Consider the following 72,089-nt stretch of genomic DNA (forward strand, 5'->3'; position numbering starts at 1 on the left):
TAGATATAAAAACAACTTGTCACTAATGATAGTGACAAGTTGTTTTTATATCTATGATAATCTGGCTACTAGTATTATAATACTTATATAGTGTATATAGTGCTATATATGCTATCGGACCAGTAGGTAGTGCTAGTTATTAGCATGTTCAAAAAAATAAACTCTTCAACTTTATATTATATAGGGACTATACGCCAAGGCGTCCTAATTAAATTAGTTTTTAAAAATATTGCAGCGAGCATTGGTAAATTATTATATTCCGGTGATTTTATATTGTTAATAATTATAAACAATATTACCCTATAATATTGTCTAGTGTCTTGCAAGAACACATCGCGTGTGTTTCTGTTTGTTACGTTATTTTGTTACAGTTCATTTATTTTCCATTGCAATACTTTTTATTTATATATTCTAAATTTTTCTTGAAATTATGAAATTCACCTCAATTCAATTCATTAAGTTCGCCACAATTTTGACTTTCCATGGGTGGAAATCACCAATATAAAGGTTTATAAAAATCACACAGAATCAATGAAAAATAATATATTTTATATGTTCTACGTCTTGACTCGATTTACAAAATAAATTAAAATTGGGACATGCAATTAATTATTTAATATACCTAAACGAATAAATCGTATATAGATATTTATTGTAGCTCGTTAGTGACCTGTTAACCTCTTTACTATAATCTGTTCGTGGCCTTATGCCAATTACATTAGCCTTAGTGGTTTGTAATTTAAAAATTGGTTTAATATCTTTCACTAATATAAGTACCTATTTATTTATTTCTAGTAATGAAGAACAAGAAGTAGGTACTTAAAACATTTTGAGAATAATAAACTGGTGTCGAATGGAATCATTTTAGATTTTTTTCGACATACGCTTTATATTGTGCTACCGGAGACTATAAGAAGTAATTACCCTGCCAATAAATCTCTGCAACAAAAAGACGTTAATTTAGAATGAGATTCAGTATCTGAAAAGGAATGTGGGATAACATAATTTAAAGTATAGAATGTAGTCGCATTCCGATACGTGGAGTAAGAGCTCAATGTATTTCAGATAAATTCAATAGCTAGATTTTTCGTAGAGGGCATAAAGAAAATCAGTATTCTCTGCCTTAATTTAAGTTTCCACTATATATTATTGTATCATGACCCGATATTTCTAAGATAGTAATACAAAATTGGTAAAAAATAATGGTAGGTAGTTACTCCAGCGAAAAGGGAAGATCCTCGACCAATCTGTATATAAATAAAAAAATATAAAGTAGCCTGAAAAATAAACACATAACTTGCGCAATTTCGAAGTTTCCCTGCAGCACATTATCTAAAACAATATGATGCAAGATCTCTATATTTCTGGGTCATACAGAAAGGTACCGTTACCTTAGCCTTATTTTGAATTTTTATACAATGCTCTGCTAAAGAGAAAAACCATCGCTGACAATTTGAAAAAGACGTTCTTTTATGGATGTTGTTAAGTCTTTGAATTTTTTTTTGTCTATGATACCTATAAAGTAATATTTCCATAGATAATTTAATGGTAGATGATTAATCAGGATTTACTTTAAATATAAGTATGAAATTTATTTCCTATCCAACATTTAGTTAAAATTCTTTAATCACAGCCATATCACAGCTATCATCTATCTACATAATATAAAACGAATTCGATTAACCTTCTGTGGGTATGCTTAGATACAGATTTTGATAGGATTTTTTTAATAGATAAAGTGATTCAAGAGGAAAGTACACAATAGTTTGTAAGTATACCATTTATTAGTTTTTAAACAACAGCGCGTCGCGGGCGGAAAGCTAATTCTAAAATAATCAAGAAAAAACTTACCTACCACTTACCACAGTATCCATAATCCACCATACCCTTGAAACCTTTGAACCGGATGCTAAAACTTGCATAGATAAGCATCAACATTGTATGCAACTAGGTACCGTTAGCGCTTTCCCATTTCACCGACATAATAACTCGGTCACCCACATTGCACAATGCGTGTTCAAATGGTGATTTGTCTCTTTTACATGGACAGTGTTTAATGATAGTGTAGAATTAGTAGACCTATGCTAAAGATTCTTATGGGGACCGGTGACACAACAGCTTTCCAAAATAGGGTGCTTTTCTTCTAGTAGTGTGGTCTAGTGGTACCTACCTGTGATAGTAGAATGTTTATGACCAAGAAAAACACAATACATATTGAAGGGAAACTTCTTTATCGGGGTTGGAAAAAAATTTAGTGTAACATTTTTTCGTTAGGCGTGGCATTTTTCCGTTACGATCTTTTTGTTATCCCTACCACGCGTGATTTGTGTATTTCTGTAAAGTTGCATATAGTAAATTATTTTTTGAAAAATAAAGAAGTTTCACTTCTTACGTGTGTACATCTAGTACACGCACACATTTTTTTTTAATTAAATAAAATCAAATATATTTATTTGCTCGTATATTATGTAAAAACACATTATGAAATTAATACACCTAATAACCAACCTTAATCTTGTTTTTAGGCAGTCGATATTAATTTGTCTGTTACTCTATTAGAGGTGATTAACTGCAATACTAAAAACAATATTTAATATTTTGAAAATGAGAGACAAGACACTTTGAAATTAAAGTTTTATCGCATCATTTTTTTTGTTTTTAAATGAAAATATGTTTTAAATTTTAGTTTTAATTATTGTTACAAGTGTAGGTTTATAATTGTTTGCATGTTGTGTTCGCTCCTAGAAGGCCGTCCAACTAAATGTCACAAAGATAAGATTATGATTGTATTTTCACAAAATGTTGGAACGTCCAGTTAGCGGACCGAATAAAGTAAAAAAAAAAAAAAAAAAAAAAATAACCCTTTAGGTTGAGTGCCGTGTCTACTGTAGAGGCAATGATGCTCAATTTAATTACACATGAAATCTATACTAATCTTATAAAGCTTAAGAGTTTGTTTGTTTGAACGCGTTAGTCTCGGGAACTACTGGTCCGATTTGAAAAATTCTTTCGGTGTTAGATAGCCCATTTATCGAGGAAGGTGATAGGCTATAATAATATATCATCACGCTACGACCAACAGGGGTGGAGCCTCTGGGGTGAAACCGTGCGGAGCAGCTAGTATATATATAATTTTAATATATAGTTAAAGTACCTATACAGTATCCGTTATCCAAACGAGAGTTGACCTGATCAAAATGACAGATCGTCCTAGAAATAGAGATTTATGTTTACTTGTGAAATGGCTTACGACTCATGACAACATGATTTATAATGAAACGATCTTTATGGGTATTTTCACAGCTTCTGGATATGCATTGTTTAGCTATCGGTCAGTTAACATGTCAATAGTAGCCAATAATGTACCAAAATATTCATAAAATTGCTATTGGGGAAATTGCTATTTACCATCAAGGGAATTTATCCCAAACAAATATAAAGTCGAAATAGGCTGATGATTTCTGCACACTGTATGTATATGAGTGACTTGATTGTCATAATGCATCACGCTAACCAATTTTAAATTTTTCAGCATTAAAAAAATTAAATTATAATTTATGTTTATGAGCTCAGATTTCAATGTGAATCTTTAGCACTCAAGATCCTTTCTTCATGCAAGCTACTCCTGACACACCATTTTATTTGTATAATTATTTACCCATATTATTATCATGAAATGCAAAAACATCACTCTTGATATTCTTGCATTCCTCTTTCCATCTCGAACATTCTGTCGCCAAGCGCATATGATAATGCGTTACGTTAATTTAGTGAGAATAACTCGTATAATGTATTGAATTATAAAGTGCGATGAAAGTGCGATGCTATTGAAGAAAGTGGTGAAAATTATGAAATACTTCCCGAGACGCTTCTCACGATCGGATGAGAGGGTGCTTCTACATTGGTATGTTTGTTCTATTAAAACATTCGGAGTAAAAATCCGTTGCAATGTTCATTAGACGGGTCTGCACAGAGCGAGTAGTCGCTCGAAGCAATGGCTGATCTCAGCTGCTTATAATACTTACTAGAGGATTGTTTTATTTTTAAATATAGTGTATCAACTGATTTACGTGAAATCTTTATATATTATGATACCTGTCTGAATATATTGTATGCTTTATATTGATGATGATGATGTGCTGTGTGGATTACCTACACCGCACCGTGGTCTAATCAACACACAGGCAAGGAAGAATGGATGGTGTTCCCTTCGACTTAAACATAATAATTATCTGTTCTCGCTTCTGATTCCTGAAAATAACAATTACATAAATAAATGCAATAGAACTAGGTATCTATAAAAAAACAATTTTCTAATTGGTTAATTAAAAATTCAACTCAATTTAATGTTCAAAAATTACCTTCCGTCATCAGTGTCAGCGTTATTTCCGAACGAATAAAACTTGAAAACCAATCAACAAAATGTGGCGCACTCTTTAACGACGAACAAATTCTTGAATAATATTACGATACACAATAACGCATGAATCCGTAACTGTGACAATGGGTAAGGATTTCTACATTATGAATACTAACGCGCCATTATTATTAAGTATGTTTTTTTTCATGTAGTAAAGTTGCCAGTGCAACCGTGTTTTTTTTTCATATTCTGCAATGTGAATGTTGATGTAAATTCATTTATAAAAATAAATATAAAATTTTGTATTGTTCCTTCTAAACGCAATTAATTCCATATCTCAATTAATATAATACGAACTTAAAACTTATCGAAATTAATCGTTATTCTTAAAATTAATACTGGCCGAATAAATATAATTGGAAAAAGAAATATACATAATATTACTGAATACCTACATAAAACTTTAAAAAATTACATAGGTATTATACGAAAAACTTGTTTTGTCTACGAAGAAGTATTGCTGAATCTAAATATTATATTCAATGTCTTCATTATAATAACATCTAAGTACTATCTACATGGCACATGCTACCCGTAATAATATTAAACTATAAAAATTCTTAATTTAGCCATCCGTTGTCCTTTGTAAGGTCACGGCCGTGGTAAGTAGGCTAAGTTTGGTGAAAGTCGGCGAAAGGCGCCCATAAAGAGGTCAGTTACAGATGTTACGTAGTGTGATACTTTCTTTGAGTGAAGAAAAATTATGCAAATGCGCTAACGGTTTTTTTGTCAGATTTTGTATGTTGGTTATGTTATTTATTGTGTGTAATTAGGAGTCACGAGATTGGTGAAGTAAAATTGGATTAATAAATACATAAAAAATAATAATACCTAGGCATATTTAATAAAATATATAGAATGTAGTTTGTATACTTGTACAGTTTTTTCCTGGAAGATATATTTTGTATTATACCTACTAAAAATATATATATTTTATAAAGAACGAAAAACTCAACTAGTATGGGGATTTTTTTAAATGCATATTATTTCATCAATCACCACTTAGGTAAATATAATAATTAAACTTTAAATCAGGAACCCGGATAAATATTTATCAAGACGTCTAATATTTCAGTTTATTAATCTGACAGATATTTATAGGTAGTTTTATAGCTGAATCTAGATAATTAGCAAAATCTAGTAATTGTACTGTACTTTAAAAACTAATATCCTAATATACCGCTCATGTAAAAGTATACTTACGCGTTATTATTTAATTTCATGGGTTTTTAATTAAAATTGCTTATTATCTTCTTCATGTAGGTACTTCTACTTAGATTGTGTAGCATAAAAAAATAATACATATTTATAATTATAAAAATAGCAGTTAATTAAATATACTTTGCAACTGGTAACCCAGTTTTAACTCGCTGGCAGGAGAAAGTGTGATGCACTCCGTAAAAAATAAATAGTAATATGCAAGTTCCATCAATAATACTTTGTACAACTGTCATTTGTTAATTGAGATGTTAAATATGATGGACTTAAGACAGCAGCAGTAGATACGATCTCCGAAAATAATTAATGAATTATTTGGAAAGATAGATAAGGAATAAGGATATATAACACAGGAAACTATAAATGATAAATATCACTTATAATAAATATAATAATTACTTATGTACTAATATAACTAATGTTAAAGTACTTATCTAGATAATTAAAATTAATACTACAGACTCAAAAAAATCACAATTCTCAATCAAATTAAAAAAAAGCAAAAGCAAATTATAAAATAGAAAAACAAAAAGAACGACCCGTTACAATCTTAAAATCAAGCAAAGCCATAAACGAATAACTATTACGTCACATCTCTCCACCGAGTACAGTTATGCGACTCAGATACCGAAGAAGAACGCAGCTTTCCAACCTCTAACAAGAATGATCTAACGTGACAAAGCGAAAAAATGATGCCGCTCGTCCGCCATATTGGTATAAAGCCGGCCGCAAAAAAACTAACAGAATAAAATACCTAACAAGCGAGCGGAGAAAGGCTTTCGATTGTCCTACATTTCACTGCACGCGAATCGGCGCAAACTGCAGCAATACAACACTAGTCAAACAGATTAAAACAAATATACAACCTTACCGCTGTTTCACAACTGTCAAAATCGTTTGCCGCCAATTCTGACGTTTGTGCTCCGTACTATAACCTCAAATACCGCGACGCACGCAATAGTATAATATGCGTTCGTCTCTTTCTCGAGTGCGTGTTATGCGCATGCTGTCCCTGTCTATAGCCGACATTGAAAAAGAAAGCACTGGTTTTTGCCGCCACCATTTTACTGGAGAGTATGTCGAAGAAAGCTATGCGAGTATGTAATATTAGAAACGTTGGTTTTATACAGTTGCATCGCATTAGTGTTCGTTGCATAAGAAAATTGCATTTCCCCATCATTCGCTAAGTGAAATGATGAAACAATTGAATTAGAGTAACATTATAATCTAGATCGTTTGATAAAATACTTTTTATACCTAAGTTTTCAATCATATTACATTTTCCTTTTTACACTGCAGCGATTGGCAATTATCTGAGGATAATTTTGCAGTTTAAACCGACAGACAGTCAGTCATTTTATTTTTTTATTTTCATTAAATCTTAAAATAGGTAATAAAAAAAAACAATAATATTTTGAGCAAGCAATAAAAATATTGTCTGACGCTTCAGACAATATTTGTATTGCTTGTGTTCTTGTAATTTTATAAATTAAATAGGCAAATTTAAAAATCTCACATAATATTATCTGCAGGTAATGCTCGCACTTGCATTGTATTCTGTAAATTTTGTAAGAAATTAACGTTCCATATTCCGCAAGATAATAATGAAAATAGACTTTTTCTTAATATTCAGTTAATGTATATTCAGTTAAAATAGGTGCAGCCTATAACTATGATCAGGTTGCTTTACAACTATGGTAGAGCATTCTTTTTCCTGAAGACACAAGGAACACGAATACAATCCTGACAACTACAAAACTGTTAATTCAAATACTTTCTGTTTTGTTCCTATACCAGTCACTAAAACATTAATTTTAGATAGTATTTACAATCCCAAACGACTAATTCTTTAACCTGGCGATCACTTTGAAACATGGACTCAATATTTTCCTGTTTGCCACCATGACAGTCGCCATTTTAGTATCAAAACAATACTTTCTCCTGCAATAAGTGTCACACGACCCCAAAACGTGATCTCGTTGTTAAGGCTACATTTAATATCGTACAACTGTATTTTTTTGGTATGTTGAATAAAATTTAACTATTTAAAAACATTTTTTTCCCCAGAATATTGTTACGGAAAGTTTTCTTCATAAATTAATAGTAGAGGATATCTTATTTCTCATCTCTTTACATGTTTCCATCGTAACTAGCTCGTTCAATAGGTACAAGAAAATCTGTTTACTGGTAGTGGCATAGAATATATTATATACTCTAACGGTAGTGTTTTGTACGAACTCCCGAATCTCCTAGAAGCTTCTAAATCCATTACCGTTACATTAAATTCAGGTAATTTAAACTATTTCTAAAGTAAGAGTATTCACCAGTCTTTATCCGTATTTCCTGTATTGATTTCTATCATCCTAATATATTCATAATTCTAACGCATGACGCACATTACGCAAAGTGGGCCATAATGGATCACGTCATATATTATGTTCCGACGCAATGTTGGATCCATGGCTTGTTTGTTAAGATGCTTTTTTATTTAAATTATGATTAAAATTTACGCGAATAATTAATTTATCTATTTATTTAAAACTCGTGTCAGAGCTGTTATTCTATCTCTTCTGGTTAACTGGTAACAGTTAAACAATTTTTGAATACTTGTTTAAACTCCTACATATAGGATTATTTATAAAATAATAACGGTGTCCTACAAGAATAAATAAGAAAGGAAGAGCGGAAATATTATTTGTTGAACCGATTTTGAATTCTTTCACTAGAAAGTTGCATTAGTCCTGAGTGTTGCACAAATAAATAATAGATATATTTTTATAGTTAAATATTTAGTGAATAAAGCAACCCGCTAGTTCTTTTTTTTAATAAGTTCGCAATGTGATCTTTTAAAAGGGCCACATTATTTTACTAAAATCAGCTGAAAAATATTGTTTTTGTATTCTTTTAACTATTATTAATAAATGCTAAATAAAATAAAAAAGTTGAGCTTTATTAGTTGCAGGTCAAGTTCTCAGAAGAAACTGAAAAACAACAACAACTTGTTATAATAACGCACGTAAAAACACACCGATGAAGATCGTAAACAACCCAATTAAATTTAATAAAATACGACTCTATGTGACTACAACAAATCTCTTATTTATATGATGGAAAAATACTTTTGTCATTTATCAAAAATGAATAAAATAAACCTACTTTTAAGTAAGTAAATAATATACTATCTATTAGAAGAAAAATAAATTTTAGGCAAAAAATTATCAAAATTAGCTGTAAATTTTAATCAACAGATGTGTGTTAATTATTTAAATATAACAGTGTTGCATCTTAATTATAGCCAATAATAATAAATTAGATTCAGTAACAGCTACATAATAAATAATTGCCATATCAAACGTAACGATTATTAGTAGCCATGACTTTGAAAAGGCGGCCATTATAATTTCTCGTCTCAAAATCAGAAAGCGCGGCAAACTTACTGTCCGTCACAATAACAGATGGTATGTCACTACGCAATTTTCTTTTTACTGTAGAATGCCGTTTTAGTACACAATACGATTGAACTGGCGATGGAAAACGCGCAATGTACACCGTATAAAGCAGAGTTTCCATTGAGGTTATTAACAAAACCGGTTGCAGAAAGGAGGCGAAATGTTGCGCCAATGTAGGTCACTGCCTCGCGTATAACGGCCTGCACTCGTTGTCCGCCCGCGTAACGTTACGTGTGGGAAATTATTTGAATTTGGAACACTAACTTTTTCAATGCTTTTATCAGCCAGTTGCCATTGTTCTTTTTATTGTTACTCTATGCACCAGTTTAGCGGTAACAATGATGTCAAACTTGTGTCAAACATTGTACAGTTACTTTCACAGATAATAATTTTGATTTACATCGATGTCATCGCTAAATTATGACAGACCATAAAACTGAATACGTTTTAAATAAATATATTTTCATATGACCGTAAGATTTATTTTATTTATGTTTGATAAAATTACTATGGGTATCATGTTCAAGGAAAATGTTATGTAATAAAATTTCATATTGCAGTTTCTATTTCCCGCCAATTTATTTGACAAGGTGCAATTTATTGCCAGAATGTAAAATGTAAATAGCTAGTTTCATTACCCTCTGTCATATACGTAAGTATTACGGACTAGCGGTATTGATAATCGTCGGCAAATGCTTACTTTCGCCCGTTTTACATCTCCCAGGTGTAACTAATAACAAGAATTGTATACTGCGACTTAGTATTCATGATGGTTGTTGTGTGACCTAAATTTTAAGTATTTTGATCTAGTTGTATAAAAGATTCTAATGTTGTTGTTAATGTATTATTGGAAAATGAAATATCTAAAGGCAATTTTTATGTATGTAATTACAGAGTGCGGAGTAGAGCTATGATTTATTTCATAAATAAAATAAAATATTTTTAATTTTAAATGTAGGTAAATGCATTTTTAACCGACTTCAAAAAAAAGGAGGAGGTTATCAATTCGGCCGGTATATTTTTTTTTTTTTTTTTATGTATGTACACCGATTACTCCGAGGTTTCTGAACCGATTTACGTGATTCTTTTTTTGTTCGATGCGGGATGGTGTCGAATTGGTCCCATAAAAATTTTATTCGGATAGGCCCAGTAGTTTTTATTTCATGAGCATTTTTGTCTGTAGGTATTTGTAAATTTTGCAAGTTTGAAGTCGGTTGTTTTTAACGCAGTTATCACTTGTGTGTTAACCGATCTCTCTTTCTTTCAGAGTCAATGACCGTTGTTAACAACAAAATTGCCATTGACGACAGTTCTCTTCGATTTTACATGAAACATTCTACTACGGTTCAGTTTATAATTAACCACGCGTACAACTTCACCTTTATGATCTAATATATTTGCAGACAGAACATTTATTCTCCGTCCAGTACATGGGCGTAGCTAGCCATGGGCTCAAGGTGGGGCAACAATAAAAAATAATATGTAACTAGCAACTGTTTGTACCAAGTATGTGCCCAAAGTTATATCCAGGTCTTCAAATGCCGGCGGCTGTACCGCCGGCATTTCCGAAGGCATTCGCGAAGGCATTTGCGAAGGCATTTGTGAAGGCACTCGCGAAGGCATTTGCGAAGGGATTTGCGAAGGCATTTGCGAAGGCATTCGCGAAGGCATTCGCGAAGGCACTCGCGAAGGCATTTGCGATGGCATTCGCGAAGGCATTTGCGAAGGCATTCGCGAAGGCATTCGCGAAGGCATTTGCGAAGGCACTCGCGAAGGCATTCGCGAAGGCACTCGCGAAGGCATTTGCGAAGGCATTTGCGAAGGCATTTGCGAAGGCATTCGCGAAGGCATTCGCGAAGGCATTTGCGATGGCATTCGCGAAGGCATTTGCGAAGGCACTCGCGAAGGCATTTGCGAAGGCATTTGCGAAGGCATTCGCGAAGGCATTCGCGAAGGCATTCGCGAAGGCATTGGCGAAGGCATTCGCGTAGGCATTTGCGAAGGCATTCGCGAAGGCATTCGCGAAGGCATTTGCGAAGGAAGGCATTTGCGATGGCGAATAAGTCTAAAGTAAAAAGTATCAGTGAGTTGTAGAACGTGTAAAACAACAAAAGTGAAATTGGATAAGTTAGAGGGGTAACTAATTGGGGTACTATACTCATTTTTCTTACAGTTCATGTAACATAGAAACCTCAGCTATTTTCTTTTTTCGTGTGTAATTCGTTATTCGAATTATTCTTATTCAAAACACCTTATTGTTCATCTTCCACACCACGAAATAGATCCAAAAATCTTCAGCCGTTTGGTCGCTGGGCGTATGACACTTGTTAGGTGTTAGTCAGTCAAAAGAGTTAGTAGTTACTTACTTCAATTTTTAGATTTGGTTAGATATCTACCTACCTTCCAGGTTAAAGCTAGAGTGGGGCAAGTGCCCCACCCTGCCCCACCGTGGCTACGCCCATGGTCCAGTATATTAACTATGATATCCAATCTAATTAATGATAATCTACATTAATAATTGTTTGTCTATCGTTCGATAAGCAAGCATTACCTACTGAATAATGTATTTTTAAAGCGTACGATTAATTGTGAAAATATTTACCCAACACTTTCAGCAATCGAATTTCTTCAAATCTTGCCGTATTTATTATACTTATCTTACTATACTATTACTTACTATAGTCAGGTTCAATTTAAAAAAAAAGACGGGTTGCACTCCGGGAGTGCCGGCAGAAGTGAAAACTTGATTATTAACGTTCAGCATGTTTGATACTTTGGAATGGTATCCGTCTTACGCATGGAATATAAGGGCTAAAAAAAAACCATCCGTCTTACGCTTTTTCGATCAGGCCACGTGTCCTGACGTGAGTTTAAGATTTTATACCCAACGCCGCTAAAGAAGTTTTCACTTCAAAAATATATTCTAATTATAATTTTAAAGTATCAAAACTGTTTACCTGCACCCACACTAGAGTGCAAGCTTTCACTGCACTTCCCACAGCCTAGACCGTGGACATTAAATGATTAATTAAAATTTCTCATTACAGTTATTAAGTTGTATTTAAAATGATAACGATTTGCCGTTCTCGTTTTGTTGATTTTGATCTTTTTTTGTTTAGCTCGTAAAGTTAAATGTCCGGTGAATGGTGGTTATTTTTTAAATAATAATTAATTAATAAAGCTTATATTACTTATTGTAAAGATATTAGCTTATAATATTATAAAGAGTTTGTTTGTTTGTTTGAACGCGCTAATCTCAGGAACTACTGATCCAATATGAACAATTATTTCGATGTTAGATAGCCAATTTATCGAGGAAGGCTAGGTACCTACATATATATCATCACGCTAATACCAACCGGAGCGGAGCAACACGGGTGAAACCACGGGGCGCAGCTAGTCATATAATATTTATTCATATTAATTTAATTTATACTTTCAAACAAAATTTGGGTTATCCGGAAGCGAGTATCCCTTTCCAAAACCTTCCTTTTAAGTACTTAGTCAATCCTTTCTTTACCCGCATTAACCTGCTGACAACACATTTACAGAGACATTACGTCTGCAAATGGTAAGTGACCATGAGAGGCGATGATGGTCACTTACCACCAGCTCGGTTGCCCGCTCTGATATAAAAAAATCGTGCAAAAACTAGAAAAAAAATACTTCAATGAGAATGAATGAATGAAAACACTTTATTGTTAACCATTAACTACAAATAAGAAAAATAGACATACTTACATTTAACAAAAAGAGACTTGCAATGTAATGTAAACTTAAGTGATAAGCCCGCCCACTAAATTGTACTATTTATTTATGCAAATAAATTAAAAAGTTCTCTATGAGCAATTTTATTGAAGAGTTTAATAAATGAAATAAAATTAGGGGATTTCGAATCTGTGATAGGTAGGTTGATAAAAAATAAAAATAGCACATCGAACAGAACTCTACTATGGTAGAATGTTAGCACAGGTCTTTATTATAAACATACGTATGAACGTATACTGTGTTGCAGACAATATGATATTGTCACAGTGGTAAACTACCTAGTTTTACACTGACTCTATCTTTAAAGTTTAAAGAATACAATTTTTTTTACGTTAGAATGCAAAATTTGGGACTAACTATTTGTGTGCAATTTCGGATAGATTTAAACTTCAGCTAGTGTTGAAACCTTTTTCAAATTGTAGGATTTTAATGCATGCTTGATAATAATTTATACAACATAAGTAAATGCAAGCCGAATAACAAACAATGAAATAAGGACTTTCTAACTGCTAATTACTTTTAACTATTATAATAATAAACATAACCACAAACACAGAACGGAACAACGCAATTAAATAACACGAATTTCCAATATCAAACGTTTCCTTTACGATTATTATTATCGACTGTCATTACAAGTTGCAGAAAAACTATTTCCTAAATAGACATTTCCCGTACATGTAATATTTGAAGTTAGCAAGCTTTCCGTAATCGTAACCTGGCATTGGCATTGCGTGCGTATACGCAACACGCACACAACTGCATCTACGCACACCACGATCTGTGTAAACAAAGTGTGACACCTCCCCTCTTCAACACGCACACATAGACGCCTGTAAGAGAACAACACACAGATGCATCTCTCGTGAATACAACGCATTTTTCGTGTACAGATTACACCCGCGCTTGTGTGCGTAAAGAAAGGTGTTTAGCTAGGTGAAATGGGCACAAATACATAATATTGTGACAAGGTATTTAAACGGAACAGCCCATTATTAAGTGATGGATGGATGATCATTTCAATTTATAACATTCTTGTTATTGATAGCAAGAAAGCTGGGTCAGGTTAGGTTACCTATGTCAAAACTGCAGTTAGCTTCGAGGGCTTAAGATTGATAACGCTTACGGTGAAATCTATTTATCTTGTATCAATAACTAGAAGCTCTTTAGAGCACCCGTGTTTAAAGACAAGTTTCAAATTGGGGTTTAGATTTCCTTGTAATATTAGTTATACCAGGCAATAGAGGGATGAGAATTTACAAATTATAGCGTTTTTCTTGTTCCCAGTTAAAATAATCGGATTCTATAGTTATTAGGTATAACTATATTTTACAAGCATGGTTACCTAGGGCCGAGGAAAACCAATTACCAAACCAACCAAGAAACCCAATTAATAACACAAACAATCGATCAAATTGTTATCGTTGAATAGGTACAAGGCAATGTTATTCAAATTGAAATATAAAAAATATTCAAGAAACCAAATACATAGGAACCTATCTACCTCTACAGGATCATCAGTTCAGGAATGTTGAATGTGTTTCCACCATTTAATATTCACACTATTATACATAAAAATCTAATGTACTTTCTTTTACTTTTTACCATCGCCATTATCACCCCAGAATCGGCTAAAATTGAGTAACATTATTTAATATAATAATAGCTTTTACTTCGAGTGCCACTTTTCACGATTTTCCCTCGTCTCTAGTTACCTAGTGAAAGGGCTTAGCATCTAGAAGCTTCTATGGTTACCAGTCTGGTAACCACTGGAATTTATCATTTCATAAACAGTTTGAATATTGGAAAGTTGACACAATTTTCTATATTATATACGTAGTAGCTTAGACCGTAGGTAACTATGTAAGTTATTAGGGTACTTAGAAGTTTGTACCTATGTAGATTGTAGGTAGTAATTTCTATAGGGGGTAAGAGAAATACTATTTAGGAACTACCTGCTATAAATATCATAGATATTATTATAGAAGAAAAACATGCTTATTATGTTCAATTCAAATAAGTAGGAAATCTCGACCACTAATTTGTATTTAGATCCAAATGATACTTTGTCATGCAGCATCATGCAGCATCATGCAGCATGCTAATAAATAAAATTATTACTGATTTAAAATGAAATGTTAAGAAAAAATCATCAGGTTTACAAATATCTTCTGAAGTTAATAAATGTCTCTGCAGGATAACACTTCGTCTCTACATCTCGTCAAATTCTTGAAAAAATTCGCGGTATCTCCGTGGCCTACTTTATTTCCCACCTTCAACGAAACAATAATAACGAACGAACCATATTGTATACATAACTTACATAAAACTGTGACCCAGAACTTGAGAGAAAGGTCTAGGCTCCACGAGACAGGCGCGTGCGCATGCTGCGGTGGGCAGAAGCGGTCGTGTTTATTTTGAAAACAAAATATTTATTCTAAGTAAGATTCTAAGATTTTTTTTTAATTTTTAACCTAATTATGAAGATGATAAAGTTTTTCTTATAGCTATCGAATAACCTTTAGGTTGAAATATTATTTTGTAGGTACCTAAGTACCTAATAAATGTTTAACGCTAACTGCTAAGTTAATTTATAATACCTATTAGCTTACCGCCCGCGGCTTCGCCCGCTTTCTCTAAAACGATTTGAGATTTAAACTATCCTATCTCTCAAGTTGGATCGAACTGCACATGCTATGCGAATTTTATTATAATCGGTTAAGTGGTTTAGGAGTCCATTAAGGACAAACATTGTGACACGAGATTTATATATATTAAGAATTACGTCAAACTGGAAAATGCACGGAATCAAATAATTAATTTCAAAATCTTAATTGTTGTCGCCAATACCTATTTGTATTTTTGACATTGATCTTATAGAAAGCTAATTTTAAATCATCTTCTGATCTGGCATTACTATAGGTAGGTACCTATTATCGGTTTTTCTAAGCTTCTTGGTTTTTCTAAAGAATGAGGCACTTCAAAACCAAAAAATCCACAAATATTGCAGAAAATTTGTTTTGGGTTTTCTTTGACGCATAGGTACAATAGGTATACGTAATCAATCACATCATGTAATTGCACGATTCTATAAATAAAAAAAAATACTTTATGCTGTTCACGTAACTCATAAACTACCTACAAAAATCATATTCATCATAAAACCACTCCCTAACAACAATAAACATAAATATACCGACTGAAACTTAATATCCATTGAATGTAATACCTAAGTACCTGTAATAACGTTTTTCAAACCATTATAAATATCATAGTTTACATTTAGACCAGTGAAAGTGGGCCCTTCTAGCTTTCCCTTTGCCTGGCCTGACGAGACGCGTGCCTAGCGGAAAATTAATTTAAGATTTCGCGCTAATTTTATTACATAAGTAAGTTATTTTTAGGGCTTATCAATACTTGCTTTTACTTTAGTCCCTTAGTAGGTGCCGAGGTAAATTAATGTTTTCTCTTATGGAAAATTGATAACGATTATAAACATAACACAAAAATTTTGGCTGGGTAGCCGGAGGCCGAAATAATATTTTGTTCTGATAAGCACACAACCATGGGCGTAGCCACGGTGGGGCAGGGTGGGGCACTTGCCCCACTCTAGCTTTAACCTGGAAGGTAGGTAGATATCTAACCAAATCTAAAAATTGAAGTAAGTAACTACTAACTCTTTTGACTGACTAACACCTAACAAGTGTCATACGCCCAGCGACCAAACGGCTGAAGATTTTTGGATCTATTTCGTGGTGTGGAAGATGAACAATAAGGTGTTTTGAATAAGAATAATTCGAATAACGAACTACACACGAAAAAAGAAAATAGCTGAGGTTTCTATGTTACATGAACTGTAAGAAAAATGAGTATAGTACCCCAATTAGTTACCCCTCTAACTTATCCAATTTCACTTTTGTTGTTTTACACGTTCTACAACTCACTGATACTTTTTACTTTAGACTTATTCGCCATCGCAAATGCCTTCCTTCGCAAATGCCTTCGCGAATGCCTTCGCAAATGCCTACGCGAATGCCTTCGCCAATGCCTTCGCGAATTCCTTCGCGAATGCCTTCGCGAGTGCCTTCGCAAATGCCTTCGCAAATGCCTTCGCAAATTTCTTCGCGAGTGCCTTCGCGAATGCCTTCGCGAGTGCCTTCGCAAATGCCTTCGCGAATGCCTTCGCGAATGCCTTCGCAAATGCCTTCGCGAATGCCATCGCAAATGCCTTCGCGAGTGCCTTCGCGAATGCCTTCGCGAATGCCTTCGCAAATGTCTTCGCAAATCCCTTCGCAAATGCCTTCGCGAGTGCCTTCACAAATGCCTTCGCAAATGCCTTCGCGAATGCCTTCGGAAATGCCGGCGGTACAGCCGCCGGCATTTGAAGACCTGGATATAACTTTGGGCACATACTTGGTACAAACAGTTGCTAGTTACATATTATTTTTTATTGTTGCCCCACCTTGAGCCCATGGCTAGCTACGCCCATGCACACAACACTATCATGAAATAAAACTTCAAAAACCTACTAGGTATTTAGAATCAGAACGCTTGTTATGAAATTGAAGGGTATTTAATTATTATTATAAAATAAGAAATACGTTATTATACATTCAGTACCTACGTCTACCTAATCGCAAATATATTTTGAAAACACTGCCATCTAGAAACATTTTGCCGAATTTGACGTATTCCTAGAAAGGTTACGTATAATTTGGGAAATATATTTTGATAAATTTTCAATATTATATAATATGTAACTATGCTCAGAGAATAATAAAATAACATTTATTATAAAAAAATGTTATGTATATTTAAATAAAATATTCGACATTGAAACAAATATTATTTACGCATAGAAACATTTGAAACTGCAGCTTTGTGTGATATTTTTTATCTGGCAGCCCGAATCAGGTCAATCAAATCAAGGAAGTGCAGGGAGTATTTATCGCTTCAGGATTATTTTATTTTTCATAATTTTTATTCAATGAAATGCAATTATGTTAATCGATCGTCGGTATTCTTTCAAGATGATACCCAGATGAGTGTATGTAATGTTCAGTAAAAGTGCATTTTTATTTGTAAGGACAAGGAAAACAGGTGTGACAAGGAACGGAAATACCGCATAGACTGTAAAAAACAGATTTGTTTTATTATTGTTCACAAAGGGTCGGAAGATATACCATGAATGTTTGAGGAATGAGGAAGTGGTCGGATTTATTTTCATTGAATGTTTTTAATTAAAATGTAGTTATAAAATCTGACCCACTTACGTACCTAGGTGGGTTGACCTATCGAGACGAATGCGGACTTTTCCCGATGTTATTTTTAGGATACAGCTTTGCGGATAATTAAATATTTATAAGCCAAATTCGCAATGCACAATTGCTGAAAATCAACGAGTGGATCATGTGCACTTAAACAGTAAGTTCTTTGTTTGATAATAATTGATTATTTCTAATTGTGTAAACAACGTCCGATTGTAGTTCTATTTTTAATCAATACTTATTTTTAGATTTGTCCTTTTCATTCGTTTTCATTTTGGCTATGAGAACCTATTTTATACTGAAAATTAATTTAAATCATTACATTTTACCCAATAAGATAAATGAATCCATGAAAATTAATTAATTATTTATAATATGTTCGTAATTATATTTCTGGATCAATATCTTAAAGATAATTTAATTTACATTAATTCACATTTCAAGCAAAAGCATTAAAATTCATTAACCCTTAACACGGCAAGCCCTGAAATAATGTACTCAGATATGACCTGAATTGGTTTTATTGATATTTATTGATTAAAAAATACTATAGTAGAGAAAAAAATAAAACAAATTTTCTGTAAGTAGGTTTTTCAGGATGTCCGTTAAAACGGCCTTTGCCAAAAACCCCGTCTTCATTGCTGTCTCAAAAAACGGACAACGCTGTCATTCAGGTTATAAAATAAGCATGAAAAAAAATATATATTCACTTAATATAACACAAATGAAATCAATTTCAAGTAGCATTTTATTGTTTTATTGTAACACAGTATTTTCACTATCTATTAAACCAAAAAATTCTTCAATTTTAACTAAATACCTAACAAATTATAATTGAGCCCTCTCAAGCTCAATCACACTATTTACTTGTGTGAAATGTTAAATAACATTTCTTATTTCGTGTCAAGCAACCTTTGGTTTCATGTAATACAAATAATGATGGTTTTTCTAAATGTGAAATGATATTTGGCCGATGATTAGGACATCTAGACGAACTGCATGTGGAGGTCGAGGAACTACCGGTTTTATTATAGATCCAACAGATTTAACTGATCTAAGATTTTTTTGCGGCATTTTTAACATAATTGATATTAATGCTACAAATAATTAAAGACTCTAAAGCAAAAAAAAACCTATAAAAGTGATATTTTATTAAAATACGAATCACGACAACGTCCGTTTTTTGGGACATGTCAAATGGTTCTTAGTTACTTGTATCTACGGCACTGTCCCAAAACACGGACCAGCATTATTTCGAATATTTTGCCATAGAATTATTTGAATATTTCATAATCTTTATAGCAAAAACAACAGTTTATTTCACCTAAAAGTTAAATCAATAGAAATCAAACATGGAAAATATTTCATTAAAGCTATTATTGACCCGAAACACAAACCATCACTAATTCCGGGAATCCCTAAATTCAACAGTCACCTAGCAAACGAATCAAATGTTTTCTATAATTGGTATGTAGCAGAAAAATAAAGGATTGTTATCGTACTTTCTCCAACATAGTCAATTTTCTAGATTATTTGGAACGTTAAAGATTTACACGGCAATAAGTACATGTACTAAAAAAGTGACAGAAAAGCTTTAAGGGTTAAAATATGTAGGTATTATTTTCCATTAAACCTTTACTCTAAAACTAAACACCAGGCAAATTTTATTATGACATTTATCTTACTCCTGATGCAAAAATCTTGTTCAAGTAACACATTTGTCCATCTGAAAATGATTGCACATCCCATATAATAACTACTACAAATATTAATTTGATCATTAATTATTTCAATAAGTAGATGTTCTATTATTCATCTCATGTGGTGAACAATCCGAACTTCATATTTTATCGCATAAGAAAATGAGTTTGATGTCCACTTTTATATATTATTTTTTATTAAGTATTATTTAATATTTTATTATATACTTAGTTTTGTATTTATTCTTATTCCTGTGGTATAAAAATTTGTCTTGAAACCAGATAAGTCTGTAAAGCATAGCTTCAATGAGTTAAATTGTTCTTAAAATTCAGAATTCTTGTAAGATTTTACTTAAAAAAGCCTTATATTGCATTTATTTTTACTTCCACAGTTTACCATTTAATGACATCTAGTATTGTCTTGTATTCTATAAGATATTTCAAGCAGCTCTTATATTCATACCTAAAAAGAATATCTTAGCTCCACTTTAAAAATCTAACTACCTATGCTTCACACAAAACTTTGTGAATGCACAATGGTGGTGATGATTGCTTACCGTTAAGTAACTCACACCTATTTGTCTGTTCTTATATAAAAAAACAGATAAATTGACACTATTTGTTTTAAAGCCATGAGCATAAGTAACACTTGTACACCATATTCAATGATCTGGTCAAGTGCGAGTTGGAAGGTTCACATGCCATATAACTTAGATTAGTTGTTGTGCTAATGTGTGTAATTGAAAAATCTATTTAATTAGTGCATGCTTATCTAGTTTCTGAACCCTTACTCCATCTTCAATAGTAGTGTTGCTGTCAGATAATCCATTTATTATTTGTCATATTCCATGGTGGTTTTGTGTGGATTGGATTTTACATAGTGTTGAACTTTTTAGTTCTTCTTCTAATCTATTTGCTTTAAGACGTCCAATTCGTAAATTTTTTAGACAATTATATATATTTTGTTTCTTTTCATTCAAATTACTGACAACTGAACTAACTGAATTAATAACAAAAGCTTCCTTTGTTACAGAACCAATCATTCCCCAATAACTACAGACTTGTGAATCTAGAGAGTACTACTTCCTAAAAGGGATCAATTTACCCATAGATTACCAATACATAGGTCGTTTATATAATGAATTTATCATTAAATTCATTTGATAATCTAATGTTGCCATATTGAAAATATGGATTTCCAAATTTAAATGGATTCCAAATGAATTTCGAAAATAGAATTTGCATTATGGTGACTTAATTAGATAGGCTTACAATACATAAAAAGTAAAGTAGAGTTTAGATTGTGGGCCTTAGGCCCTAAGGCCGGGTTCACACGGCAGTGATGAAGAAGCAAAATGTACGCACTCTATCGTTGATTGTGTGCACATTCACTTATCTACTAGTTGGTGCCGCTGTGTTTGATGCCCTCGAGTCTACTACGGAGAGGAATCGCTTCGAAGTGTTACAAGGTAAGGTTTCCTAGTTCCTCATGAATAAATAAAAACTATCATCATTGATCAACTTATGATTAAATATAAACAAGCAGAAAATATCCAGAAGTTAAAAATTTTAATACCACTAAAAATCAATATTTTATCTCATGTAATTATACTTTCCTACCATACTGTGAATGGCAAATGGACGTATATGTTTTGATATAGTTCTTTATCTTGCAAATGGTGTTGTTTTTTTATTATACTGTATTAATGGTTGATTTAATAGAACATGAAGTCCATCTTTTATGTTATAAAAATTGTATCCTAAATGTAAATGGATTTCAATTTTGCTTAGTTCATTTAGTTTGCTAGTTATATATTTTGGACTCCTACATAAAACTAGTAGCAAATTTTCATATTATTTATAAACAAATCACTTATTTCTTCAATATTTCTTCTTTTCTAAGTACTTTAGAATCTTGATATACACAGATACCGTGTAGCAACAACACATAGCAAATGTTGGGAAGAATTTAATAATTTGTACATATATAGAATCCGACAAGAAAGTCTCTTATTACTCTTTCCAAATCACATTTTTCTAGTATTTTTTCATATTTCATAATTATAATCCAATTAAAGTATCCTATGGTTCCTAATCAACATTTCATAGATTTTTTGGCTTCTATTATTCTATTGTAGGTAACTAAAAATATATTATGAACATAAAAAAAAATATTTTTCAACCGTTACATTACTTTACAGCCATAGAAGGCATGATAATACGCAAGTACAATATATCAGACGAGGACTTTAGAGTGATGGAGACAGTTGTGTTGAAGTCGGAGCCTCACAAAGCTGGTCAGCAGTGGAAGTTCACTGGAGCATTCTACTATGCTACCACGGTTTTGACTACTATTGGTAAGTGTATACTTAACCCATTGAGCCCCAAGCAGCCCGATCGGTCCACAACACAATAGATTTTCTATTGTGTCTGTGATTGCGGGGCCTGAGTTATTAACTAATATTATACTATTATTAGTATACTACTTATTATTTGTGAAATAGTCTATAGTATATCAGGAATATATAGTATCTCAGGAACTACTGGTCTGATTTGAAAAATTATTTCGGCTATAAGGCTATAGGCTAAATATAATCACGCTAAGACAAATAAGAGCGGAGAAACACATAGGTTACTGGGATGGAGCTGTTTGAGTTAAGCAATGTAACATAATCTGTAGTATTTTCTCTGTGCTATTGTTTCTGGTAATTTTTTTATTGCAGTTTTAACTTTAAAACTGAAATTATTCTCACTTTAGGTTTAGGTTTCTTTATTTGTTTAACTTTTATTTGTCTTGATAGACAGGCTTTTGCCCTTATTATATACTACTTTTATCCTTAATACACCTTTCCACTATAACAGGTTTTCCATAAATATTTTTCCTTAATAATTATCTTTATGATACAGGCTCTGTCCTTACAAATCAATAGCAGGTTTTCTATGAATAGTTTTCCTTAATTCTCTTTTGTTCCAGGCTACGGTCACTCCACACCAGCCACGATCGGCGGGAAGCTGTTCACGATGTTCTACGCGATAGTTGGCATACCGCTCGGGCTGATCATGTTCCAGAGTATCGGTGAACGGGTGAATAGGCTTAGCAGGTGATTTTGTGTTTTATTGGCATTATATTGTCTTTCTGGCATTGTTTCTATTCTATTCTTTGCTTTAATTTTAGTTTTTACTAACATTTTATCTTCAAGTAGTTTGTCTTGCTTATATTTTCACAACTTTTATAAATATTTTATCGATATTTTTTTTTTATTTTAGCGTCATAACAAAATCCATAAACACACGCGTCAGAAGATGATCTTATATGTGTTGTGACGACACTATCGTCACTAAAGCCTTTACCTACACATTTACCATTTTTTATAATTTTTTCATTTTTATAATTTCAGCGTCATAATAAAATCAATCAAACGCGCAATGAACTGTCGTCAAACACACGCGTCAGAAGTGGATCTCATATGTGTTGTGACCACACTATCGTCACTGACCATCGCTGGGGGGGCGGCTGCGTTCAGCAAGTTTGAGGGATGGAGCTATTTTGATAGTGTTTACTACTGTTTCATCACTTTGACTACTATTGGTGAGTTACTTTATAAACATTTGAATTTGATAAATGAGTAATTTAATTTTAATTAAGTGATTGGGAAATATTTACATATTAGATTTCTGAAAACGATTTCCGGGATAAAAAGTAGCCGAGAGGCGAGAAGTATATTCTGGGTCATCCACCCAACTACCTATACACCAAATTTCATTGTAATCGGTTTAGAAGTATTTGCGTGCATGAGTAACAAACATCCATCTATCCATCCTCATAAACGTTCGAATTTATAAAATTAGTAGGATTGAAAAAATGTACTAAAATTTATTACAATTTCATCACTTATATTGGTAAGTTAGGTGATTATAATTGATAAATGTATTTTTTGTTGTGGATACTGCAAATTATCATTTGAAAGAAGATGAGACAGTTTTCATGCTTTATTATTTAAATAATTCAATGAAAATAATTTTTACTGTTCTACAAAAAATTATACATATAAAATCAAATTGAACAGAAAGTGTTCAACTCAATAAAATTACATATAAAATATGGCCTAATTGATTCTGTATCTACACATAAAATGTATTGATCATTTTCCATAGATCTGTTACCCTGAAAATTTGCAAAAAATTGTATTTTCCCAGGTTTCGGCGATATGGTGGCCCTGCAAAAGGACAACGCTCTAAACAAGAAGCCCTCATACGTGATGTTCGCGCTGATTTTCATCCTTTTCGGCTTAGCAATTGTAGCCGCGTGTCTCAATTTGTTGGTGTTGAGATTTGTGACCATGAACACGGAGGACGAGAAACGGGATCAACAGCAGGCTGAACAGGTAAGGGATATTCATTTAGCAGAGAAAAATTTATAATAAATACAGATGCCAATCTGACAATGTGAAAATCTACATATTTAATGTACCTACATTATTTTTTAAGAGATAACCTTATATAACACTAGCTTTCCGCCCGCGGCTTCGACCCCGTTATCAAAGAAAAACCCGCATAGTTCCCGTTCCCGTGGGATTTCCGAGATAAAATCTATCCTATATGTTAATACAATTTCCCCCATAAATGTGTGCTAAATTTCATTGTAATCGGCTCAGTAGTATTTGCGTGAAAGAGTAACAGTGGCAGTCGCATTTATAATATTAGTAGGATTGGTAGCCTGATTATGAGTAGGATTATGTGTATGTTTGTTTGAATGTTTAGCGATAAAATGGTTTTAGTGATCAGTTATTGGGGATGAACCTACCAAAAATTATGCCTAGAATTATTGTCAGTTAATAAAAATTAAATAAATAATGTTTTTAATTACCTAACTTGAATTAAGTATTCCATTTTATACATTTCTGTCTGTATGTTCATCGATCATCCACTGTAGTCTGTAGACCGATTAATTAACTTGAAATGTTTAATTTTATAGATTTATATCTGTATGTTCATCGATTTCTACGCCCCCTGTAGACCAATGATTTTTTTTTGTTTTACTTACAAAATGATATATTTTCGTTAACAGGCACAACAAGTGGCAGTGCGGTTAGAGGGTGACGTCATCACAGCGGACGGTGACGTGTTGAGGGGCGTGGCTAGAGGCACAAGATTGCCGGCTACACCAAGAATGATAAGACCCGGTTAGTATTGTATTGAAAGAAAATCTATACTAATATTATAAAGCCGAAGCGTTTGTGTGTTTGAACGCGCCAATCTCTGGAACTACTGGTCCGATTTGAAAAATTGTCTCCGTGCTAGATAGCCCATTTATCGAATAGGCTATATGTATTATAAAATTACGCTAAGACCAACAGGAGCGGAGTCACGCGGGCGACTTATGCTTATTAATTTTTAAGTCCCTATGACTTGCTTGTTAAGGCTTACGGTTTAGTTGGTAGAAATATGTTTTATCTGTTTGGTTGACTGTCTTAAGAAGTATTCATAAATTTCACTCAGTTCAATTTGAAACAATACAATACACAAAACAATACAATACAATTTTTTTATTTTACTGATATTTTCACTTCTTTATTCTATTCTGTCAAAATATATTTTTTTAATCAAATACCCTCATCGTATTTAAAAGAATTACTTATCAAATGGATAGATGTATTTATGTACATTGCAGGCGACACAATGGTGCCGTTATATTCAGAAGAAGACGCGCCAAGCGTGTGCAGTTGTGCGTGCAATTGTTTTGGACCGAAGTGAGTATATTTTATTACCAATATAATATCTATACTATAATATTATAAAGCTGAAGAGTTTGTTTGTTTGTTTGAACGCGGAAACGGAATCTCGGGAACTACTGGTCCGATTTGAAAAATTCTTTCGGTGTTAGATAGCCTATTTATCGAGGAAGGTTATAGGCTATCTATCATCACGCTACGACCAACAGGAATGGGGCCACGGGGGTGAAACCACGCGAAGCAGCTAGTGTAATATAAATATGGTTTATTAATATCTACTAGAGTGATAGAAAATGGGGAAAAGGAACAAACCATTTTCAGTTAGCTATGCTGTTAAAAGACATTTCAAAAACAATAATTATCTACACGCAAATCTCGCTCAAAAATTATCCGAAACAAAACTCTGCTTATGCTAGTCAGGCAGAGATTTCTAACGAGCGATACAATAGACTTTCAACTGCCATGAAATAAGCTGATTAGTTCAATTTATATTAAGCTATTGCATAGCTTCTATCGCGGGCCTTGAGTGCGGGGATCGAATCGGGAAATTCCGTAACGAAAAACCTCACGCTCCCCACTCCGACGGGCGGAGGTGTGGCTTGAAGGCATAGCTTGCAATAGCTTTACCGCAGCAGTCCCCGAGTGACACACGTCGTTTTTTATACAACACCGCATTTTTGTCGATTTTTTAATAGGCGATTGTACATATGCGAGACTAGATATTTATAAATAGTCAATGATGTCATAGGAAAGAATTTTGGAAAATTGAAAATTGTTTTCCATTGGTTTTACATAAAGGTATTCTATGTAGAGCTGCCCCCCTAGCCAAGTGGTTTTCTGTTAGCGTAGCGTTCAATAGAATAGACTACGAATGTATGAGATTGACGTAAGCTGTAGACAAACGTATCTACAGCTTACGTCAATCTCATACATTCGTAGTCTATTCTATTGAACGCTACGCTAACAGAAAGCCACTTGACTAGGGGGGCAGGCTCCAAGGAGATGTTCGTTTGCAAAAATAGCGGACCTAAATCTGACTTCTGATATATATTGTATAGATCCCAGACATCCTATAGACAGATGTTGCCAACCAGTTTTGTGGTCCCCCTCCCCCCACCCCGGTAATTAAATATGGCATACAAAGAAAAAAATAAAAATTTCCAAAACATGCCGTGAGGGGTATCAAATGAAAGAGCTTATTGAGTAGATCACGAATATATAGCATACTATAACATTTCTTACACTTTCTCTAAGATTTTTTTAGAAAATTTACGAAAATGCTCCATTTTTGAGTTAACTTTAAACCACTATAGATTGAAAACTCATGAATATATTTTTTAAATTATTATTTTAAATAATTAACAATAGTCTATTGTTTACGATTCAATAGTTTGTAATAAGTGAGCTATATGTATGTGGTGGATTTGATGACCCCACAAAATGTTTTAAATTGCGAGGCGCAACTTTCACTGAAGTTACCGATTTGAAATCTAATCACACAGAGGCTGATTCAAGAATGTTCTGCCATATTGCAGAGATAATTATTCTAAGCCCTGACACCGATATTTTTGTATTAGGCCTTTATTTCTGGCATAAACTTGAAAATATACTCGCCATCTTTGAATTCTTGAATGGGGGAGTGCCCCCATGCAACTATTTCACTGTACGAACTATTGAATCGTAAACAATGGACTATTGTTAATTATTTAAAATAATAATTTTAAAAAAATATTCATGAGTTTTCAATCTATAGTGGTTTAAAGTTAACTCAAAAATGGAGCATTTTCGTAAATTTTCTAAAAAAATCTTAGAGAAAGTGTAAGAAATGTTATAGTATGCTATATATTCGTGATCTAATCAATAAGCTCTTTTATTTGATACCCCCACGGCATGTTTTGGAAATTTTTATTTTTTTCTTTGTATGCCATATTTAATTACCGGGGTGGGGAGAGGGGGACCATAAAACTGGTTGGCAACATCTGTCTATAGGATGTCTGGGATCTATACAATATATATCAGAAGTCAGATTTAGGTCCGCTATATTTGCAAACGAAACTCCACTGAGAGTCCGGTCTAATGAGTCTGTAAATAGTTCATTATGAAAGCATTCATTTTAATCAAAGGTACCTATTTAACAAGTAACCAAAACAACATTAACATGCAATATTATTATATTTTTAATAATTTCTAAAATTTCAGATCGATACCATACCGCGATCCGCTGTCCCCGATACCACCGACGAATATAAAGCACATCAAACCGAAAAACCTCTGCAACATACCCAGATACATAGAGAAGAACTCAAACAGAGACAATTCCACATCGCTAAGACTAAACTCCGCCTCTGGTTACCTCTATATGAACGCCAGAAACGACTTCACAATAGATCATGAGGATTTCAACGAACTAGTAGCTAGGAGACGTGAACAATTGCGCAGAGGAATGAAGGCGTATTCGCATTATAGCCCACAAAGTTCGTACGCAAATCTACACGAAAGAAGCAACGATCCTCTAGTAGACGATTATTACTCAGAAAAAAACAGTTACGAAAAGAAAAAGATCAAAAAGAACATAGATAGAAATACTAAACCTGTCAACTATTTCTACGATGATGCGGTTTTGCACTTTGACGATGAATACGCGTTCGATGGATCTATAATATTCGCGAAGAGAAGAAAATCGATAGACAAGGATCTATTGTCGGATCTAGCGCGGTTCAATATAGATCAAATGTCGAATGACAGCTACGGTTATTATTTGGATGAAAGTGAGCAAGATCAATACTTTATAAATGACACATTGACGTTGAGTATGCCGGCGCATAGAGCTAGTGTATAAAAAGTTTGGTGGTGGTTCAATTCGAAATATATTACTTAACTAGATATCCGCCCGCGGCTTCGCCCGCGTTTGTAAAGGAAAAACCGCATAGTTCCCGTTCCCGTGGGATTTCCGGGATAAAAACTATCCTATGTGTTAATCCAAGTTACCCTCTATATGTGCGCTAAATTTCATTGTAATCGGTTCATTAGTTTTTACGTGAAAGAGTAACAAACATCCATACATCCATAGAAACTTTCGCATTTATAATGTTAGTTGGATTTAGTTTTTTTTTTTTTGTAAATGTTTGTAAAAATATTTTAGGTACGAAGTAAATTTGGCCCTGGGTTCAATTTTGCTGTCAAAAATTAAGAAAAACACATATTCTGCATCGCGAATGTGTTTTCCTAAATAACTGAAAATATTTTTAATATAATATGCGTAAAGAATAAGAAACTGTCATAACACGAATCGAGTTGAATCACCATTCAAAACAAAAAACAACGTGATTTTTTTCAACTGGTCTCTCAGTAAACCCGAAATGGGTATATCAAAAAGCATTCGCCTGAAAGTCCATTTGATAAAATCAAATTATCAAGATTTGAAGTCCTTGTAAAATATATATAACAATGAATTTGTATGTTTGTACATTTGTTGTTATATAGGACGAAGACATACATATAATATTATGTATGTATGTTTCAAATTTATGGCGGTACACCACTAGTAAGAAAACAACTAATTGTATTCAAAATAATTACTTGCAATATATAAATTATGTTAAAAATTATTAAACTCTCTTCTTATAACAACACAGAAGATATTTCTAACTAGATTGATTGAAATAATGTGCCAAAAAATTAAAAATTATTTACCAATTTTTGAAAAATGTTTTTTCAATTTTTTTGTAAGATAAACTGAAAATTTGTGCCAATAAAACTTAAAGTAAATAAATATTTGAAAGCCCGAGTAAAGTCTGGGTAAGAAGATAGTATCATAAATATTTTGAATATAATTAGTTGTTGTCAAGTCGAAACCTTTATTCCACTATCGCTTTAAACGCAATACAGATACATATATGCGTCTCTTTCTACCGTATAGATATCGCGTATTTGTGTCTGTACTGCGCCATAAATGATAGTGTTTTGAGTAATCATAATTAGTTAGTGTTGAAAATGGGCCAACTAATTATAAAGTCGATTTTCAAATAGTCATTAATTAATAATTAATGATATAACAATAAATTTGGTTGAAGTGATAGAAAAATATCGTGTGAGTGAGACAGCATGATGCATTTTCGCAAGTTAAAACGAGATGGATATAGTTTTTGAATTTTATGTTACTTTAACATTTATCCTGTTTAAAAATAAATATGACTTTTTGTTTTATTTTTTACTATATTATTTCTAGTGAAGTGTTTTTTGAGTTAATGCTAGTAATGTGTTAATTTTTATTGATATTTTGATATCTATTAAGATTTAAAAAAATATATATTTATGTTTGATTGTGTGTATTGTGTTACTATCCTGGATTGTATAGCATGTGTACAATTTATCTACCACTTCACCAAAACTCCATCGAATAAGGCTTCGCGATGTAGATACTGTATAGATATTATGGGCTTTGCGAATTCTAATGGCATACTATATAATTAAAACAAAAAATAACATAAGTACCATTGCTAATTTACTTAAAAATCGTGGATAAATGTCTTCCTTTGATTATGGAATATTTATATAAAATTTTAAACAGCAACTAATGTTTTATCCTGTACGGTGAAAAAATCCCTGATTTAAAACAACAAACTTGTAAAATAATTATTTTTTATTATTAATATGGCATTGCCTTAATTAGTCATTACTAAAAATTCACAAAAATATACATTCAATTTCACTAATACAAGCTCCTAATAATAACTAGGCAATTGATGTACTTATTTTGATAAAATTAATTATATAGTATGCCAATAGATAGCTATAAAACCTGGTTCCTTAACCACACTCTAAGTAAATAAGGCACATTTCGTTTATATACAAGTTTTAAACTCATGTAGTCGATCTAATTATTAAGATCATGTTAATTGAGACCAAAGTAATTAAAATGTGAGATATTTAATTTAAATCATATGAAATACCTTTTTTAGCATTGAAAGCACAAAAAAGCCGGATTTCGATTGGTAGGAAAGAAAAAAAAAGAAAAATTTTGCCTTTTTTCATCACTTAGTAATACGACAATTTGTTGGTAGAAATAGAAAAAGGTACCGCGACCTTTTTTGTCTAAATGTCAGATCACTGAATTTTTTTTCTATTACCCATCTAAAATAAATAAAGTTTTAATACTATAAAAACGTGTTCGTTTTTCAGAAAATTGTTATGCAATTGTTTTATTTTTATTATTGATAATATTTTGTTTATAAATATTGTTAACGGACATTAAAAATGGTCGAAAAATTTCTACTTTATTAAGGCTACAGTGTAACTGATATATATTGTTTTATGGTTTAACCATTTTTGCTTTTTTGGCAAAAAATATTTTTTGTCTTTATTTAAAAAAAGTTTATCAAAATTGTTATTTGTTGTCATTTAATATTTGTTTTATTCAAACATGGTATGAATTAAAATTGTCGAAAAACTTATGTTAAGTGTTATAACATAAGAAATGATGTTTTCTTAAATTTTTAACCTAAATGTACTTGAATCAAGAGCTGATTTGTTTATTTATCTTTAAGATAAAATGGTATGGTCTTTATACGTTAAGAAATTGATATAACCAATTACTAAGAAAAATACTTCCAAAGAAAATTGTGCTTTTTATCTTTTTATTAGTTTAATAATAAATATTAAACGCATTTTGTAACAATTGTGCCAAAGATACACAAACTCTATGCTGTTTTTAGGGTTCCGTAGCCAAAATGGCAAAAACGGAACCCTTATAGTTTCGTCATGTCCGTCTGTCCGTCTGTCCGTCTGTCCGTCTGTCACAGCCGATTTACTCGGAAACTATAAGTACTACAGTGATGAAATTTGATGGGAATATGTGTTGTATGAACCGCTACAAAAATATGACACTAAATAGTAAAAAAAAGAATTGGGGGTGGGGCCCCCCATACATGTAACTGAGGGATGAAATTTTTTTTTTCGATGTACATACCCGTGTGGGGTATCAATGGAAAGGTCTTTTAAAATGATATAAAGTTTTCTAAAAAACATTTTTCTTAAAGTGAACGGTTTTTGAGATATCAGCTCTCAAAGTCGTAAAAAGTATGTCCCCCCCCCTCTATTTTTATAACTACGGGGTATAAAATTCTAAAAAAAATAGAGGTGATGCATGCTAATTAACTCTTTCAACGATTTTTGGTTTGATCAAAGTATCTCTTATAGTTTTTGAGATAGGTTGATTTAACTGTAATTTATTATATTTGCTGCTACGGAACCCTTTGTGCGCGAGCCCGACTCGCACTTGGCCGGTTTTTTATTTGTACTTTATTTAAGCTACGCCAAATATTTTTGATCTGTATTTTGTATAATTTTACTGTGATATTATTTTGCAAAACGCTTGAAACTTAAGTTTTCCAACCTTTATATTATCGTGATAATTGTAACTAATATTTTCTATTATTTTTATTTCCTACTGTGATATATTTTGCCAAAGTTTTTTATTAAGAATACATCACTTTGAGACTAACGTATTATTATAATGAAAACTGAATTATTACAGTATTTTTTTAACTGTGATAGTTAGTGAAGATTTTTTATCTTCAAAATATTTGAAATGTGTACAATCTCAATGTGACAATGATTTTGGAAAATGATGGATATTGTATTTAATTTTAGACGCGAGAGTAGACATCTGATCATTTTAATTTTAGATTAAGTTGTAGATTAAGGTATGCTATGTGCCAGTTCAAATTTTAGTATAATTGTAAAGATGTTATTAATTAATATCGGCATTCATTGACAGTACTAAATTTACAGTGTACCAATATGTATAGTGTATATGCGTTTTTGGATGTATAAATTACTTTAATAACAAGAAAATAAAGGGGAATTTTTATTATAGTGGAATCATAACTGATACGGTAGTAAAACTAGTTTAATTATGGATTTAAATAATTTACGAGTAGTCACTAGTATGTAGTAATTTGTTCTCCTAAAATTGGTTTCTTTAAAAAATTACCTGTTCAATGAATGCCGACCCTAACTTATTTTATTCATCTAAAATAAAGTCAATGGTTAGTGAATAGTTGCAAATATCACTCACTTGTCCCTTTCACTCCCGTAAAGAGGAAAGGAGACAACAAAATCAAGTGAAAATATTGTAATGTATGTCTGTTTGTAATTATTACTCTTAATAAACCTTCGACTGCTAACACATTTAGATAAATCAAGTTAATTGTAATTTATAATGAAAGGGATGTAAAATAAATTGGATTTCAATAAAAAATACATTAAATTGATTTTCGTTTTTTATTCGCCAATATCAATGAATTTGAGACGTAAAAAATGACCCAAAGTTCTTATAAACTTTTGTTGTAAATGTAAAGCATTTACAACAATTAGACATTTGATTGTTTGTTTCTGTTTCATCTCGTAACGGAGCGATTTTATGGTAGGTACTTATAATTTTTGGAGATCAAATTGTTAAAGGGCACATCATAATTAACAAGTCATTCCCATTAAAATTTGATTTTACGATGAAGGTGAAGCAGTAGGTAGCAGCTAGTACTAAAATATACTAAATAGTATATAGACGAAGATGTTTTTGAGGAATAAACGTAGCCACTTGGATGAAAGCAATCGTGAATAAACCAGTCTTCCAGTTATTTCCCATTAACAACAAAAAATTATGAGCAATAAAACGTTATTTTATTTTTATAGATTATGGACATCTCATAGAACGTTTCTTTACTTCAATCATGAAAAATTTATTAAAATTGCGGTAGTGAAAAAGTATGATTCTCATAAACACCGCCATCTGTAGTTTTTTACGAAAAACTAGGTTAAAGTCGGACAAATAGAAAGTGTAGTTGTTTACATGCAGCTCCCTAGATGGCGCTATAATAAAAAGAGTAAATGTTCGAATTCGTGTTGATAACGTACATAATTATTAATTATATATTTTACTGAATTCTATAATGATAATCTTTTATAATTATTTTCAATTAATATCATTATATTCTAAATTTCTGAGAATAATTCGTATGATATCTTGTAATAATTAATTAAAAAAAGGACCTATTATTATCTAAAAATTTACAGGACACAGGATCAGTTGGGTTGAGTATTGTAGGTACCTACATAAAATATTAGGTATCTAATAATTTATGTTTTTATATATTTTGCTAAAATTCATTTTCACCATTTTGTACATCTCATTTAGTTTCAACTAGGCTCTACCGAAATATAATAAACGTCGAGTGAAGTCGATGGCCATTAGGATGGCCACACGGACTTTTTGGTCGGAAAATGTAACAAGCTTTGACCCCGCGGGCGGCTTCACTCACTCGCGTGGTAGGTACCTAGGTGATCGGATAAAAAGTAGCCTGTGTTCTCCAGACTGTAATATCTATTTCTGACTTCTGTATCTAATTTCATACAGCACCTATCACACGTTTCTGCGTAATAGAGTAGAGAGTAGACTATAATGATTATTGTTTATAATTTTATTTGTGTAAGACTGAAAATAAAATTTTAATATTACTAGCATTGCCGTCACGTCATGGAGCAAGTAATCTTGCCAAAGAAGTTTCACTTCTGACACGTGTGTTCGGCACACATGCTCCTTTTGTCTATTGAAATATCTATATAGTCATTAATTATTGTTACCTACTACTTAGGTAGACCGTACCTAGAGAAATTTGATCCCAAAATTACCTACCTTTCCGATCGGAGTACACTTTGAAGGTGAAATCTTTCATTGCTGAACTCCTAATATCTAGGTACCTACTTAATAAAAAATGTTTATTCATAAGAATCGATAAGTTGTTTTCAAATTTTCTCTTAGCGATTGAACATTGGCGTAGGCTGTCATTAGCTACCTACTTACCTACCTTAAGCCTATTAAACTAATTTTGAATTTACTTATATGGAATATTTTACTTTATGATTTTTTATTTTTCAAGTACCTACTTAGTAATAAGTAGATTTAGACAATAATATTATGTTTACACATTTTAAGGACTTGCCTGACCTATATCGCTAATGCGAGTAAATTATTTAGAAATTAAAGATTTTAACGGATTTTAAACGAGATTTATTCATTTTACCTACATAATTCTCGCGTTAAATCAAACACAACAAAATATAATTAATATAAAGTACCTACCTACTTTAGTAAGTACCTATACTTACTTACCTACTTTGCCTGAATCGTTATTGTTATTTCTTGACAGTGAAGATAACATATTCTAGTAGTTAAATGATCAGGACTTAGGTATGTTGATAGACGTAAGTATATTATGTAGTCACACAGATAGTACACAGGTAGTGTGGTATGGTTAGTATTTTTTTTATCTTTACTTTACGTCACGTTAAATGTAAAAATAAGTAAGTACGCAGATAATAAAACAAGCACAGGTATTGAAAAGCATTTATTCAGCAATTAAACGTTCACATTGAATTACAAATAACAAAAAACAAACGAAAACAAGCACAAAGGGTAATTGAAAGCACTTTTTTAGCTATTCACTTTAAACGTTGGATTTAATAAATGTTTTACAGAGTAAAGTCTTATTTTCCTTTGAGACCGGCAAAAGAGAGTAGCAAGAAAAATGGGGCCACCCCCCGGGGGCCACCCTTCGCTTTGAATAAAGAAAAGTTAAAATTTTCTTAAAGCACCCCGGCGGGTGGCCGCTATCTATCTTCGTTTAAGTATTGGCAAAAATGACCCCCTCGATTTTCCGTCCTTTTCACTCTTGGCAATGTCATTGGTCCGTTTTTAAAATGGCGGTTCGTTAATCGATGGTTCTTTAATTCTTAAGTTTGGACAGAGTCGCGATAAGATGTTTATTTTTTGTATTTTTTTGCTCTGTTTAGAAGAAATTGAACGAAATATAGAAGGGATTGGATTTGTTTATTAATTGGATGATTATTTATATTATTTATTTATTTATTTATTTATATTTTAGGAGAATCTACAGCTGTATTATTTATATTATATTTCATTATTTTAATTAATTGTTTTTCTAATTTTATGAAGCGATCGATATGCTTAATTTTATTAAACTTTAGTTCCTGTTAACTACAGTGGCTATTAAAATAAATGAAAAGGGCATAACTTTAGTTTTATTGCGTTGAGGTTTGTTAAACAACATGCGCTTAACAGGTTGTTAACTTAGTATGTATCTTCGGTAGCGTCAGCAGATAAATCAATAATAAATATTTGTTTTTTCAATGTTTTTCGAGTATTGTTTTAAATACTGTCTATGGATGGATGACGGGGTTATTCTATGCCAATTTTTAATACTTAATGTAAAACACGATTTCCAATAGTAAGTGAAAAATTTTAACGCAAATAGTGATTTATAGTCCTTTCGCGTTAAGAAAATAGTGAGTCATCAGTGCAACTACAGGATGAGGGTGTATTCACAGTGGAGAAAAAGTACAAACATTTTTTTAAACATTAAATTATTATTAATGGAAAAAAAATGTCTTAAAATTACTTAAATCACTATTCAGTATCGCTAGTCTTCAGTTACATTTATTATGAAAGATCAAAGAATTTTTACCGCATGCACTTGCTGTTTTTATGACTATGCTCTCCACAGTTGCATTTAAATCACACAATTTAAAGTACTTATAAACATTGTAAGTTATGCGTCTCTCTCCGCTATGAATTATTGATCCACTTTTATTCTTTCGAATTGGTGAAGTATTTTCAAAATTTATTGTTGAACGAGTCACGCAAAATACACAACCGTTTTGTTCGAAGGTCAGATTTCAACTGGTCACTGTGAACTCGACTTTCTAATTTGGGGCGTGGCCAGGCCGGCGGACAACGATGACTCACTATTTTCTTAACGCGAACGGACTAACTATTAGGTACAACTCATCAAAACAAACATAATATGCCTGTACGATACTTTACATTTACATACTATGTCTGAGTAGGTACTTTATTCACAAATTTTTACAAACGAAATTACTTTTAAATCACAATTATCGCAATGCATCTTATGTGTACCTACCTATATCTTGTTATGTGATCAAACTACTGTTCAAATAATTTAGTACCTAAATAAATCGCAAATATCATGATTAGTTCATTCTAATTTATAAATATATTTGCCTTTAATGACATTCTTTTTATATAATTATCACAATTAAAGCACATAATACAAATCGTTCAAAGCTGATCAAAAAACATTTTTTACATTTAAGGGTAATGAAACTAACATTCACGGAACCCATCACATTATTTATCTGCGAACGGTACCAGGTCGGAACTAAAGTTAGCGCGATTAAAGTTGTTCGAAGTGGAAAGTTGGGCGATTTTCACTTACGCTCCCAGAAAGTACTTCACTTTCACACTTTGACTCCAACTTTTTACAATGCCTTATTATTTCATGAGATCGGAATTCGGAAGTGTTTGATTTCGGATTTTTAACAGTTTTCATATAATAAGTACTTATCTTTTGCTTTTTTTTTAGATTTTGCTTCGAAAGCTAGGTCTCGGATAACGACACCTATTGTTTTGATAACAATTTATCTGTAAATAAAGTTTTTAGCCATAATGATTTAGAAATGTTTACGTAAAAGAGCATCATATACTTACCTACCTAGTACCTACCTTATTATCAAATAATTTTAGCACATAAATAAAACAAGAACTTAGCGTATCTATCTATTTCATCTACAATCAAATTAATAGTAGATGCTGAATGTAGTCATCCTCTTTGAGGTCATAGGTATAGGTAGGTAATAAAAGTAATATCTATTATCACAATTTTTATCAGGATTGGTTTTTATTCCTAACCAACCTGAATCCTTGTAAATATAAAAAAAACGTAGGTAATCTGCTGTTATCAAAGAGAGGTTAATTAAAAAAGTTTAACGATGAAAAGATTGAACAATTCACATAGTATTGATTTGTGTTAAAATTATTATTTATTTATATTAAGTCGACTTACAGTCCAAATATAGCATAGGTATATTTGGACTGTAATGTGTGGGTTTAATAAACATGACAAAAACACATAGATACCTACCGTATATACTAAATCTTTGGAGCACTGATTAGAATTTAGAAATAGTTCTTTATATTCTGAGCCATTATAGAGTAGATAATAATTTTACATACAGTAGGTACCTACTTATTACCAGACAGACTTTTTTCGTAATAATGAGAGTCTCTACATAAATTAATATTAATCTTAAATATTTTTTGTACCAATTTTTCACGTTAATCACAACAAAAACTCATAAATTCATGTAATAAAGTACACAGGTGCTTATCAAACAGAAAATATTATCCATAAAAAATTAGAAAACGTAGAATTGTACGCAGGGTCTTTAAAAGACCCTGCGTATTTTATTGTTGGTCATATTTACACTTATTAATGATGTAGGTATTATAACGATTTTCGTCTTGGCTATTATCTAATAATTATATGATAGCCCATTTGACCATAGCCAACTGGATCACGTGTGACGAAACACCAATAACACCATACTTACTATGAAAAGCACAAAAACTTTCCGCCCAATTAAAAAGCATAGACAGGCTACAATAACAAAGATAACAGCAAAATATAAGCAGAATTCCAGTCGGGATGAAAGTAATTTTATATTTTAACAAAATTGAAACGGGGCCGAGTATTTCTTGTACAAATTTTAATATCTCCGAGAGGTAGATAGCTATTTATATTTTTCCTCCGCCCGCCGTTTCTTTTGGTGATTATTATTCTGTATTCCGATGTTGGGGGGGAGGGGGGGCCGCCCCTTGGACTCTTTCCTTTTTGCTTCTTAAGTCCATCTTGAAACGGGACAGCAACTGGAATGGAGAGGGTGTGTGTTATTTTTTTGTTGGACGTAAATACTCGTTAATTAGTTAAAATGCATATAGTTAAATACTGTTAATACACAAAACTTTTTATTGATATTATACGTAAAACGATGAATAACTTGAACTCATCTCACTCACTCATTTTTTAAAATATTCTATTCACATAAAAATAAGCAATTAGGTAGGTGTTAAATACATTTGGTAAATTGATGTTTAGTAATATTTGCCATTATTTTACCATAATATAACCTGATAACGTGCCATCAGTGCATTTACTTAGATATTTACAGGTATTGAATGTATTATACCTACGTAACATAACATAAGATCACATCAACACACCTTTCTAAAGTAATTTCCCAATCTTAGAGTCTAATCAATACACACTTAGATTTAATCAAAGAAAATAATAAAGTATTTCGTATTTGAATCATAGGCCGCTTAGAAAAAAAAAAACATACAACATCTTCTCCACAGTTCTCCTATTCCCTGCTTCTGTCACTTACCCCTTTGCTGGAAAAACGTGGCACCTACCCGGAAGGGGCCGATATTTAAATATAAGAAGAACCCCCTTTTTTCAAGGGAGCAACCCCCCGGATTTATGGATCTGGCCTCGACTGTATAATTACTTATCTTAGAGAATACAAATCAATCGCTTTTAAATATCTTAAAACGTAACATTGAGTGGATGGTTAATATTTGCGATTGGAAAGATTTCTAACGTGTATACGGTGTACCTACGAAAATGTGTTCAAAATGTATGATTTTCAACGTTATCCCGATAATCATTAAGTAGAAACTCATGTGCGGACTTGCGTTTCCATAAAAATATATAGGTATTAGTATGTAAGTAAGTATAGAGAGTAGAGTTAGAAATACTGTTTAAAACTCAAATGTTGACCAATTTTTGTAATGATTTTGTAGTAAATGGATTTGGCTCGATTACTCTCAAGATTAGATATATAAATTTACTAGAAAAAATATAATGAAGAAGATTCATGAAATATAATTTATAAAGTCCCCGGGCAGCTAGTTGTTATTAAAACCAGGTACGAGGAATGCCTATTAAAAAGTACGATATTATTTTTCATATAAATTAATGTATCGACTTTCTTTGTATCAAATACTTACAGGAAAATTTACTAAATAACAATATTCTCAAATGAAATACATGATAGAGTCCGATAGAGTCAATAAAGATATTTTTAAAATTTGAATATTTCTTATAATAATATTTTTTTTTTAAGTTATCTTTTGTTCACAATAAGTAAGTACGTATCACACAATAGGTTCACAATAGGTAAGACTATTTCACTTATACTGCTAGTTGGCGCGACTTGAATTTCAACTTGGAGATACTTATTCTTTACTTAGGCTATGAAACTTACAAATCAATGTAACAAAAGAATATTGGCCGAATTTATATAAAGTTATTGTCTTTAATATTAACCCGTTTTAGAAACTTGAATCAAAAATTTACAAAATCTGTGCTTGGGCTACTTTATCGATTGTGATAAAACTCAAACTCAAACATTTATTTATTCAATTAGACTTCTTCTAGAAGCACTTTTGATACGTCATTACATATTTTTAACATTTACCAAAACTATTACCTACAAATTGAAGCTTGTGTCACTACAATATGATTTAATTATTAATTACATTATGTATGAATAGGTATACATATCATTGCATATATGGTAACTATACAAACAATATAATATAACAAATAAAATATTACTACTTTTTAACCGTAGGTGCCCGGATTAATCTGCTAATATTTACAGCTGTCATTATTTTAAGGTTTGAGTTTTACACAAAATTAAGCCCTTATGTTTCCGAATCATCAACACGTGATACTTACTAACTGTCACGAATTAATTTGATTGGATTTTGGACTCTATCATTTTATATTATACACTGAAATCAAATATGGTTCAGCTAGGAGTTAATGTATTTCTGTAAACTGCAGATGGCAAAAGAACACTATAATAATATTGAATACCTACTATGTACGAGTAGACGAGACCTATTTATCACATATATATAAGCGTAAAATAAGAAATAACACGTTTTTTCATCAAGAGAAATACCCTGAAAGTTTCTCGAACATTTAAAAATACGTACACCCTTACCCTGGGAATACCTTTATATTATTTCATCCTCTAAGGATAAGCATCAAAGTATTTCCCCCTAAAAACATTGTTCTCATTAAACTTGAGTGATTTTACAAAAAACAATGCTGAGTGAAATAAAACGGCGTCTTATAAAACAGCGGGGGCGGGGGGAGGCGCCTTTCTGTTCCAAAGCCTTTGCCAAGAAATATTTTGTGGATATACCCTCTAGTTTGTATATTGGCCGTGTGAATATGAGTGAATGAAATATATTTTTTATGAGTTTACTGGGTATGCTCTTTCTCTATATTAACTGATTGGTACGTGATTGACATGATATTGTCGATAACCTTTATTATCGACTGATTAAATACTCATATAATATGAAAGTCATCGATTTCAAGCGTTAATTTAACAATCTTTTCTATTGATTTCTCCTTAACGTGTAGCTACGTCCTTTCGCGCGAAAATTGTTTCTAATGGAAAAACTTCGACATGTTACCTACTTCCAAAACCTATTTTGGAATAAAATGCAAACAAAACAGTCGCAAATGAAAGATCGGAGCTTCAGTACCAAATAAAATTCAAAACAAACAAAAGCTTTTTTCCGCTCGCGGCTTTACCCACATATAGCGAAAGGAAATTCCCATGGAAATGAGCCGTTTCACCTCTGTAAAAAGTACTTACTGCTGATAAAATTACTATTGTGTACTTAAAAAATTAGAAATTAGAATATAAAATTCATTTCAAGCAAATAATGGACAGGCATATCCATACATTTCTACCGGGACGTTTCAGGAGACTGTGTTTTTTCTCGTTTTATATTAAAATCGGGCAAGCGAAGGAAATTGTCAGTCGGATAGGAAATTGCGAACGCCTTCATTGCAGGTCTAATGCTGGACTCTTTATTGGGAAACGTATTTAATATTTACCCTAATTTTAAAAGGAAAAGCTATTTTTTGCTCTTTGAAATAGTCAAGATACATATTTGGGATATCTATCAATTTTTTTCAGTAGTTTAGAATGTAATGTATGTGTGGAATAAACTACTTTACTTTCTGTTTGTATACATAGGGTACCTGCTATAACTTTGTTTATAAATAATATGATTTTTATTAACTCTCATTTAGAACATCGTGTCTATGAATTGAGTTAGTGTAGGATGTAATTAGCCCGAGGAGTATTATGCCTATAATTTTTCGACGTCTAACTTAGGTATATTAAGTATTTTGTGTTTTAAATTTTGCTTGAGCTGAAACTTTTCGTGAGAACCGTATCAATATGTAGGTAGCTTACAAGCTACAATAGATTTTTAATACATGTATTAAAAATCTATTAATATTATCTATATAATTATATAAAACTCAAAGGTGACTGATATAGTGATCTATCAACGCACAGCCCAAACCACTGGACGTATCGGGCTGAAATTTGGCATGCAGGTAGATGTTAGGACGTAGGCATCCGCTAAGAAAGGATTTCCCGAAATTCTTGCGGGAACGGGGAAAAACGGGGATGCACGTACAAAGTCGTGGGCGGAAGCTAGTACAATATAATTTTAAAATGTATGTACATATGTACTTTAAATTGCTTATTTTATAGTTATTACCTAGTTACGTTAGAAAAACTGTGATAATAGTTAATTGCACTATTCTGTACTAACTAACTTCGTCTAATTTATCAAATGTTTTCAGAGTTAACATATTGTGTAGCTACGTTACGTAGCTGTGATCTTTTACTTCAAGCAAGTAGGTACCTAAGTAATAAGTATATAAATTTATTATGTGCTTTTTAAAATACATAAAGGATCCTATATGAAGGATTGAAGGTGAGTTCATAATGATGAATCAAACGTAAATTCTTGTATGTACCGGAAATAACCTTTTGACAGTTAATTTCTCGCACTCAATAAGCTCTACATCTCACAAAACTGTTTATCAAAAGTTTCATTAACAAAAGATATAAAAAATATATACCTATAAAGAGGGTAGATACGAAGTTATATTTCTTCGAGATTCTTCTGTACAAGACAGTAACAATTCGACCATTTTACCAAGACCCCTGTGTTTCCTTGGAAAAACGGGGTAGTTTTCCGTTTCTTTTGCATTGGAAGGGGAGATGGGTCTAGTTATGTTGGTCGGGTATTTATTTTATTTGGTGCGTCATTTTTGCCTCGTCTCCCCTTCTATCGTTTTTGTAGGGCGTCCGGCGTGGATGATGTTGCTTTTAAGTGGCCTGGAATAAAATTCAAGTTATTAGTCGACATTTTATAAGTGTGCGATCATATTGTCTATGAAATGTTATATCATTGAACCAGTAAAATTATAAATTACAGTTAAACATATGAATTGTTGTGAATATAATATGATATATAACAAATAATAAATTATTAAATTAAATCATTGTATTAATGAAGATCATGTATAATTTCCCATTGATATTTTTAAATGTACAATAACCTGATTTTATATTCTTATAAGAATCCAATCGTACTACCATTACAACGACTACTAAAATAACTCATAAACATCACATACAAAATCCATTAACATCTAAAAATCATACGCATAAAACAACAACAAACAGGCGACGGTCCCAACACTCGGCTGCCGTCCAGCTCCTATCTTTTTGCGAGAGTTTCTTCAAATAATTGTATAGATAACGCGACAAAGAAACGAACCACCCCCGGGGTTGGGGGACATTTTTGTCTTGAAACCCCCTTGATCAGTTGACGAGTTTAAAAAATATGCTTTACAGCTTTCATTTTGTATTTAAAATCTTTTATATTTACTAAGATTAAAGTTAATCAACTTCTATTCGAATTTCTAATATTGGCGAATTGTGCGGACTTTAATGTAATATACTTATTGTAAAACCTTGTAGACCACAATTCCTGCAAATAAATTATTTCAATTATTTCAATTAATATTATGATATTTATAAGATCTAGGTACTTTACACTACATGTATGCGATGACACACATATTATTTCTTAAGATATAATTTACATACTGCATTATTTATGTGTCAACGTAACGAGGATGAAACATAAAAACTCATATTCATGAAAACATGGCTATTTTAATAGAGTAAAAAGTAATACTATATATCGTTGTATACATAAATGAGAAATTGTGTTTTAGTTTGCATGTAAACGGTAAATAAGTGCAACAGTTTGCCATTTTTCATACATTGATTGTTGTAGAGATTCGATAAAGCTTTCCCTGATTTTCCGCATGAACAGAGACCTGTAAATGAGCAATGTATTATGTATGTGTAGCGATGTATTTTTATTATGTTAGAATCTTATTAGAGCTGTTACTTATATTTTCAAGTTAGAGGGTATGTTTCATCGCCTTTATGATATCCGTGACACTACTTGACACTTTTTGATGAAAATGTCCCTATGATCGATAAGCTAAACGGATCAGGCAGCCGTGAAACCACATTTTTGTATATAGTTTTCTTCGTTCAGGCTTTACAGTATATAGAGACTTAAAAATTATTTATCTATGACGGATAGGTACCTCGGCACTCGAGAAACTAGAGGTACCTAACATGCAGTTCAAGTTAACAACCCACAACTTAATTTACATCAGTACATTTACTCTTAATTAATTCCGTAAGTAAGCTCTCAAAAGTCACAAATTCATAAGAAAATTTAATAAAACACGAACTACGCATCAATTACCTACATCAGAGAGCAAACGTTCAAAAATCCCAAACAGAATAGGAATGGCGTTTTAAAATGGCGATGCCGAAGTTTCCCGCGAAAAATGTAGATTCAAATCGTAAGAAAATTAAAATGCGACGGACGCCCGGTGATCTCTCGCTCTAACCTCACCGTTTTCGTATTTCCCTCTCGCTCGCACTGGGGTTAAAAAATAGGGTGATCGAAGAGGGTGGGGTATCTTCTTATTGGAATGGTAATGACGTGACTTGACGGGACTCGTTTTGAAAGTAATTATGACTTTTTTATAATTAGAATTTTGTTTTTGTTAACGTTTCGGGAAGGAAGAAATTTGGAGTGAAAAAGCTGCTATGTATACTGTATAGGTTTTTATTTTAAATACACTACCTATGTATAAGTAAGTCTTAACCAATGTCATACATATTTGTACCATTTCAATATCATGATTCATGATCCTACTATGCCGATTTTTTTCAAAGAATTATAAATAAGTAATCTAGATAACTGCAATTAAGTTTAAGCCAAGCTTATTTCTACAAGCTAGATTAGATTAATTTGTTCAGGCACTTTAACAACAGTTCTATAATATTTAAGGACTTGCTTATTGCTATGAAAACTTTCTTTAAGACTGTTAATCAATAAAATGGAATACCTATTTCTTAAAATATAGTAAATACTCACTGAAATCAGCACTGAATATTTATTTCAAAACTTTCTTTCATCATCATCATAACTTTCTTTTTTTATAATCCGATAAATCCAATAATAATCGACGTTATAAAATATAAATAAAACATTTCTGACCAACATTTCTGTATTTGAATTACAGTTTTAAGGTACAATTATTTTAATTGAAACACTTGGAAAATTATAATAAACTCTTACTTCTATTTACTTACGATGAAAAAACAAAAGAATATAAAACAATAATGCAAAAAAAACCGACCGAACATTCCCGCCAAGATTTAGAACAAGCAAAGGAGTAATTCCATACAGCCAAATAAAAAAAAAACAAATTAAATTCAACCTCATTATTAAAGTATTTGTTAATGTAAGAGGTTTAAAAAAATATTTTGTTGTATTTAAAATAAAGATATTCAGCAATTTTTAATTTAAATTCAACATTCGATCAAAGAGGTTGTTAGCGCTTTATTTAATCTATGGCAACAGATAGCGGTCTATATCAGGCGGGAGTTGAAAATTGTCTTAATTTTTCATCTCGGCCGGCCCGTCGCCTCCGTCCCTCATACTTAATTGTTTTTAATTTAAGCACGGAATGAGAAAATTTGTAGTTTGTCTGTTGAAAAATGGCGGACTATTTATTAGTGCTATTATATTTTATAAAATGTTTACGATAAGTTGCATAATTAATAATTAAGTAGATACCTATGTTTACAAATTATAGGTATAATGGTAGTTACTAGTTATGCATATTACGTGATTATATACCTAAGTATTTAGGGATAATATACGTGCATGTCTATTATGTAAAAATTAAAATATATGCCATCTTTTCAAGCAGCACAGTCCCACACAAGCGTCTAAGTCTTTTTAATTTACACGGCAGCGAAAGAATAAATTCACTTAGTAACAGCAAGAAAACATTAAATGCAGAAATAACATATTTTCAGGGGTTACGCGGGAACGGATGGAGACAAACAGACATACTGTTTTGGAAAACAGACATACTGTTTTGGAAACCAGCCAGCGACAACCACGTACAATGGACAGTTTTTTAATTGAGACAGTGAAGGGAAAGTTTTTATTTATGTGTATTGTTATTTTTCTTTTCTATAGTCTGTAAGACTTATTATTTTTTTATTATTCTGTTTGGTTGTTAAGATTTTTTGAAACTAAGTGACCCAACCATGACAATATGTTTTAGCGGGTCAACTCGAAACAAACGCTAGCCGTTAACCCTGATCCGTGTGTATTAAAATAAATATGCTACATAGGTATAGTCTGTACCTACATATTAATCAGTCTATTTTAATTTAGCTGGTAAATATCAGCAATATGCGTAATAATTATCATTATTTAAACACGATGTTAGTGATTATTATGGTTAAATTTAAGGCAAATTCGAAGCTAGGAAATCCAAACATCTTACTGCGGAGGGTATGCTAAACTAACCTTACCTACCTATATTAATTAAAATGAAAATTTTCTATCGAAAATATTCAACATTTTCTGTCGAAAATATTCAAAATTTCTCAAAGATAAGTCCCTTAGTCATCCCTTAGAAACTCAAATGTTTAACTAACTGAAAGAAAAGACGTAATAATAAAAGAAAAATATTGTGTTCTTCTATACAATTGTCTCTTCATTCTAACGAGTATAAAAAATGACAAAGTACATAACAATATAAAAACAGATGTACCTTTACCTAAGGGTGATCGCGAAGTTAAAAACCGAAGTTTTTACGAAGGGTGATACACCCTTATTTTATTTTTAAACGTCGCCCGATTCTTGCACGGCAACACGAAAATACGGCGTTATTATAATTTTTATTTATTTTTTGTATTTACTCTACCTAACTAGCTATTACCAAAATAAGTTGGTGTTATATTTGATTTTTCCTATTATAATAATTATGAAACGTATTATTTCTTAGTATTGCGTAGTAGAAAGAGTCTTGAAGTCATTAACCTAACTTAACAAAAAATTTATAATATAGTTGGGCGTACTTTTAAATCATAGAAGTTTAATTTATTTATTTAGGTATATTCCACTCAAACATTTGATATATTATATTCCAATAAAAATATATTTAACGTGACTTATTTAATTAGACTTTTTTTTTAATTCGAAATGTTACATTAAAAAAATCTCACTGGAAAATCTTGTTAGATTATTAAAACTTAAAAATTATTTACTTTTTTGCTTAAAATTTCGTAGAAACTAAACTATTTTGTGATTTAAAAGAGCAACTGTTATTTTAATATCGTTCCCTGACTTTCGTGTTGCCATACCATACCGGTAGCCTCCCTATTTAGGTGGCAAGAAAACTTTGCCGAGGGAGAAAAATAAATCTAAATTGGCCCAATCCTTTGAAATCCCCTAGTTTTTAGCGCCGTTTTCAAGAATAATTGCTACAGACTTAAGAAGTTTTATAAACAATCTGTCAATGTGTAATGATCCTTATTTCATAGAACTAAAGTTTATTTTTGAAGGAATATCAAGTTATTGGCTAAGCGCGTTGTAAATTTCAGTGTTAGCTTCTTTGAACGTTTTTAGAATAAAATTTGTCGTTAAATTACATCAATTTAGATATAATATTTTTAGTCATTTAATATTTATTTTAACTCTTTATTTCTAGCTTACTGCACGTATCACGATACGTTCAACAAAAAAGATGCTTTATGACAATCCAGTACTTCTGTACTGGTGCAAAGTTCACTCATCATATTATGTTAGGGATAAACCTATAAAGCCAAGAAAAAAACTATAAATGATGCTCTAATTGTCTTTAATCTTTTTTATATATTACTTTTATATGGGAACCCAACATTTCCTGAAATAAAACAATTTTATTTTTTTTATTTTTTTTTTATTTAAAACAAAAACACTGAAATGCGTACGAGAAAATCACCTAAATAACTAGAATAGTTTACTCTATTTAGGGCCGCTTTTTCAATCCATGGTTAAAATTTATCCGTCCAAAAAGTATTACACGATCATTTTAAAATGTCACCTGTAAACTGTCAAACACGTGCAAGTAGAATACATTTTTCAAATGGTAGGTAGTTTAATACGATAATCGACGAATAAGTTTTAACCAAGCATTGAAAAATCGGCCCTTAATTATAATAATTTGCTTCAATACCTACTATTCAAAGGACGACAAAGAATCAGAATCAATCAAAAGATGTAAGAATGAGAAGTCTTTCTTACACGAACTTTATACTGTAAAGTATGTATGATATTGCAGTAGGTACATAAAAAATGGAACTTACAAGTTCCAACTTTATTACTTAACTCCAAAGATCACTTAAATAATCTGACCGTTTCTACAGTCCGTACAAAAATACGACAAGTTTCCTTTCACAGGATGTGACGTAATAAGTGAGTTCCGGTTTGACAGGAAGTCGTATACCGGATGTCGTAGTTTTCCATGAAGCTGAAATTATGTTACCTATTTCGATGGACTAATTTTTAAAGTATTGAAGTTCTAAAGTAATTTAAGATGCTTTATTTCATAATGTTGGAACAATAAACACTAGCAATATTTTTGGGCAAAATAATAAACTGGGTAGGTAGTAGCTACGTAGTAAACTGATAAAATGCGTTAAACTACTAACTATACACTATATAGATAATTGTGCATAAAACTATTCAACATTCCCCTCCAAAACTCGGAACAGATAAAATACGAAAATTAAAAAATCACAGACTATCAAACTATTTAACACTACAGCAACTCGATGAAAAATACCCACTTTGAACGTGGCCTGCAAATTAAAAAGTTCGCTACAGTTTCCCGCCACAACCTGACAACTATTCCGCGCCATTTTGGTTTGCGCGTAACTTTTTAAACTTTCGCGGTAATGATGGATTGTTCTTTTTTAATTTGAATAATTAGTCTATGGATACATGGTTTTATAGCGTTCGGTTAATAAATGTTTTTGTAATTAAAAGATGAAATATTTTTAGTACATATTATCTAGGTACGTACTTAATTTTATTATCTACTTGCTTTCCGCCCGCGGCTTCGCCCGCGTTTTCAAAGAAAAACCCGTTCCCGTAGGATTTCCGGGATTAAACCTATCCTATGTCCTTTCTCGGGTATCAAAATATCTATGTACTAAATTTCATGTAAATTGGTTCAGTAGTTAAGGCGTGATTGAGTAACAGACAGACAGACAGAGTTACTTTCGCATTTATAATACATATTAGTATGGATTAAAAGATTCTTCTGGAACTGGATTTAGTTTATTATGCATTGAAGCCTGCTAGCAACTTACAATGATATAAGAGGGATTACCTATGATTATTTTTCCGACCCAAATATCGGCCAATAGAATTGCACCATTCGACGTCACGTGGTACAACCTACATGGTATTATACTGATAATTTTTTGAAAATTTTCTCTGGTCGTTGACGTCAAACTGACAGGTTGAATTCAATTGTGAAATTATATTGGCCGACATTTGGGACGGAAAAATAATCCCCCGAATACCACACGAGCTTCAAAATTATGTGGCATTTCCCTCAAGGTTCCCTGCAAACAAATAAAGTCGTCAAGTTTTTCAGGAAAAATCACGAACGCGAAGCGCGAGTGATTTTTTAACCTTGACTAAAAACTTGACTCCTTCATTTGTTTGCAACGAACCTATCGAAAAATACCCGATAATTTTGAAGCTCTTGTGGTATTCGGGGGATTATTTTTCCGTCCCAAATGTCGGCCAATATAATTTCACAATTGAATTCAACCTGTCAGTTAGTTATAAGTGAATATATTTTCTTTATTTTGATACTAATTGAAACTACAGGTCATTTTCAATTAATATCTTACCTACGCACCTACCTATCTACAAGGTTTTATCTTAAAATTCTATATTTTAATACTTATTTACCTCCTATATATAATACTTATTAGAATAACAATAACAGTTATATAATACAAATTGCACCTTAGATAAAAACTTTTACCCTCTCACCACCCCCCGTTGTGAATTTATTTCGAATTCCTTCTAACAAGATTCCGTTAATCCGTGGACAAATCCAACTAGAGTTTATTTTACAGCCAAGTTTTTAAAATCTTATTTAAATTAGTTTTTGCTTAAGTTTTTAAAAATGCAATTATTATAAAGATGCAAGAATGATCAAAACAAAAATAATATAGGAATCTAAAGCATGAATCGCCAATTTTTATGGTTTTAACTTTTAACCAATATTTAACATAACTAGAACAGATATTTAATAGATTGGCATCAATACTATTGCATTTTTTTATTACTTATTCAACACAGGTATTAAATTACGATTATTAGATATTATAAATAACTAGCGGTCCGCCCCGGCTTCGTCCGTGGTATATATTTACGTTTTCTCTCCATAAGAATCATCAATTAATCTCAAGGAATATAATAAAAAAAGAACTATCGAAATCGGTCCAACCGTTCACGCGTGATGCCGTGACCAAGGAAAGGGTTTCATTTTTATATAGGTATTAGGTACCTATAGGTAGATAGGTAGACCTATAGGTATATAGATTAGGTTATTTCTTTGTGAACAATAAACTAGATAAGTATTATAAGTAGTAGTAAGATTCTTTGAAAAGTACCTTATCATTGAGTAAGTGACACAAAATAAGAGTCATCTATACCTAATAACATGCTTGAGTATTCTCAGAGGACCGTAGGAGGACCCAGGGGATTCGAATAGAGTCGAATTGAAAGTAAATGAATGCATTTAAGCTATATTTACATATATTTACCAGTTTATGATATTATTATTTAGTTTTTTAACTTGAGTCTAAACGACTCTACATTTTCGCTCAGGTGATTATATTATTATTCCATCTATACCGTGTATTCGTGGTAAATCTTAATTATTTTCTTGTTTTCAATAACCTTTTGACACTTACTAATATCGAGAAATATCAAACACAAGAAGGTAAAGCATCTCTTAATTAGTCACATTAAAACTGATGTCTAGGTTATACTACTAAGATACATGAACTAATATAATAATAACTAATATTATGTTTTTTAGAGTCACCGGTTCCGTACTTACTTTACTACTTACTATTCTTTAGCCATTTTTACTCAATGCGACTGGAGTCTGGACATTTACGAAATATATACCGACTCTTCGATATTAAAACTAGTAAATTGTACGCTACACATTGCAATCATAATTCATAAATAACAGAAATTTATTTATTCAAACAAACAGAAAATCAATACCAACGAGCAAAGAACAAAATCTTCCAGTATTATTTCAAAGATATAAATAAATCCAGTGCCGTTTCACTCATTAAGAGGAGATAAAATTTAAATTGCTAAAACTTCCCCCTTCGAAAAAAGGGCTAGTGGGCGTCAAAAAAGTACCGAGGGGCTAAGACGACCCCGCTCTCTTGGAATTCCTTTTTTTAAGGGTCACATTTCAATGTGGAAATCGGAAATTTTGAGCCATTTGATTATAAATTTTTGAGTTATTCTCCAACAATTTTAAATGCGAATTTCAAGTAGGTACTTAGAAGAATTATATCTGTAGGTAATGATCGTCGACTATTATTCCTATTGTTTCGTAGGCTTTCAGAGCAAAATGAATCGCATATGTAAACAGAATTTTTATTTTTCATTTTTTATTAATTATATGGATAATAATTTATCCAACGTTTATCTTTGCATTAAACTGAGTGACCTCTGGCTTTTGACCTTTAGAGCTGGCGAACGGATTTTAGAATATTCGTTAAATAAAGGACTACAGATAAGGAGAAAAATCGCTTTTCCTAAGCGAACCGTTTATTTAATTACATACAGGTATATAAGTCCATTTTTAACTTTTTAACTAGCAATACCTCTAAATACCTGCTTAAAAACTTTGATCGTCAATCGCCTACCTATAGCTTATAGCACAGATCTAGTAGGAAGGTACCTAATTCAGTCGATTGTATTTTTTTATTGATAATTTTTATAAGGTAAATAAATATTTTTTTCATATTAAACTCTACAAGTAAACAACAAAGCTTCTACACTGAGGTTTGTACTTTTTACTTTTTACCGTAACAGAGTACTTTAACCTACTTTAAAAGAAAAATTCCACAAGCCTTTAACCGAATGACTCGTAAAAGCGAACTTTTGGCGATGTTTTTAAATAAATGAGCGTTGTTAAACAGTTAATTGGTTGAGGGAAGTTCTGGAGCCTGATTGACGTGTCGCTGTGAAAAATTTTACTTTTAGTTCGCGAATAATGATTTTGTATTAACTTGTACTTAGGTAGGTATATATTGTATTTTGTGGTTGTAGGTTTTGGGTGAATTGGATCAGTCATCAGTCAGGACGATATTGTGGCGTAGCAAAAGGAGAGCTAGGTTTAAGTAAAAAATTTCTCAATAGTCAATACTGTCATCTAGCGGTACTATCATTAATAAATTATCTATATGTTTCAGAATATTGTATGCGAAATTACAAAACAATTTTTTATTGAAAGTAATACGGTTCTACACTCGTTTCTGTCACTAAGCTAATTTTTATAGTTCACGAAGAACAAAAGCGCTTTGAATTTTCGACTCGAGCTTAATTAAAAAATCGTGTCGACTCGCAAATAAAATCAATTTCCCCCCACCCCTGGGGAGGCTCACTTTTTCTCTAAGACCCTTCACCTAAGAATTTAGACGTAATTATATTTGTGTAATCATTACGAAGTTTTGATAGACGGGCGCCGATGGAGCCCCCCGATTAGAGATTTTATACAAAGAAAATGGGATATTTTAAGGATTATATATTTTTATATATTTCTCATTGAAAATGAGAAATATATAAAGTATATTGAATGTTATAGAATTTTTTCGTATAGAAATAAGTTTTGTCTTCATTGATGATTAACAAAAAGATGTACCTATTTAGAGTAGGTATGTAAACTAAGTAAGTTTAAATACCTACTCTAAATATATATTTATAATACCTACTAATAATTTTTAGGTAATTTATCCCTGAATAGACGATAATCGTTTGCCGCGGTTACGTCTGCAATCCGTCGAGATAAAAAGTATCAACAATTTATGAACAAATGTACATGGGTCATATTCAAATCAGGTCATCCGCTTCGCTTGAAGACTACCAATATCGAAAGTTGACAAAATATTTTTAGATATTTTTTTTTAATAGTAGTTACTTAGTTTAAATGAAAATTACTTTGTTACAACTTGTTTTACTGATGAATAAAACTACAAAGAAATGTTATTACATGCAATCTTTATAATATACGCAAACCTATCTACTATCCGACTGTAACTACAGCATCATTCCAAAAAAAAAAAAATCGATAATCTATTTTATTTCACGGCCATGATATTTTATAAAATAAGAGTTGATAAGTCGACATCAAACGGCATTGTCATGAAAAATGGGGTTAGAGGCGCCATATTGCCTCCCCCACCGCCCACTAAGAAAAAGCTTAGAAATACGGACAAATAGGCCCGGCCAATCGGCGAGGGTTCAAAAAATTTGATCGATAGTAGGTGGGTTAAGTACACAGTTTTTATGGATTTAAGTTAGTTATAGATAGTTTTTTGTTACGTGTGTTTGGCTTTTTTGTTAGAATTATGTATGTAGTTATTAAAATATTGTATTATTATGGAAATAAAGGTGTATTAAAATTTATCTGTTGTTTTATTTGTCTAGTTTTATGCCTCATATTCCGTTAGTAATTTATGATAAGTATGTAATTATTAACAGTCAAATAAAAAAATCAATTGACATATCACATTAAGTCTTCAGAGCTTTCTATAGTATTAAGTAAATAAGTAGATACTTTTACAAGAGAAGACGCCTTCTACTGCTCTACAAGTAAGAACCCTGTGTAAGAACCTATACAATGACGACACGACGCCGACGTCCAGACTGACATAGTTTTTTTTTTTATAATTAGTTCTAAGTATAAACTTTATAATTTGATCCAATGATACAAGAATTATATTTTTATTTTTTTTTAATACAAAAAAAAATACCTATCATGTAAAAGTTACTTTTCTATAGGTAAGTACCTAAATATCAAAAATCAATAAAATTCACTCACCGTTTTTAACCACTTCTACAACACTTTTAAAACTTTTTAAACATATTAAATAAATTTAAAAGACCATATCCAGACATGGTCAGATCGCAACTGATTTAACCCTTTCCCTGCGGTAGTGGGTCAAACTTGTCTTACCGGTTATCTTGCGAAGGGTCGTCACAAAAGGTGGCAAGGGTGCTAACTGGACATAATAGCACCTATGCAATGTTAATAATAACGCATTTCATTATAATATTTGGACCTATTTAAGTATCCAGTGGGCCTTTTGTGATTTCCGGAACTGACCTAACCGGTTTTGGTACGTTGTAGTTAGTGATGTTTGCGTGTCGATAGATTTATAGTTTCGATTTTTATTTTATGTTATGTGACGAAATGTTAATGTAGTTGTTGAAATATTATCATATCCTATTATAATAGTTAAATTAAAATTAATAAAAATTCTATATGTGGACAAGATCTTATTGGTTTCTACGTAATTGACCACCAAAAATGTTTACATGAATAATATTTCGGATATCGACGAACAGATAGAAGCAATATAATGAGTATTATTAATTAGTTAAAATGACTTAAAATATAGCTGCAAAACAATTAAAACAAATCTATATAATACACCTCTTAATTCCTTCATATTATTAAAACATTTTTCTTCGCATAATCATTGTACAATCATAATACCAGCAAACTATCGACAACACATCTCCACTACACCAAACTATCGACAAGCCAGGTCATCATAGTGCTAAAAAAACAACAATTAAAAGGTAAAGAATTGTCCATATCCACAATGAATACGATTTGCATAACCGGTTCTCACGCGTCGGGTTGCAGCCGGCGCTTTGATGGACACAAATGTCCATACGCTCTGGAATGTCGATTGAGACATGCCCGCAGTAACGGGTTAATTTGGAACCGTTATTTTGATTATTTAATCTGTTAGAAGTGTGGAAAATATGAAAGAATAATGTTTGGAGGTTTATATTGAAAGCAAGACATGTGTCTTAACTACATTGCGTTGGAGTTATTGTGTATTCTAAAGTAAGCAAATACTAGCTTTGATTGCGATTTTGCTCGTAGTCCTTGGATAAAAAAAGTCTATAATATGTAGACAAGGTATATTTGTTTTTTGTGATTGACTACCAAAAATGTTCACAGGAATAATATTTCTGATAGGAACCTAATTTAAATTTAAAATAAATTTAGAATGGACTCTCCCTATATAATAATAATATAAACGTGCTAAATAGGTATATGTTTACTAGTTAGAAAGAATGTAAGTATCTGTAAGTAATTTGGTATAGAATATTGTCATGAAATACCTATACCTAGGCTACTTTTAATTTGGCCACCGCGGCGCGCGAGTAAAGTCGCGAGCTAAAGTTATCCGATCAACAACAAAAAACAATTGATACAGTATATCAGAGTTTAATCATATTGTATCATCCATTTCTCACAATAACACATCTCTAAATAAATTCCTAAAATAATCAGTAGATATACCTAGGTACGTAGTTGTAAAACAAAAAAATACTTAATAATTTTAGATCAATAAATCAAGTAACCTCACCTCAATAAATGAGATTATAAAGCATCACATTGCAAAGTGAAAATATTTCCCTTTTCATAAAAAAAATATTGAATTAAACTACTTCAGTAGGTAGTAGCTGTATCTATCTTAATACAAAATATGAAAATAAAGATAAAGTGCAAATAACTATAAAGAAAGTTTTAATGTTGTCTCCAATCCGTTGTCTCCAAGTAGTTAAATTAAAAATGTACCTATCTTTGCATAAAATAAAAATAACAAGTTAGAATGCTTGAGACAATATTTCAAAGGTGCTACGAAGTTCGTAGCAACTGAACAAGACGATTAGGTATAATAATCATAGTTAAATGTATTTTTATACGAGTAACTTTTTTATTATTACAATATACTTATAAATAAATTTTACATAAACTATAATGTACCTACCTACCTTGTTATCAGTCACTGTCAAATTAATTTAAAAGTTACTAATATTTTCACGGATTCGAAAATACCTCATACTTCAAAAAGAAGGAAAATAACATACCGTAAAATACTACACACATTAAATGCATTCTCATTTCACATGCAAACAAACCACACAATTCACACAACGATTAAAACAAGCGAAGCCGCGCGGACAAACTTGTATTCAAGAAAGGATCTATTATTTTACTAATCACAATTCTTCAACTAAATAATGCAAAGCTTACATCTTATTACTCTCACATTCCGTCCGTCCGTCAAAAAAAAACTATCAAAGACAAGACAATGACCCCAAGAAAGCAAAGGTCACGTATTGTTATTGTAATTAATTGCAAAGGGTTAAGATAATGTTTATTTTCTATTGTTCCCAGAATCTATGGGATGCTGCTATGAATACGGTCCTATACATTGAATGTCTTATTTTGTTATGAAGGAAGACAATTTAAAGTTTGCTTTAGTTTATTTTAAGATAATTTGTGAATTTTGTGATTGTTTCACTGAAAAAGTATAAGATTTTTAGCAGTGAATAGGTACGTTATTTAAAAAAAAGGATTAGCATTATCATTTTTTAGCCATTTTTGTTACACAAGGTAAAAACGTAATAATAACACAAAGCAGCGAACATAGGAAGAAAGATCTTGAAAACATCCATAGTGTAAAATTAGTTCTGAATAAAAACAGGTTACCCAAAACAATATTAATTACAAAACATGGTCATTAAGCAAAATTTTAACATTAGGAAACATTTGATTATTATTTAGTATTCCTGTATACCAAAATTACAAAAGTACGTTGATTAAATACTATGATTGATCACATAACATTTTCTGTTATAAAATAACTATTCTAAAACCATTCCAAACAATCTTCTAAAGAAAACAAACCGCCATCTATTATCTAATAGATTAACTAAAATAATACAGTTACCCACCGCTAGATGGCGCGTATTAATTACCGCCATCTAGTGACAAATAGCAAATTGATGCTGCCATCTTGTGGTCAGTTATTATACTAAAAATACTAGCGCCATCTGTTGTTGACTAGTTTAAATTAATAAATATGTTTTAACTTTTTTTATGACAATATATGAAAATATTATCATAGTAAGGTTAATCTATAGAACTCTGAATTTACTTATAACGGTATTTGAATTTTATATGAAACAATTTTAGAAACGAATATTGTTTCGTGTAAAATTTATGTAATATTATAACTTGCCTTCTATTCCACACTAGATGTCGGTAGCAGTCATTTAAAAGGGTGTTTTTAAGAATGAATCCAAATACAACGAAAGGGTTAGCTTATTCTCATTACGCTTACGACTCGAAAGCATAGAATCGGTTAGGGTAAGATGTCTCGTTTTATGTTGAAATTTTAAGTACGTTTTTTATTTTTCTAGGTACAAAGTTTAGAATTGCACAAGGCGTAATGTGTCGATGATATAATATTTTTTTTAATATTCATGAAAAAGTAATTACATATTTATATTATAAATTGTATTATCTATTTAATTACATCTATTAGAAAGTCGTGTTAGTTAGTATGAATGCAGAAAACTTCAGTAGGTACTTAGATAGTGACTGATTTGTTATTAGTAAAGGTAATTCGTTCGGTAGTATGCAGTTTATCAGACTAATATATATGGAAAATAAAATAATAATAAATAAATAGATGGAAAATAAAATAATACTAGATTATTCGCAAACAGGATTTATTAAGTAAACATTTGTAACAAAGGCGATGTCTCAATTAAAGCTATCGTTGAACATTAATTACTTATGTAAAATGGTCCTTTCTCTATGAAAAAAAAAGAGTGTGTGTACTCATGTACACGCGTTAGAAGTTATACTTCTTTGGCGTATGGAAAAAAAGTACTAGAATATACAACTTGAACATAGTTACATACCACCTAGAACTAACTTCATGCTGTTAAATTTAGGTGTCGGTGTGCGCGCGCATTGTAAAAATTCTCGCTTTTTCATATTTAACAACAATTCAGGGCCAGTTTTTCTATCTTCCAAAAATAAAAATTATACTGTAAATTGTCATGAAACTAGCATTAGAAATGTAACGTAGGTAGGTATATAATATGGACTGTATTTTTACAACTTGTTATGTGAGATCTTTACCATATTCAAATGATTTCTTAACTATTTTAAATATTTCCGAGTTTTTCGAACCATCTTTAAGAAAAAAAAATGAGCCGGTTTTAGCTGCTTATAAAAATCCGAGGTACAATGTACTCTGAAATAGTTTGAATTAAAATTAATCTTTAGCTCTCTTATTTACTCCATGAATCCTCAGAATCATACAAATTGTAAATTTGAATAATTCTAATTTCTTATTTAATAACAAAGCTATTTGTTTCTTTCTTACACCACCAATTACTGCCTCCTTGGTACAGTAGTTAACCGAAAGTATTGAACCGATGGATCCTGGGTTCGGTTCCCGGTTTTTACTAATAACAAAAAAAATCACGCTCTGGGAGGACACACAAGGCTACTACTTACCTACTGAAGAAAATCAATCAGTGAAACACAAACAGTGAACAGTAATGCATCTGTCCCTTACCCCAATAGAGGATACGGGACTAAACACCAACACTCTATAGTTATCAAAATTCCACAAACCACTACCGTAGTTTAGACAATTGAGTCTGTTATATTGCTAACAGAGTATGCAAAAAAAATCACATTCAAAATCAGCTCCATATACCAATCACCACATCACAAACAACACAGCTACCACTAACAAACCACAAACGCCAACCACCTGTTACATTTGCCCCGGTTTTCCCATTTTTTCCATCCTCCAACGGGACCCCGGTGATAAATGGCCTTTTAACTCGACCGTTTTTTACAGCGAACAGATTTTTCCCGGGATATTATGGAGATTAATTCAGTGGCCTGGGAGGATGTTAACGGTTGTTTTTTTGTGTTATTTTTTATTTTCTTGTCGTTTTTAAAACGCTTTTTAGTTGAGCGTAATTGATGGGTTTTCCCGGTCATCGGCTGAGGGTAAATGTGTCGTTAAATTTGTCTTTTTTCGTTGATATTTTTGTAGAGGAGCGTGATGTGGCAAGCTATTAATGGAGTGGGTGATTTATAGTCAGGTGAGTAAGAGATAAATGGACATTTTTTGAGTGTTTAGAAGATTATAGATATCTATTATTTAGAACATAGTAGCGTACCTGGTTGGAAATCGAATCTTTTTTATATTACTTATTACTTTTCAATCCAAGAAAATAAACTCTACTTTATATAAGTGAATACCTGAAAACTTGTATTTGTCATGAATAAACTTTTAATTTAGAAATAGCATTTTTATTAAGTTGTAACTATTCTGCCATTTAGAGAAAAAACGAACCGTAGTAGAAAATCCTTTAGTTTTACTACTATTAGTAATATCATCTATATATTATTAAAATAAAAAAATATGTAATCATTTCTTGAACATGTAAATTATAATGTTACACTCTACATCAAAAGTCTGCCAAAATATAAAACGCCCGGCAGTTTAAACTTTTCTCTCTACACAGAATAATAAATGAACATGAAAAGTGTCCTTTTTCTTTCAATGACTCCCTGGTGATACCATGTTCGTACTTTTATACATGTTACAGGATATAATTATATAAAAAGGGATAAACAGAAAATATGGGAATATGCGACGTGGGAGTAAGGCCTGTGTTGGTGTGTGTATTTTTATTTTTTACATTTATATTAAAAATAAAGTTTTTTTTTTAAATACATAGGTACCTTCTTTGCTTTGCTACTATAGTAGGTATCCATTTAAAAGTGTAAAAAAGTGTTTGCCTGTAAATAAATATACGTACAAAAAATTATTTATCTATAGTGCATAAAATTAATTATAATAGTGAAAAAATATCTACGTTCACTTGTTTAAAATTTGATTAAACATTTTTTTAACTTGTGCATGGACAAAAAACTAGATATTTTATCAATAAATTTCACAATTAGAATCAAATCAGTTCAAAAATTAAAGGCTTTTCGGATAAATTTAACACTTGAATACTGCAAAGCGGTTTTCCGCCTTTTTTTTCAGTGCGACTAGGGTGAAGATTAGTATTGTGACACACTAAGCAAATAATTAGGTACATATTTTTTTAATTCGTTTATTCATTATTGAGTAAGAATTATATTTATGTTATATAATTTATTTTATGATTGTAGTATATATAAGGTATATTTATTGTCAAATAAACATTTTGAAGTAATTTTCGCAACGCACCATCAGCAACCATTCAAGCTTTATTTTCGACTTAGGTATATACAGGGTGTAATCGTTAAGTGTGCACAAGCGATTATTCCGTAACTATTGCAGATACCAAAAAACTTTAAACTGATATCGAAAGTACTTAACCTAATGTGTAAAATGGCCATAATACATTTTTAAAAATAAAACGAGGAATACCCAAAAATGTTACATTAAAAGCTCCCATACATTTTATTTCCCATACATTTTGTATTCATAGCAGATTTTCGAAGTGATGTCCTCATTGTGCAATACAATGAGGAGCTCTATTTACAGTTTCTAAATGAACTTCTCTTCAAATTTGCGAAGTAATTAAAGCAGAAAACCAAAAAAAGAAAGAAAAAGCTAAAATCTTTCATATTAAATGTACTAGGTTGATCCAAAAGTAATGATAATTGGGTATTTCCTGTGCACATAAAAATATAAAACAAATGTTTTTTGCTTGCTCATGTGTTCACTAAGTAATCACAAAAAAATCATCATTCCAATTATTTACATTAATTTGAATGTGAACCGTGCGTGCCAGAATGTGTCCCGACGAAAAGAAGAAACAACGATTCGACATGTAGAGGGTAAATTTCTAAATTTTTAATGATATCAGGATAATTTTTTGTCACGTTTTGTGATCATGGACGTTACCCGAGTTCACCATGTTTATGCTGAAACCAAAAAAAACAATCAATGTCCTGGATGCGAGCTTCCAAAGTGACGATGAAGAAATTCAAAGTGAAAATCAGTAGGTTAGATTAAAGCGGTAGTTTTTTGGGACGCTAAAGAAATAATTATGGTGGAATATTTTAAAAAGGTAGCCACTTTATTGGGCTCTTACTAAACAGACCAAATTAAAAGATTGCGGTAGGTTAGTAAGAAAAAGAGACATGGCAAACTGCGGACCTGAACGCTGTTTCACCAAGACAACGCACCAGATCACAAAGCGTCAGTTGCGATGGCTGCCATTCAAAAATCGGCATTCCAAATGCTTGAACACCTACCCTATTTTTTAGATCTAGCTCCTATTTACTTTTATCTCATTCCTCGGCACAAGAAACACTTTCTTAGCAATAAATTATTTTAAGACGACAGCGAAGTGATGGCCGCGTGGAGGGGTTTTTGTGGATGAAGTCAAAGTTTTTTTTTTTAAGTTTAGGAAAAAAAATATTGAAGTATATTTTCCAGTTAGAAGACTATCTAGAGAACTACACGATCATTATAACTGTAATGACCTTGTTTAATATTGATTATCATTACTTTTGGATCAACCCATGTACATGGGATATTCGTATCTCATACTAAATGTATGGGAGGGTTTCAAGTTAATTTTTTAGATATTTCTCGTTTTATTTTTAAAAAATTATTATGGCCATTTTACTCATTAGGTTAAATACTTTCGATATCAGTTTAAAGTTTTTTGATATCTGTAATAGTTACGGAATAATCGCCTGTGCACACTTAACGATTACACCCTGTATATAAAAAAAAAATATCATTTCAAATTCAAATTCAAATTTCATTTATTTACAAGAATGTAGTTACAAAAAAGGTGTTGTTACAATATTAAGGCGCTAATACATTCTACCCACTATTTGGGTGTGCAAATATTTAATTAATTTATTAATTTATTTCTTATCAGCTTAACTCAATAAAGTATTCTAAGTAGCAATAAACTCTCTGTAAGTACTATAATAACAACATAGGTATCAGATTTTTTCCTATAAGAACAAAACATGATTCTAATAATTGTTTCTTGTCTTTCAGATTGGAAATATTTTTTTAGGTATATTGTTATACTAGATTTCCGCCCGCGGCTTCGCCCGCGTTTGCAAAGGAAAACCCGCATAGTTCCCGTTCCCGTGGGATTTCCGGGATAAAAACTATCTTATGTGTTAATCCAAGTTACCCTCTATATGTGTGCTAAATTTCATTGTAATCGGTTCAGTAGTTTTTACGTGAAAGAGTAACAAACATCCATACATCCATACAAACTTTCGCATTTATAATATTAGTAGGGTTATATTATGGTTTTCGTATTTATATTTAGTATACGTATTTTGATAAAATGTACAATATTTTACAATAATTATATCGTATTAACTGAAAAACAATAAGAAGCTATTTCAGAAATTATTTTACAATTAGACAGCTTTATCTATAATAGGTACACAGTAGACACCAACAGGCTAAAAATATGTTTAAATCCCGGGTCAACAAGTGTGAAAACTCCAAATCTAAGAACTCTTTCGTATATAAAACTATATTTTCCTAATATACGAATAAATAATAACACAAAAGCTGTCTTTTTAATATTTTTTACCTCCGCCCTCTATTAAGGTTTAAAATTAATATATTATTTTCTTTTTCAATATGTTAATTTTAAATTCATCCTTTAAGTACGAAGGAAAAAACTGTTTTATTTCTGTAGCCTCTTTCTACGTGTAAATAAAGTTAATACATAGTTGAAAAAACGTACGCTACGAATTGTGAACTTTAATTAGACTAGTCGGATCTAATCCCCAGTGTAGCACCAACTTTACAAAAAGCTTGTTAGCATTCATTGTAGGTGTTTATTTCCGATGTAACAATCCGTTTTATTTTCCATTTGCATATTTTTAAGTGAATGTGTTTCGTTTTTATGCCCTTTTATAAAGTCATGTTCGTGTTTTTTGTGGTATTTTTACCGTGTACCTACAATGTTTTTGCGTTAATGTTGTGGTATTATCTAATTGATGTATTATTTTTGGGTTTTATTATACTCAGGTACTTATTTCGATAAAATGTACAATATTCTATTAATTATTTGCCTTTGGGCTTAATAGATTTATGAAACTTTTTGCCTTGTAGAAAATTTAAAATGTACTGAGAAAGACAGCAGCTGTGAGTGTGTGTTTGATAATTTGTTCGTAGTTTAACGTTCAAACAATATTTTGAATTTGATATTTTTGGTTTAATGGCATTCAAATGCTTCTATTTTTTATAAATTTATAAACAATATTTTATTATGTATGAGTAATACTGAAGAAGGGCCGATTTTTCAATGCTTGGGTAAAACTTATTCGTCGAATAATGTATGAAACTACCATTTTAAAAACGTATTCTAATTGCTCGTATTTGACAGTTTACGTGACTATTATCGTGTAATACTTTATTGGACGGATAATACTTTATTGGACGGAAAAGTTTTATCCAAGCTTTGAAAAATCGGCCCTAAAGAGTATTTAAAGCTGAGATATTTTTATATGAATAGATATAGGTATAGATATACTCTAGATACCTATTTGTTCTTGGAATGATTTTTAACATATATTATAATAGGTTGCTAATACACTATACTTACGCTATTTTTTATTCATATTGTTCTAGTTGTGTCTCCCGGTTTACCTTGGGTCTACAATTATTTTCTACAATATGGCCGTCAAGACATCGTGATTCGTGTCATCTGCCCGTGACCACGCTCACTGTGAGTGTTCGTAACGCCGAATACAATGAAAAAAACAATCTTTACTTAAAAAAATTAAATGGTTTTATTTCAAGCAGATCCACGTGCTTTATCTAGTTGTTACAAAATACATAAGTTAGTTACATAAGCGGTAAATGCTTGAACGTAACACGAAACAATGCGCGTCCCGATCGTAATCAATTTAATTGGAAATTTCCTTTGATTAAACGCAAAGACGTTACAAGTTGACCTAATAAAACAGGTACGGTCTGCAGAGAAGGGTAGTGTCGAATTTTATTAAATATATTTATTTATATATGTGTGGGGATGGTGTAAATTAAAACGCCAAATTAACCCAATCCGTTAATTAACCATATACCGGTGATAAAAATACAATCCTCCATTTCTCAATACCAAAACCCAAAGTAATCTGTCATAGATAATCATCAATTTACAGATAACATACCTATTCATAGATTCTTAGTAGAAAAACACAGACTAAAAATAAAAACTAGTTATGAAATTTATCCTATTCCCACATGTAAAATATTTGTGTAACGTTGTTGGTAATAAGCAAAAGCTCTTTCGAAATGTTTTTTTTTGATTTGTCTACATTATTCTTAAAAGACGAATATATCATAAACTATTTAAAGTAGTATGTAGTAAGGTAGGTGTAGGTGCTAAGCGATAGTTAAATATTAAATTAACTATAAAAAAGAAAGGCTTACAAGGTTTTGTCTGGTTTGGCACAAGATTTTGAACATACTATTGCATTGAAACTTAGGGCTTATTTTTCAATCCTTGGTTAAAAATTATTTATCGAAAAACGTGTTAAACTACCATTTCAAAAATGTATTCTAATTGCCCATCTTTTAACATTTTATAAGTGGCATTTATTATTAATGTATAATAATTTATTGGACGGATAAGTATTACTCAATGATTGAAAAATTGACCTTTACAAGTAGGTATAAAAATAACTTATTGAAATACGTTATTTTTCATAATAACTGATAGAATAGCTAAATGGAAGATAGGCATTCAGGAATGGTGAAATGTGCAGTAAGTAAAGCTTGTGTTTACAGTTTATAAGAATTTTTACGACATGAAGTGTAATAAAAGTACCCTACTTTATTGCAGTAAAAACAGGCAAATATTTATAGAATTAGCAAAAGGCGCCTTTATCACTAGGCAGCTAGCTATCTCTTTCGGGTAATTTTTAACCCTATGCCCTGTGTAATTTATTGAAACTTTCCTATACTGCAACAAAACGATTTTACTTAATAGAGTCCAATGAAATTTGTCAAATATCCCTGTGCGTATGTAGGTACACTAAAACACAAAGTCGCTGACGCTGTCTGTACGTCCGGTTCGTATGTATCTAAGCATATACCTTGAAAACTACGCAACGGATTTTGAAGCGGTTTCATAATAGATAGAGTTTCAAGAGGAAGATATATAATTTCTTAACGTAGGTACCAAGCAGGTGAGGGCCATGGGCGGAAAGCTAGTAAACTAAAATCTAAAATATTCATTCATTGAAACCTGAATGTTTTGTGAATTTTAAATGAAATATTTCAATTATTACTAATATTATGGAGACGATAAGTTTAACAGTGACTTACCAGACTGAGTTTCTGTTGCATAAATTATAGGTTCAAATCCAATAACATACCTACTCACGTATCAGTATCATCACGTGCTCATAATTGTACCTACTTTGGAGGCGAAATTACGCAATAATATCGAATCAGGAAATAAAAAATAAAATAAAACAAACCTGTTTTGCAGACCGTACTTTATTCGTATATCTTAAAATTTCCACCCAGTGAATCTTGCGGGCGGCGAGATTATGCCAATAAAATTTATGCGAGGCCCGCATAGCGCGGCATCCCCGGGTACAATGGATAATGGAGGAACGTCTTTAAAAGTTAAAACTTTAGTTTTTGGAGATATTTTTAGGGGTAACTTAATATTAAATTGGGTTAAAAATGTACAATTTTTTTGTACCCATTTATATTATAATTTTGTCTTGGTTATCGTAAGCCTCACGAAAAAGATACTGATAAAAATCTGTACTAAAAAAAAGTTTTTTTTGTCAAAAATAAATCAGTAAAAAACGATAAAAAAATTATTATAAAATCGGATGATTACCCATAACATACTTTGGTACTTGTGCACATGTGATAACATCTGCCCAGTGCCCACGATATCACAGTAAGCAGAGTCTTATCGCGGCAAATAGAGCATTTTACGGTGTTCTATAACTTAATACCTACATCGAAAAATGCATTTCATTCCACGCCAAATAGCTTTTATGTGATGCAAGTAGGATAATTATAGAGATTATAATATTATATAGTATTGCTCTAGTAAAGTCTTGCTTTTTATCATAATAATTTATTGATAAAAAATAAATAATTTAGAATAATTAATGTGCCGATGTTACATGTTAAACATGATTAAAAATCGTCTCTATTATAATAATTATGATAATTTTCCTCTAGTTTGTAAAAACTACTTATCCAATTTTGATGATACTTTTACACCTACAAGCTTAAAGTTGCCAAGTCGTAAATAGGACAATCAAAACGCGAGCGACGTCGCGGTATACACTAGTTATAATATATAGTAGGAACTTAGGTGATATAATATCCTTGCGGTTTCGAACCAGTGACTATAAGTTTGCGAACTGATTTATAACCAAGTGTAGGTATACCCAGACGGCTTAACTAACTTATTTGTATTATTATGTTATTATGGAATGATTGATATTTTAAGGGTTATGCAACCTTTGGAAATTGAAAAATTCTTGTGAATAAGATTAGTTCTTGTTTTTTATTTATTCAAGCTCAAAAACAACTTAATTGTTTTATCGACACTACGGAAGAAATATATTTAATGTGTTGTGAATGTTATTTTTGTTTTCATTTGCCATAATGACCCCAACGTTTTTGAATGCGTCTTACGCTTTGTCAAAAAATTAGTGATTAATTTATCTTGTAAACAGACATTGTAATCATTTTTTTTCTTTTTTTCTTCTAATATAACTCCTAGATTTTTGTTGTCATATCATTTTTTGTTGTTATGTGCTGAAAAGAAAGCACCGTAGAACCGCGACTACAACAATCTCACAAATACCATCCGCCAAAGTAACAAAACAGAAAATCCATTATTTTCCCCGCAATCCACTTTACAACAGACGTAACCCACTTTCCATATTAATATCCTATCTCGTGAAGCGCCTACATAATCCTATATGGCAATCTCTCTACATAGATACAACCTGAGGATACAACATAAAACTTCATATAAGGAGTTCCCAAGACGATATTAATATTAAGATTACCCCCTACACCTATACGCCTTTCTCTAACAAAATTACACCTTAATACCTTGTGATAAAGTTGTTTTTCAAGTGACAAGGGTTGCAGGGGGTATAAGGGTGTGGGTATACTTGGGGTGAATGTAAAAACCACCCCGCGATCGACTTATATGCTGTATCAAGACACACGCGCTGCGGTGGGAGATGGTTGCGCGTGAGATTTTGTTGTGAACGTTTTTTTTTTTTTTTGGGAATTTAGCTATCTAGCTAATTCATCTGATTTTTGTGGTATTTTTGGTCTAGGAGTGAGAGTGTGAAGTAAGAATTGGTGTTAGGTAGAGCTGTAAAAAAATAAAAATGATTTGGTACTAGTGTAACAGGACATAGAATCTGCTGACAATTCAAATTCGTTCTTTACTAGGTACTACTTTTTTGTCAAAGTTTTCAATACAATAATTATCACATGACAGCAATGTTGGCTAATCTCGATTGAACTACAAGTAGCTAATTTGAAGCTGCTTGGCTGCTATAGTCTAGGTACTAAATAAATCCTTCAGTTTGTATTTACAGTTGCGTAGGTACTATATTTACTAAACGTTATTATTTTTTTTCCTCTAGGTATATTAAACTTGTAGGAAATGTAATCACATAATAACAAAAATCTGCACATTAGCCTTACATTAGCTATGTCTCAGATATTCTTGACAATATGTTTGACAATTTCTTGTTACCATAGCGCACATAAAATAACTTATTAATGCTTTTGTGAAAACATAGTCTTTGTCCCTGGCCTTGGGCATAAAAAATAAAATAATGTAGTAGGCCTTCGGAATAGAAAATAGTTTGGAAAATCCAAAAGTGCACGCCTCATAATCTCATCCTTTACAATAAAATTGATTATTTATAAAGAGTACGTGACTATAAATATAAAAATGAAATAAAATAAAACATTTGGAAAAGTAAAGAAAGCGGTACCGTAATAATTGAGCTATTTTTCTTGTGGCCCCACCTAGATGTGAAACTGCGCAGGTTTAAGGGACTGACTACCAACTTATTTTTTTAAACCTTGGCTTATAGTATAAAGAATCGAGTTTATAATGGTGAATTTTGAGTACACTATAAAAAAAAAAAAGTCGATATTTTTTTTGTTTATTTAATAACAATTAAACCACATCGAATCAGACCCTGAAAAATGAAAGGGTTCTATTCCTGAGCATACTCAAGCGTAAGAGAAAAAAAAAAGACTCGATTAGTAAAGTATTTCGGTCGCTATCGTGTTAACAAGAAAAAGGATCCGCACATACAGACACACGCCGCCTCTAATTAACTTAGAAGCCACAGTGATCAAGGTGGCTATGACCGGTCATCAACCCGTCATAATCGCCTCGGTCTATCTCCCCCCTTCAAAGACGATCTTGGAGAGCGATCTCAGAGCCTTGCTTGCACTGGGCGACTCGGTCATTCTGGCCGGCGACCTCAACTGCAAGCACTGGAACTGGAATAGCTCTCACGAGAATGCCAATGGTAAACGACTAGACCGACTGACTGACCTTCTTAACGTCACGGTTGTAGGTCCCTTAGAACCGACCCACTTTCCGAAGAACACGGGACACAGTCAGGACGTGCTCGATGTGGCGGTGATGCGAAACGTAACGTTACAGTTGCGCTCCGTTGAAACGCTGCACGAGCTCGACTCTGATCATAGGCCCGTGTTGTTCGAACTCGGCCCTCCCGATAGCACCACCGTAGAATACATGACGAAGGTAGACTGGCGAAAGTTGCACGAGGCCTTACAGCCCGTCGACTCGCCAGAGCTGGAGTCTGTACCTGACAAAATCGACACGGTCGTAGAGGCGCTCGACGCGGTCTCCTCGGTCACCAGCCACATTCAATCCAAGATTGAATACGCGTCCCGGCGGGTCCCCGTTGGCCTCGGCCACCGGTTGGATCTGCCCCCGGACGTACGAAGGCTGGTGGGCGATAAGAACGCGGCGACGCGCGCCTACGACCGAGCACCGACAGACGAAAACCGTAGAATACTTCGTTCCTTACAGAGAGAGGTAAGAGAGCGAATTCACGAATTACGCAACGAGCGGTGGGACTCTTTTCTCAGCGAACTCTCTCCCTCGCACACTGCCTACTGGCGGCTTGCGAGGACTCTCAAAACTGATGGCACTGCCGCCACGCCACCGCTCATTCGTCCTAATCAACCTCCCGCTTTTGACGATTTTGAGAAGGCCGAATGCTTAGCTGACAGTTTAGAGGAACAATGTTCCCCCAGTCTCGACTTGACCGACTCGACTCACATTAACGTAGTTAATCAAGAGATCGCACGCGTTACCGCAAGCCCTCGTACCGATGCCGAGCCCTTGTCACCAACGACGGCCACCGAAGTAAAATCACTCATCAAATCTCTTGCCAGTAGAAAGTCCCCAGGCGGAGACTCTATTCCCAATAGAGCTCTGAAAAGCCTGCCGCCCGCCCTTATAGCTCTCCTAGTAGCTACTTTCAATTGTCTCCTGGCCAATTGCACCTTCCCCGCTCAGTGGAAGGAAGCAATTGTGATCGGGATCCACAAACCGGGTAAACCCCGGAACGTGGCATCTAGCTACCGTCCTATCAGTCTCCTCAGCTCTCTGGGGAAAATCTATGAGAGGATCATCTCAAAACGCCTCTGGGACGCAGTCATTGCCAAAAAGCTGCTCCCAGACGAACAATTCGGCTTTAGGCGAGCTCACTCATGTCCTCACCAAGTACACCGCATCACGGAGTACATTCTCGCGGGCCTCACCCGCCTCAAACCCCACAGAACGGGAGCGGTCTTCTTTGACGTAGCGAAGGCGTTCGACAAGGTCTGGCACAACGGTTTGATTTACAAACTGTACACTATCGGCGTGCCAGACTGTCTCGTGCTCATCATACGAGACTACTTGTCTAACCGGTCCTTCCGCTACAGATTAGACGGCACGCTCTCGTCTTCACGTCCCATCCAGGCCGGTGTCCCTCAAGGCTCCGTCTTGTCGCCCCTCCTATTCGCGCTATACACTAGCGACATCCCAAAGCACGATAAAGTGCAACTATCCCTCTTCGCGGACGACACGGCACTCTACGTGTCGTGTCCAAACCGCAAAAGAATAGCTCCACTCCTACAATCCGCGACCGATGCATTAGGCAAATGGTTTCGCAAATGGGGCATCACTGTGAACCCCGACAAGAGCGCCGCCGTGCTCTTCAGGCGCGGCGGCCCCGAGGCCATAGATAGTGTCAAACTCTATGGCCAAGTCATTCCGTGGCAAAAGCACACCAAATTCTTAGGCGTCACTCTAGACGCACAAATGTCATTTAGCGCCCACATTAAGGCAGTCCGTAAGAAAGCCAGCTATGTTCTGAGCCGGCTCTATTACATGATTAACAAACGCAGTAAAATGTCCCTTAGAAATAAGGTGACACTTTACAAAACGGTGGTCCGTCCTATCCTCACTTATGCTAGTGTAGTTTTCGCGCATTGCGCTCCCAGCTCCATACACAAGCTCCAGACGATCCAGTCGCGGTTCATGAGAACAGCGACTGGAGCGCCCTGGTTCGTGCGTAACGTGGACCTACATAGGGACTTAGAACTCCCCACCATAGCCCAATGGATGAAGCAAGCGTCTAAGCGCTACTTCGACAAGGCTAAAAACCACCCAAATCCATTGGTGACAAAGGCCATCGCATACGTCGCGAAACCCGATCCCACTCATCGTCGCAGGCGGCCAAGACACGTCTTGGACGACTCCGACGATGATATTACCAAAACTAACGCACGGCTAGACTCGGCGATTGAAGCCCAACGTCGAACAAACCGCGACACCGCACACACCACAGCAGGAAGCGTACACCGTCTTCGCCGGCGAAGACGAGGTCCCTTGTTCCGCGTTCCCGCGCCCACCCGGGTGAGCGCCCGTCCGATTAGGGCCCTTCTGGCCTCCTCCACTCAAGCGACAGCTCAAGCCGAGGTTCGTGGTCCCCGTCAAGGGGGGACGCCCTTGTGCATGTCGCTACCAGGGTGAACCTTCAGTTCACCCCCGCGTCCGCGTTAAAATGTAGAAGCCCTTCTGGCTAACATTGAGAAACACCACACAAAAAAAAAAAAAAAAAAAAAAAAATACAGACACACGGACGTCCAAGACAGAACTTTTTTAAACTGTTTTTTAACTAGTTTAAATAACAAAAATGACATCAAAAATATCATGAACGTTAAAAATAGTGTTTTTTCTTAATATGTGTGTGTATGTATTATCTTACAAGTGCAATGTATGATACATAAAGACATTTTAAGTTTGAAAAATCAGATGTTTTGCGCGAAGTGACAGTAGTACCCACCTCAACGCTTCGCTTATGAGGCGTGCAATAGAGTAAAGTAGTCTTCAATTCATTTTAATGTGTAATTTGCAGACTAGCCATCTGTGTAAAGAGAAAACGAATCAGATTTTTGTTTTGTTTGTTTTATTTACTTTTCTTGTCTGTTGTATTACTTATAACATTATTTGTATTGTATTTCTTTCCAATAAAATATTTTCATCTTAACTACTTGTCTCAAAAGCAAAAAATAAATACCTACATAAATAGTTCACGAATTTTCACGAGCCACTTTTTCGCCGAGGGTACAATTTCCCCCTAAAATTTTACCTCGCTCGGCGCACATACATATTTATCAAGTAACATCTTATACCTTAGATGATATTTATTATATAAATATTCGCGGTTTCGTATGTATGTTGTGTATGTAATCAAGACGCGGTTTTCGCGGATCGATTCACTAATTTTGAAGACACTTTTATGAGGTTTCTGAAGGAATCTATGATATTAATAAGGGGAAATATTTGTAATTTGTTTGTTTTTGCGATTTAGGTCAAAATTTTCTGTTAAGTAATTAATAATATTCTTTAATTCGGTAATTCTTTTTATATACCTAGGTATAAAAAGAATTTATATAGGTAACCGAGTAGCGAGAAATTGTAAGTACCTACTTTATCACAGGTCAAGCCGGAAGAATTAAAGGTTTCAAATTATTCTTTATTAGGTAATCAAATTATTGTATTGACAATCAAACACTGAATTTAATGAAATGTGACTCGA

At 32.5% G+C, this 72,089-nt stretch overlaps 1 protein-coding gene across 1 annotated transcript; it reads left to right on the forward strand.

Annotated features, from left to right (window-relative positions):
- The first annotated feature begins 17,805 nt into the window (after window positions 1-17,805).
- On the forward strand, window positions 17,806-28,511 carry LOC123703477 (two pore potassium channel protein sup-9-like). The gene is made up of 9 exons (XM_045651479.1): window positions 17,806-18,279; window positions 20,856-21,291; window positions 22,024-22,179; window positions 22,797-22,923; window positions 23,221-23,411; window positions 24,020-24,207; window positions 24,891-25,005; window positions 25,494-25,572; window positions 27,754-28,511. Exons 2-9 carry the CDS (start codon window positions 21,165-21,167, stop codon window positions 28,391-28,393), a joined length of 1,623 nt encoding a protein of 540 aa, XP_045507435.1. The 5' UTR covers window positions 17,806-18,279; window positions 20,856-21,164; the 3' UTR covers window positions 28,394-28,511.
- The last annotated feature ends 43,578 nt before the right edge of the window (window positions 28,512-72,089 follow it).

The sequence above is a fragment of the Colias croceus genome, chromosome 26 (assembly GCF_905220415.1).
Source record: "Colias croceus chromosome 26, ilColCroc2.1".
Lineage (NCBI taxonomy): Eukaryota > Metazoa > Arthropoda > Insecta > Lepidoptera > Pieridae > Colias > Colias croceus.

Coding starts and splice junctions, on each gene's coding strand:
- LOC123703477 (XM_045651479.1), top strand. CDS start 21,165: ATGAAGAAGCAAAATGTACGCACTCTATCGTTGATTGTGTGCACATTC. Junction 22,924..23,220: donor CGGGTGAATAGGCTTAGCAG/GTGATTTTGTGT, acceptor TTATAATTTCAG/CGTCATAATAAAATCAATCA. Junction 24,208..24,890: donor ATCAACAGCAGGCTGAACAG/GTAAGGGATATT, acceptor TTTCGTTAACAG/GCACAACAAGTGGCAGTGCG.